The sequence below is a fragment of the Petromyzon marinus genome, chromosome 51, assembly GCF_048934315.1.
Source record: "Petromyzon marinus isolate PM22_M1 ecotype Great Lakes invasive population chromosome 51, UKy_Petmar_22M1.pri1.0, whole genome shotgun sequence".
Taxonomy (NCBI): Eukaryota; Metazoa; Chordata; class Hyperoartia; order Petromyzontiformes; family Petromyzontidae; genus Petromyzon; species Petromyzon marinus.
In genome coordinates this window covers 5,875,425-5,947,513 of record NC_133717.1, presented here as the reverse complement: position 1 = coordinate 5,947,513, position 72,089 = coordinate 5,875,425, and the positions used below count along the sequence as shown (strand labels likewise).

At 45.3% G+C, this 72,089-nt stretch overlaps 2 long non-coding RNA genes across 2 annotated transcripts; one reads left to right on the top strand and one right to left on the bottom strand.

Moving 5' to 3' along the window:
* The first annotated feature begins 19,645 nt into the window (after positions 1–19,645).
* LOC142931253 (uncharacterized) lies at positions 19,646–23,617 on the top strand. Its single transcript, XR_012947260.1, has 3 exons — positions 19,646–20,096; positions 20,433–20,546; positions 23,399–23,617. It is a non-coding gene; the product is annotated as an uncharacterized LOC142931253 (long non-coding RNA).
* Positions 23,618–40,050: 16,433 nt separating this feature from the next.
* LOC142931251 (uncharacterized) lies at positions 40,051–45,502 on the bottom strand. Its single transcript, XR_012947258.1, has 3 exons — positions 44,387–45,502; positions 43,311–43,488; positions 40,051–40,406 (listed from the first exon to the last, which is right to left on the bottom strand). It is a non-coding gene; the product is annotated as an uncharacterized LOC142931251 (long non-coding RNA).
* Between the last annotated feature and the right edge of the window lie 26,587 nt (positions 45,503–72,089).

The window sequence follows — 72,089 nt, the reverse complement described above, 5'->3', positions numbered from 1 at the left end:
TATACTCCATGTTGTAAAACCATGCCATTAACCGTGGTGTGAGAAGTATTAAGAGGCAATGCTGGCGAAAGAGCTGCGGTCTGAAGGTCATCGTAAAAATACAATTAATTAAGAACAGAAATGATTTAAAACATCTTTCCAGTGGTTACTAAGCCAGAATCCATCTTCTCGGTTGAAATTGTCTCTGTGCTTGTATATGTGAATGGCCTCATGAACGAATCTCTCATGGTAGCCGGTTGGTTTGCAAAGAACCTCCGTCTTGGAGAAGTCAATGTCATGTGAGCCCACTGAATTATAACAGTGATCTGCCACGGCAGAGGAGTTCGTCCTACCGTGTTTCAAGTCTGCTTTATGTTCGCGGATGCGGTCCGAGATATGTCTTTTGGTTTCTCCAATGTAGCTACTACCACAGAGGTATTTTAGTTTGTAAACGCCCGGGTACTGTATGTCTGGAACAGCATCTTTTACAGATGGAACTAAATCACGGATTTTATGTACTGTGTTGAATCGGACCTGGATCTTGTGTCTATTCAGGATTTTGGAGATCTTTTTAGTGACCCCTGCAATGTAGGGTAAGGTGATGGTTTTGAGTGGCTCCACAAGAGGATCCTTCTTCATGACTGGAGTGATGGCTTTGCGGATTGTGTAGTCGGAGTAGCCATTAGCCCTGAGAGCCTGGTGTACGTGCTTGAGTTCACTGGTAATGTGTTCCTGGTCGGAAATGCATTGGGCTCTATGGTATAGAGTCTTGATGACGGAGTTCTTCTGGGATGGATGGTGGTGGGAATCCGGTTTCAAGTAAGCATCTGTATGGGTAGCTTTCCTGTAGACAGAGTGGCTCATTGAACCATCATGTCTCCTTTTAATTAAGACATCCAAAAAGGGTAGTTTGCCATCTTTTTCTACCTCCATGGTAAATCTGATGGCTGGGTGTATGGAATTGATGTGGTCGCGGAATTGGTCTAGAGCAGGCTGGCCATGTGGCCAGATGACAAAGGTGTCATCAACGTACCTCTTCCATAAGGTCGGGCGTAGAGTGGCAGTCTGGATAGCGTCAGTTTCAAATTTTTCCATGAATACGTTGGCTACAACCGGAGATAGGGGGGAGCCCATTGGGGTGCCCTCAGTTTGTTTGTAGAAAGTTCCATTCCAGGTGAAGTATGTGTTGGTTAAGCAATGTCTCACCAGGGGGGGTACATCAGTATGCAGTCCTTGATGAACCAGGTCTTCAATGATAGCGATGGTGTCAGGTACCGGGACTTTGGTGAACAAGGACACCACATCAAAACTGACAAGCAGGTCGTTTGGGGACAGGGAAATGCCTTTGATTGTCGATACCAGGTGAGTAGAATTTAGTACCGCAGAGGTGGTTTTTCCAGTGAAAGGTCGCAGTATATCAGCGAGAAAACGTTCCAGTTTGTAGGTGGGGGAGCTGATAGTAGAGACGATGGGACGAAGGGGTGTATCTTCTTTGTGTATCTTTGGAAGGCCATATAATCTTGGTGGTCTGGCAGCAGAGGGTTTCACCGAGAACTGTTTGATCTCATCAATAAATGCTGTTGAATCAGAGATGATTTTGTTCGTTTTGGTGACCAGGCTGTTGGTGGGATCTCTTTTTATTTTTGTATAGCTGCCATCGTTGAGTAGTTCTTGAATTTTGTTGTTATATTCTGTTTTGTCCATGATGACAGTGGCATTGCCTTTGTCGGCTGAGAGGACGACAATATCATCCCTATTTTTTAATTGAGATAATTCAAAACGTTCGTCTTTGCTGATGTTGCTGGGTGGCAACTTAGCGTTTTTGAGGGTTGCAGCGATTTCAGATCTTGCTACGTCTGCAGAGATGTGACTCAAGCCCTTGAGTGCAACGTCGACATGGGCAATGATATCATTAACCGGTAAGTGTCTCGGTGTGACAGCAAAGTTTAGACCTTTAGCTAAAACGGATTTCAGACCATCAGAAATGGAACTGTTACTGCGATTAATTACGACTTTGTTGACGTCTATCTTTTCGGTGTGTGGATCCGATTTTTTGCTGGAGAGGTGATTGAATTTGGAAATCAAATTGTCCCTACATTTGTTCGACATAGTGGCAGCCGAAGAGGTAGTCATATTGTCTACATGTTCCCAATCCGATGTAGACATTGTTGCTGTCAATTTTAAGTGTGATTTGTAGAGTGTCTTGTCTAACTGATCGAGTTCGGTGCGTGTAAGTCTGATTTTTTCCGAGATAAGAGTGAAGCTAGTTCTAGCTAGAATTCGTTTTGCATTGAGAGAAGTTGCAACAGCAGAGGTTAGTGTAAATGCCGCGACTCTAAGGTAATACCAACCGCAAGATAGACGTCAACAAAGTCGTAATTAATCGCAGTAACAGTTCCATTTCTGATGGTCTGAAATCCGTTTTAGCTAAAGGTCTAAACTTTGCTGTCACACCGAGACACTTACCGGTTAATGATATCATTGCCCATGTCGACGTTGCACTCAAGGGCTTGAGTCACATCTCTGCAGACGTAGCAAGATCTGAAATCGCTGCAACCCTCAAAAACGCTAAGTTGCCACCCAGCAACATCAGCAAAGACGAACGTTTTGAATTATCTCAATTAAAAAATAGGGATGATATTGTCGTCCTCTCAGCCGACAAAGGCAATGCCACTGTCATCATGGACAAAACAGAATATAACAACAAAATTCAAGAACTACTCAACGATGGCAGCTATACAAAAATAAAAAGAGATCCCACCAACAGCCTGGTCACCAAAACGAACAAAATCATCTCTGATTCAACAGCATTCATTGATGAGATCAAACAGTTCTCGTTGAAACCCTCTGCTGCCAGACCACCAAGATTATATGGCCTTCCAAAGATACACAAAGAAGATACACCCCTTCGTCCCATCGTCTCTACTATCAGCTCCCCCACCTACAAACTGGAATGTTTTCTCGCTGATATACTGCGACCTTTCACTGGAAAAACCACCTCTGCGGTACTAAATTCTACTCACCTGGTATCGACAATCAAAGCCATTTCCCTGTCCCCAGACGACCTGCTTGTCAGTTTTGATGTGGTGTCCTTGTTCACCAAAGTCCCGGTACCTGACACCATCGCTATCATTGAAGACCTGGTTCATCAAGGACTGCATACTGATGTACCCCCCCTGGTGAGACACTGTTTAACCAATACATACTTCACTTGGAATGGAACTTTCTATAAACAAACTGAGGGCACCCCAATGGGCTCCCCCCTTTCTCCAGTTATAGCTAACATTTTCATGGAGAAATTTGAGACTGACGCCATCCAGACTGCCACTCTGCGCCCAACCTTATGGAAGAGGTACGTGGATGACACTTTTGTCATCTGGCCACATGGCCGGCCTGCTCTAAACCAATTCTTCGACCACATCAATTCCATACACCCAGCCATCAGATTTACCATGGAAGTCGAAATAGATGGCAAGATACCTTTTTTGGATGTCCTAATTAAAAAGAGACCTGATGGTTCAATGAGCCACTCTGTCTACAGGAAAGCTACCCATACGGATGCTTATCTGAAACCGGATTCCCACCACCATCCATCACAGAAGAATTCTCTCATCAAGACTCTGTATCATAGAGCCCAATGCATATCCGACCAGGAACACATAAGCAGTGAACTCAAGCACGTACACCAAGCTCTTAGGGCTAATGGTTACTCCGACTACACAATCCGCAAAGCTATCACTCAAACCATGAAGAAGAACCCTCTTGAGGAGCCTTTCAAAACCATCACTTTACCCTACATTGCTGGGATCACAAAAAAGATCTCCAAAATCTTGAATAAACACAAGATCCAGGTCCGTTTCAACACATTACATAAAATCCGTGATCTGGTTCCATCTGTAAAAGATGTGATTCCGGACATACAATACCCTGGTGTCTACAAACTAAGTTGCCTCTGTGGTAGTAGTTACATTGGAGAAACCAAACGCCATGTCTCGGACCGCATTCGTGAACACAAAGCAGACCTTAAACACGGTAGGACCAACACCTCGGCCGTAGCAGATCATTGTTCTAATTCAGTAGGCTCACATGCCATTGACTTTTCCAAGACAGAGGTTCTTTGTAAGCCATCTGGCTTCCATGAGAGATGCGTTCATGAGGCTATCCACATATACAAGCACAGAGACAATTTCAACCGAGAAGATGGATTCTATCTTAGCAATCATTGGAAAGATTTGATAAACCATTTCAGTTCTTAATTGATTGTTCACGCTTACAGTGGCTTTCAGACAGCATACATTATAAAAAATTTCGTCTCCCCCCTCCTCTTTTCAGAATATAGATGGACTAGTCCTGGGTAAATTGCCAAATCGCTGCGCGTGGCGCTAACGTTTTTTATAAATACATGCGCCGTTTAAAAATAAATTTATGCAAACCAACACACCTGAAGATGACCGTTTGAGTTATGGTCGAAACGTCGTGATAATTTTTTATTGTTTTATATATATTTTATTATTTTGTTGTTTCTCTTCAACGTGACTTTACCGAAAAAACTAAGAATATGTCTCTAATACACAAGGATTTACGCTAGGCACTATATTTGGCAAAACAATAGTAGTTCGTGAAATCACGTTTTCAACTTACAATTACTGTCATAAAATAATAATTTACCCATTTTTGTATTACTCATGAAATTTGTACAAGAAGCGCATGAACCAAAGGATGGTCAGTTCATAAACCGGTAAATTAAGAATTAATAAATACCTCTGCTGGCTGGTATTGGGTCAACTTTGTAGAACTCCAAACTGAAGCCATATTCTGAAACAGGAAATGAGAAGAATTTTGCGTGAATATCGTGTACAGTACAAAACCTAACACAGTTATAACCGAGTCAGATGTCTTAGCAAGCAGCAACAACATCGCGTACAGTACAAAAACAGTTATAACCGAGTTTAACACGGAGGCTTTTGCGACCAATATCCATAAGAGGTTTTTTGGGTTAGATCGCGTAAATATATAAATGTGTCGTTAAAACCCACCACCACCCAACACAGCCAACTAGTAAGGGTTGTCACGTAAACAGAACATGCCAATTCGTCACGAGTACAGCACAGCGGTGTGTTGGAGAGCCAAGCCACAATATTTACAATCTGAGTATGACGTTTCGCTAGCTTCATCAGGCGACAGCCAGATTTGTGGAGAAGTCTAAATGTTTCGTTCCTTATATAGAGGCGTAGATGTGGTGATCACACTTATGCGCTCTTGCGCAAAGTGGGGGGGGGGGGGGGGAGAATTATGAGTCAACGTACATCATGCATGTGCATTATGAGAGCCCTTTAATCTTGTCCTTCCTGTCCATTCTGTGTATTAAAATAGCTGTACCAACGGTAATCCCTATTGAAATATGGTGCCCTTTACAGGCATGCATTTAAATAAAGTATTATTTGATTATTCTCTTCCACGCAGCACTAAGGAGGTAGCTATCGGAACGGTTACAATTATTTACAATTCTTTCAATATCGAAAGATTCTCTAATTAGTCTTGGCCAGTAGTAGCTGATTTTGCAGAGAACTTCAACATTTTCAAAATCAATTGAGTGTCCTTGTTGGCACACGTATTCTGCTACTGCTGACAGTGGTATTTGGGAGTATTTAATATTTCTCTGATGTTCTTTTCGTCTCGTGCTGATCATTCGTCCTGTTTGCCCAACATAACATTTGCCACATGTGTGTTTGCCCAACATAACATTTGCCAGGTATTTGACACATTAGGGCAGCTGACAGTTGTTGTATCTATAGGCCTTTTCCAAAATTGATATTAATACTTGCCGGATTTTTTTTATAAGTAAATAAATAACACCCGCTACGACAAGACCAGCAAACAGCAGCTGGAGATCGTAAAAAGGCCATTTAAAATAAATAAATACCGCCCTCCGTTGCAAAGGGAGGTTAGCGACTATTTGAAAAATCTCCAGATTGCCAAAGGACAATTCACCTATTTGATGTAACACAGCCGCCCGGGGTCACCAAAAGGGAAGGGGGAATTCCAGGCTTCAGGGACCCCACCCCCCTCCGTCAGCCCGCTAAGTTGTGACGCCACGCGCACAAGCGAGTTTAAACAATTGTCCTCTTCTTTGCTATTAAAACAACGTTTAAAGTTCTGAACTCAACTACAAGGATAAGCTAACATTATCAAGCCTCACACTCACTCCAATTAAAAACAAGGCCACAATTCTAGATTTGAAGCTTTCGTGACTGCAAGGATCCATACTCTTTGGTTCTATTCGGTAAAGTCAAGTAGGTAAAAAATAAAATAACAAAAATCACGACGTTTCGGCCACAACACAAGTGGCCTTCATCAGGTGAAGGGACCGTGCTGTCATGAGGACAGCGTTGGAGTGAAAACAGCCAAACCCAGGTCGCATCCTTTAAGCTGTGTGGGAGGAAGCAAAAACGCTTTGACAAAGGAATTAGCATAAAAATGAGCACGATGTACGTAGGAGGTACATGGACCATGATGGACCAGGAGCGGGTGGGGACCATGACGGACCAGCAGCGGGGGGGGGGGGGGAGTAGAGTGAGTGGAGTGAGTGAGTGAGTGGAGTGAGTGGAGTGAGTGAGTGAGTGGAGTGAGTGAGTGAGTGGAGTGAGTGAGTGAGTGGAGTGAGTGAGTGGAGTGAGTGGAGTGAGTGAGTGGAGTGAGTGGAGTGAGTGAGTGGAGTGAGTGAGTGGAGTGAGTGGAGTGGAGTGAAATAAGCAGTTGTAGAAAGTTTGGGATACCACTACTTGAAAAAATGACTTGTACCATTGAAAATTAGTTCAATGTTTGGTTTGATTCAGAACATGTTTCAATGATTGCTTAATTTGAAACCATCCCCTCGGTTGAAATTGTGTCTGTGTTTGTAAATCTCAGACACAATTTCAACCGAGAGGATGGTTTCAAATCTGATTTACAAACACAGACACAATTTCAACCGAGAGGATGATTTCAAATCTGATTTACAAACACAGACACAATTTCAACCGAGAGGATGGTTTCAAATCTGATTTACAAACACAGACACAATTTCAACCGAGAGGATGGTTTCAAATCTGATTTACAAACACAGACACAATTTCAACTGAGAGGATGGTTTCAAATCTGATTTACAAACACAGACACTATTTCAACCGAGAGGATGGTTTCAAATCTGATTTACAAACACAGACACAATTTCAACCGAGAGGATGGTTTCAAATCTGATTTACAAACACAGACACAATTTCAACCGAGAGGATGGTTTCAAATCTGATTTACAAACACAGACACAATTTCAACCGAGAGGATGGTTTCAAATCTGATTTACAAACACAGACACAATTTCAACCGAGAGGATGGTTTCAAATCTGATTTACAAACACAGACACAATTTAAACTGAGAGGATGGTTTCAAATTAAGCAATCATTGAAAATGTTCTAAATCAAACCAAACATTAAACTAATTTTCAATGGTACAAGATATTTTTTCAAGTAGTGGTATCCCAAACTTTCACAACTGCTTATTTCTCTCCACTCACTCACTCCACTCACTTACTCCACTCACTCACTCACTCCACTCACTCACTCACTCCACTCACTCCACTCACCCCAATCACTCACTCCACTCACTCACTCTACTCCCCCCCCCCCCGCTGCTGGTCCGTCATGGTCCCCACCCGCTCCTGGTCCATCATGGTCCATGTACCTCCTACGTACATCATGCTCATTTTTATGCTAATTCCTTTGTCAAAGCGTTTTTGCTTCCTCCCACAGAGCTTAAAGGACGCGACCTGGGCTTGGCTGTTTTCACTCCAATGCTGTCCTCATGACAGCACGGTCCCTTCACCTGATGAAGGGCACTTGTGTTGTGGCCGAAACGTCGTGATTATTGTTAGTTTATTTTTTACCTATGTGACTTTACCGAATAGAACAAAAAAAAACAGGCCACAATCTACATCAGTGAATCATTACCCATTTATTAATTCGATACTAAATGACCGAAGCCTCAAGAATAGTTCTGGCAGTCAGAGTTATTTCTAAGTCAAAACGAATTCTCTAACCTCAGGACATCAGGAATAAAATAAAACAAATAACTCATACATAACAGCCCGGACCCTCGGATACAGGCGAGGAGCAAGAGTTAATACAATGTTAAATCACAAATCTTGGGGACAGAAACAGATAATAACGATGCAATGTTACATCAAGGGTTATCGAGATGGAATCAGGCGGAATGGGACGGGCTTACACAGCCAAGATAGACTGTGTTCCATTAGGAAGGAGCCTCCTGGCCGCCTTTGTCTTCCCACAGCGCGGGAGAGCAGGAATTTAACACCAGAGCAAGGGAAATTTATTATCGTGGGGGCCATCTGTACACACTGCGCTGGACTTAATGATACACACACGGACTACACCCACACCCCCCACAACGCAGAGTGGGCATCTGTTTTTTTTCTCTCTCGCAAGAGACGCGGAGAGAGGAGAGAGAATTTCACATTTAAGCTCGGCAAGGGGCAGCAAGACGGCAGATCGGAAGAGGACATCAAGCCAGCTCCGAGGCATGGCCTCGAGACATTAGCAATGGGTGCTGTCCCCCGCAGAGAAGAGGGGCGAGGTGATGTTAGGTGCTGAGTTCGGCATGGACCGATAGAGTATCGCTGAAAGTTATTCTACATTCATCCCGATGTTTTGAGTCGCCTGCAGAATCGAGGATTGCGATAAGCTCTATCGTACTAAGCTATCAGAGTTGAGTAAGAGGTGTGCAAATACAATTTTCAAGTTTTGAGAGTGAGCAACAATAGCTCTCGACAGTTCAACAAGGCACAGCTCGGCGAGTGCCAGAAGAGGGCGGCGAGCGGCCGGCTCCAAGGGGCCCCGCGATCAACTGATGGCGAGGCTCGCCGAGTAGCGATGTATCAACGAGCCTGTGTTCAGAGCTGAAAGACGAAGTATCGCTCAAAGACTTTTTTTCTACATCGAATGCCAGCTTTCAGCTGCAGCGCAACCAGCCGCCCGTGAGCAAGAGTGCCAGCGAACCAGCGGCGAGCGTGATCGTGCGCATCTCCACGGAGAGAGCGCGTGCGGCGCAGCTCATCATCCAGCGGCGGAAAGAGCCCGACCAGCCGCCCGTGAGCAAAAGAGTCAGCGACCAGCGGATCAGCTCAGCATCGGCCAGCGGAAGAAGACGGCGACCAACCTGAAGACCAGCCAACCAACGACGCAGAAGAAGACTCTACAACTCGCCCAGAATTGCGAGACTCGCTGTTTAGCGACATGCTACGCCGTGCGAATGCAGCACCATCAGAATAAGTATCGCTCGAAAAGCATTCCGTTCTGAACCTTGACACTCAAGGGTCACTGCAGTGATAGCTAAGCTGACGAGAATCCCAGCATCAACCACCAGAGGGCGGTCATCGACAGAGAGAGCGCCACCAAGCGACGCCAACGGCGAGCACCTTCGCCAACAGCAACAGACGAGCTGCGGGCGCCATCTGCCGACGGATCATCGCGCCTACAGCGCACCGTGTCAACTCGTCCACCTGCTGCGGGGCCGATCTCTGGCCGACCGCGTGAAAGAAGAAAACCCCGCTGTTCGCATGATATGCACTCTGCCCCACACTGCCACCACACCACCTGGCGTCTTCTTGACGCAAAGAATTGATTCCGAACACTGGTCCACTCAACCCAATTCATATCACTCAACACACACACGAACCATTAAGAAGCCTAATCGTCAAGTACGTGAACCATCAGTGGCCGCGAAGGCGTCGCGGCTCACCGAGTGATGAGATTACGTCGTTTTAAGTACATTAATTTTTTTTGTAATTTGTACTTCCAATCGCATAAATTACCAATAGATTCATAAATATAAATTAAGCCTTTGAAACCTTCGCCACGAAACTCTAAGCTCATGGGGAAATGAGCGTGTTAACCGATTTCCTTATCAGACAATCTTGTCCACAAATTAATTAAAGTTCGGCCCAAGTTAAGGATCTCGTGGGAGAGCACGCACACCATCGCACGCCCTTACTCTAAGCCATTTCTTTAATTATATAATCTTGCCGATGAATCTATTGACGTATATTTGTGCCTTAGAGAATAATTGTTTTGACTGCCTTTTCGCATGAATATCGTCGGATGAACTTTTAAGGACTTTTTATTTGTATTTTCCATATGCTCGTGGTACTCAGAGGAAATAATCAATTGTTCTGTAACCCAATTAACAACGTGATTATTGAGGGTTGAAAAGATGGATCAATGAATGAACATCGCCTGTAGTACTGTGCTGACAATTTCAAGTACAAAAATTAGCATATTAGAGTTAAGGTTTTTGTTTGGAATAAAGTGCATGCACGTTTTAACCACTCTCTTTATCACCAATTAAGCTCGCGTTACGTGGTGGAATTAATCATATGTGCAGTTGCCAAAGTGAAACAACGCAATCGTTGATGTTTACTGTGTTGATGCTGTGTTGAAAATTCCAAGCTTGAGAGTTAGTATGTAAAGTTAAGGTTTCGTTTAGAATAAAATTAATTAACGCAGAAGTGGTTGCGTGTTTCTTTTCTGATTTCATGCTTAATAATCTTATTTATAAGAACTGTATTCTGTGTTGCGATTTGAATTTGGAGACCTGACATAAACACACTAATACATACTCTGTAAATGTTAAAGCAAGAATAATTGTATTACCGAGCGTTAATATGAACCTACAGCAAGGGAAAAAAGTAGTTGATCCCCTGCTGATTTTGTACGTTTGCCCACTGACAAAGACATGATCAGTCTGTCATTTTAATGGTAGGTTTATTTGAACAGTGAGAGACAGAATAACAACAAAATCCAGAAAAACGCATGTCAAAAATGTTATAAATTGATTTGCATTTTAATGAGGAAAATAAGTATTTGACCCCTCTGCAAAACATGACTTAGTACTTGGTGGCAAAACCCTTGTTGGCAATCACAGAGGTCAGACGTTTCTTGTAGTTGGCCACCAGGAGGGATTTTGTCCCACTCCTCCTTGCAGATCTTCTCCAAGTCATTAAGGTTTCGAGGCTGACGTTTGGCAACTCTAACCTTCAGCTCCCTCTACAGATTTTATATGGGATTAAGATCTGGAGACTGGCTAGGCCACTCCAGGACCTTAATGTGCTTCTTCTTGAGCCACTCCTTTGTTGCCTTGGCCGTGTGTTTTGGATCATTGTCATGCTGAAATACCCATCCACGACCCATTTTCAATGCCCTGGCTGAGGGAAGGAGGTTCTCACCCAAGATTTGACGGTACATGGCACCGTCCATCGTCCCTTTGATGCGGTGAAGTTGTCCTGTCCCCTTAGCAGAAAAACACCCCCAAAGCATAATGTTTCCACCTCCATGTTTGACGGTGGGTATGGTGTTCTTGGGGTCATAGGCAGCATTCCTCCTCCTCCAAACACGGCGAGTTGAGTTGATGCCAAAGAGCTCCATTTTGGTCTCATCTGACCACAACACTTTCACCCAGTTGTCCTCTGAATCATTTAGATGTTAAATTTCGATTTAAAGCTTTCGTGACTGCAAGGATTCATCTTCTTTGGTTCTTTCGGTAAAGTCACGTAGAATGAAAATAAAATAATAAATTGATAAAATAAAATAACACAATATTCTCACGACGTTTCGGCCACAACACAAGCGGCCTTCATGAAGCGGCCTTCATGAAGCCTTCATGAAGGCCGCTTGTGTTGTGGCCGAAACGTCGTGAGATTATTGTGTTATTTTATTTTATAAATGTATTATTTAATTCTCATTCTACGTGACTTCACCGAAAGAACCAAAGAACATTTAGATGTTCATTGGCAAACTTCAGACGGGCATGTATGTGCTTTCTTGAGCAGGGGGACCTTGCGGGCGCTGCAGGATTTCAGTCCTTCACGGCGTAGTGTGTTACCAATTGTTTTCTTGGTGACTATGGTCCCAGCTGCTTTGAGATCATTGTAGTTCTGGGCTGATTCCTCACCGTTCTCATGATCATTGCAATTCCACGAGGTAAGATCTTGCATGGAGCCCCAGGCCGAGGGAGATTGACAGATCTTTTGTGTTTCTTCCATTTGCGAATAATCGCACCAACTGTTGTCACCTTTTCACCAAACTGCTTGGCAATGGTCTTGTAGCCCATTCCAGCCTTGTGTACAATCTTGTCCCTGACATCCTTGGAGAGCTCTTTGGTCTTGGCCATGGTGGAGAGTTTGGAATCTGATTGATTGATTGCTTCTGTGGACAGGTGTCTTTTATACAGGTAACAAGCTGTGATTAGGAGCACTCCCTTTAAGAGTGTGCTCCTATTCTCAGCTCGTTACCTGTATAAAAGACACCTGGGAGCCAGAAATCTTTCTGATTGAGAGGGGGTCAAATACTTATTTCCGTCATTAAAATGCAAATTAATTTATAACATTTTTGACATGCGTTTTTCTGGATTTTCTTGTTATTCTGTCTCTCACTGTTCAAATAAACCTACCATTAAAATTATAGACAGATCATGTCATTGTCAGTGGGCAAACATACAAAATCAGCAGGGGATCAAATACTTGTTTCCCTCACTATAGACAACGAGCGAGTTACTCTGGCATGCTTGCATCACACTGGCATAACCTCATACGACTAATTGTATGATCCCGATTGATAATCCGACCCTCGTCAGCGAGGCGGGGCCTGATTATCATAACGGCTTGCATTAGCATAATCACACCCACTCGCAAAAAAACAATACATTTATATCGCGAATTAGCATAATTTATGCGCACATAATTACAGCAATTAACATAAAATCAGAAAATTACGTAAACTTTAAATTTCATTTAATTTTTATTATTTCAATCAAAAATTTCATACCCGACATATACAACACAGTGCAAAATGAGATCAGGCAGGTTAGGGTTAGGATAAGCTCGTGTGAGAAGAAGTTCAAAAACATAATGAGAACGCAATGAAATTTCCCAGTTTATGAAGGTAATAAGCAAGAATTATTCAATCTGATTGCTCCAGTATGGGTTAAAAGAGATGCCCCCTTACCAATGTGAGCGTCTGCCATCAACACGCAGCAAACGTTTCTGCAAACTCTCCTTTGACCCGGCGCCTCCCATCAGCAATGGCCGGCTGCGAAAGAAGTGCAGCGTGCGTACGTATGCACGTACACAAACGCGTACAAAACAAGGGTACCTTGCATGAAGTTGTCCGAGACTTGAAACACGAGCGTCACGTTGTTGGAGAGGGAGCGCACGCCCGGCGGCAGAGCTTGGCCGCAGAATCTGCCCAGCGAATGTCCCCGCTGCTGGGCGCCGCCGTCGTACACGGCCAGGGAGCTGTTGCCACACAGCTCGCTCCCCGGTAGCCTTCATTGGGGTGAGAGGTAAGAGACAAACCGTGTACACAACGTCTTTTGTCGTCACCAACGGTTCATCATAAAATACAGACAATGGCGAGTGCCGTCACTTTGGGCCTGTACAAAAGTTTTGACGCAACGTGGGAGTGCTCCCCATCCGTGTGTATGGGGAACGGAAGCGTAGTGGTTAGTGTGCTGAACCCGTCCTGGGCATCCCCTAGGTCGACTCAGCCTCAAATGAGCACCTCGTGCGATTTGTAAACATGGCCACTGGGGAGACAAAGGGGGCCGGAGGTGTGGTGTTGACCACCCACCACCTCGTGTGCTGTGCTGGCCTTCATAGGTGCTCGCTAACAGCACTTTCCCCAACGGTATGTTCAGGCTATTAGGGGGGATGTTTGTAATTTTCTTTGGGGTGATTTCGGGGTGTGTGTGTAAAGTGACGTGGTGTTTCCTTGCTCAAACGAGCGGTGGGAGGGGAATGTTCAACGCTGTGGGTGGAATTTAGGCCGTGGTTGAAATTAACTTGTGTCTACTGCGAGCGCCAATCTATGGCAGACAATGTAAATCATGATCGAACGTGAACATAATTTTGACGGTGGTGGTGATTGAAAATTGTCATAATAATAATGATGCCGAATTAATTGGATTATGATAAATGGGTACTGATGATGATTAAAGAGTGCTACTGTTGCATATTATGATGATAACCATATTGCTGTTCCTGATGCTAATTTTGGTTCCGCTGCTTATGAAGACGATGAGGAAGATGAAGAAATCTAGAACGGGAAGTGTTCCTGAGAAAGCCACACTTACTCCTAAGACTTATTTTGAAGCGTGTTTCATATATGGGAAGACACTTTTTTGTTAAATATTTTTGTTTTACCACATAAGGCCCACTGAGATATATAGCGCTTTCTCAGAAGCAACCTGGCCATAAATGATAGCCCAATGAAGTGGCTTATGTGGAAATTTATAGCAGCCAAATCCTCTTAAAAGCATGTTTCTCAATGTGCCGGGAAAAACTGGATGTGGAGAAAAATCCACATGACCACAGGGAGAATGTGCAAACTCCAAATATACAGCAGGCGTCAGGGTTGAGATGGAACCCATGTGCTTCTGTATACCAGGTGAGGTAGTTCACATCTCGCCACTGTGGCGCCCCAGTAGCCACAGGCAACACTTTGAGCAAATTACACTCAAATGTCCACACAGATTCAAGAACCCATTTCTCTACCATCTTATCCTGGCCATCTCAGCACACTCACCTGTGCTGTTGCCAGGAATCATGAATACGTCGCAGGGTTCAGAGTGCGATGCACGAAGCACTGTGCCATCACTCCCCACATTAAACTAAAATAAAATTTATTTTACCAAGTAAGGCCTACTAAGCTATATCACTCTTTTTAAGAAACGACCTGGCCACACATTAAAGCTCAAAGAAGTGGCTTGTGATGTGGAAATTTATACCAGCCAAATACTGGGGCATCACGGTGGCGAGATGTTAACTTCCTTTAACTCCCTCGCCTGGTATTCAGGAGGACGTGGGTTCAATCCCGACCCTCGCACCTGTATATCTCGAGTTTGCATGTTCTCGCCGTGGTCGTGTGGATTTTTCTCCAGGTCCTCCAGTTTTTCCCTCCACATTTTACAATCAACGTGTTCAGAGAATTTAGCTGGTCTCAATTTCCACGTGATAAGCCATTTCGTTGAGCTATAATTTGTGGCCCGGTCGCTTCTGAAAGAGACCAATATAGCTCTGTGGGTGTTATCTAGTAAACTAAAAAAAATTGTTCGTAGTTTTATACTCTAAACCCATGTTTATAAATGTGGAGGGAAAAACCGGGGGACCCGGAGAAAATTCCCACTTGAGCACGGGGAGAACACGAATACTCCAAATGTGTAACACTAGACCCAGCCGACCCATGTGATGGAGCTCGATTGGTCAGTGTGTCCACCGAGCGAACGAGCGTGCTGCTGATAACGCACGCACCTCCATTCTGCTTCAAAAGCCCCTGGCTGTTAATGGAGTGTGCAGTGTTTTTTGCTGTTGTTCGTAGGTTAGGGCTTCACCCATTCTGAATGGTGGGAATCGAGCCAAAATAAAACTGTCACGGTGAATCGGGCAGAATTTATTTTGTGCAACTTGTAGCGTGCAAAAATTTCTCGAACGTGCGGAATGTAACTCTACAGGAATCAGGCCTTTAAAAAATATTTTATTAATATCAAATGTTCATAGTAAAATGGTGTGTTACTCACTTTAAGTAGTTGAATTGCAGCTTGACAAAAGAGCCAATTGTAACTGTAATGTCCACAGTGCAGAACATATTTGTTGCGTAGCTCAGGTCATAAAAGCTGTTCATTCTGCCAGTCACCCTGCAAACTCAATGCCTGTCAAAAGGATTACAGTACACAGAGATGACTTTGAGACATCAGTCCTTGAATGCAAACATCGATGTACAATACATCTTTGTTAAATGTTCAGTATATACTGAACTTGACTGCCTATATAATGACAGTATGATATACGGTAACGTACATGAATACAATAGATATTTTAATTATATAAATTTTCCCCCAATTATATCCTGATTGTGCGATCAGCGTTACCTTCTAGAGATGAAGAATCCATTCTTAAAGCCCTCAATATTCAAAAACAGTCTGCAGAAGCAGCTATCACAGAACTACATCTGCGACAAACATTAATTTTCCAAACTATAGGGGTGGGGGAGAAGTATTTTCCCACCTGCCCTGATCATTTAAAATTCTCAAAGCCAAACCCGAGAGAGAAGTCACATTGAATGTGATGGTTTTTGTTTGGTCATTGGCGACTGGGCTGAGACCACCAACTCACTACACCTGGGAACGCGGCTCCATCACGGCCGGCTGCCTGGATTCCCACCGAGGATCTAATCAGTGTCAGCTCAGCGCTCTGACTTCTGAGCCATGTGGTGCCTCTTTTAATGACCGGAAGTTTTTTTTTTAAATATACCCGGGTGGTACGCAATGGCACTTATTTTACCAACTTAAATTTTTGAGCGATATGCATTCATAATGATTATACGGACTGTTCTAAAATGATGTAGTAGTTGCGTTCCTGAAGAACACCGCGTTATGGAGTTAAGCACAGTCCGCGATACCACGTGAGATGTGTATGCAGGCTGAACAAAGACTGAGGCGCGTGGGTAGCATCTAAAAGCATCCAGCAGCATCCCACCTTGTGTGATGCTACATCGAGGCAGCCGTACGACCGCTTATTCCTACTCGCACGACGCATTTATGTTCACTCAATCGCGTTATACCCAATTCGCGTTAAGAAAACACGCGGCGTTTTAGGAGAACTGACTACTCTATGTCTCTCTCCCATGTCTTTCATAGCATCCTTCTGAAAGGATGCGATCTATTTCTTTTACACGTCTTCTAAAACGTAAATATAAGCTATCATCTTACTCGACCTGTCTTATTTTATATTGATCGGGAGCTCTCACTCAAGGTGCTTAACATAGTTTAAAAATGGTGACAAAATATAATTATTCAGATGGCAGCGGCATGCTAGGGTTGAGTATTGAGTGACCGTGATAGAGGGTACTTAGGGGTCACAAAAGGGTAGTAGGTGACATCGATATCTCTTATCTGTGTATTTTGCAAATCTTAATACTTTGCTAAAGCTTGTCTCTCTTCTATCATCTTAAATATATCTAATTGTTTTTATTTCGTTTCACTACAGCTCATTCCTTTGTCCACGTCTACTCCGTTATCTCTACTGGCTATCTGTCTTCACTTATCTCACTGCATTCATAGCACTTTTCTCTCAATTCTCAAAAACCCATTGATTCACTTACACGTCTCAAATCAACGTCCTCGGTGACCAGTTGTGTAGGTGTACAAATGTTAAACAGGTGAACGACACGAGGACGTACGGCCACTGAAACACTGAAGTTGCACTTACTCTCATAATATGCACTGAACCCTCTGAATACGACGCTGCCGTCAGACGTGAATGTGACGTACAAGTCGCTTCCAGTTGAAGTCAGGGCTTGGGGCATAGTGAAGCCAGTAAATCTACCCAATTGGGGGTAATCTCTTTAAGGTCCATTGTACACCGTCACATAGTCATAATTTCGTTCAGTTCTGGGAAAGAAACAGGTTAAGTTAACATACGTGTTATTTTTTTATTTAAAGCTTTCGTGACTGCAGGGATTTATATTCTTGGTTCTTTCGGTAAAGCCACCTAGAAGGAAAACAATAAAATAATGAAAATTTTAAACAATAAAATTCTCACGACGTTTCATCAGGTGTGAAAACCACAGTGGTTTTCACACCTGATGATGATTGCTTGTGTTGCAGTCGAAACGTCGTGAGAATTTTATTGTTTAAAAACCACTGTGGTTTTCACACCTGGTGTGATTCCAGACATACAGTACCCGGGCATCTACAAACTAAATTGCCTCTGTGGTAGCAGCTACATTGGAGAAACCAAACGACATATCTCGGACCGCATCCGTGAACATAAGGCAGACTTGAAACACGGTAGGAGGAACACCTCAGCCGTGGCAGATCACTGTTACAATTCAGTGGGCTCACATGACATTGACTTCTCCAAGACGGAGGTTCTCTGCAAGCCATCCGGCTACCATGAGAGATTCGTTCATGAGGCCATCCACATATACAAACACAGAGACAATTTCAACCGAGAAGATGGATTCTGGCTTACTAACTATTGGAAAGACGTTATAAACCATTTCGGTTCTTGATTGATTGTATTTTACGGTGACTTTCAGACCGCAGTCCATTCGCTGGCACTGCCTCTTAATACCTTTCACACGACGGTCAATGGTATGGTTTATTGCATGTTGTATAATAATAAATAGTATAACAGTGTAATGTTTAACATAATTCATAAGGCAATATATAGTATCGTAATTGTATAGTGAATATACAGCAGTGTGGTATACAGTAGGGTTGGTAGAATAATACATAGTGTAATATTACAAGTCTAATATTTTATAGTCTAAAGTATTGGGTAGTGTATAGTAACGCATTGTATAATTCAAGGGTGGGGTTTGTCTATGGCAGTGTATATTACGGTGTATAGTCGTGTAATGTAGAAAAAAGTTTAGTTGGAGACATATCAATATAATGCATGTTCGAGCTTACATTGGGCTGTGTATACGATATTATACAATGTAGTTAAGATTTGAAGTTATAATATTGTAATGTATATTAGTCTAGTTTATAGCATAGTTGTAACTCAACACAGGACAGAGCAGCGCATCGTGGCTGTTTCTCTCTCTCCCCCCTCCTCCGTTCCGAGCATAGATGGACTCGTCCGTCTGAACAAAGCTCGTCGCTTTCCGTGGTGCTAACGTTGAAAGAAAAAAGAAACCGCCACTGTTTTTCGACATAGAATTGTAATGTATAACGACTTATTGTTAGCAGATCAGCTGATTGGAGAGTATATTGAGTGTATTGATAACATTGATGTAGTTTATATTTTAGTTTTTTTGATCAGTTTACTATATGGTATTCATTATATAGTGTAGTGTATACCCTGTTACTTTATGTTAATAGTACAACTTATTGAAGAATATATTGAGTACATTTATTTTATTGATGTAGTTTATACTTAATTCTTTCACATCGGCTTATTGTATGATAGTTGGGTAGTTGCAATTCTTGAGCGTCAATATACTAAATGCCTCTGTTGATATGTAAACTCTGACTTTAACATTGCTACTTCCGTGACCAGTAACATGCTAATCCCTCACACTAACATCATGCTAATCTCCCAGTTATTCTGTCTCTCACTGTTCAAATAAACCTACCATTAAAATTATCGACTGATAATTTCTTTGTCAGTGGCCAAACGTACAAAATCAGCAGGGGATCAAATACTTTTTTTCCCTCACTGTAAGTCTACACTGAATGTTTCATGTCTATTTCCTTGTCTCCCCCTCGTGTCTCGGTGTCCGTGTAGTTGTCTGTACTTGACTCGGGAACTCACAATGGCGCTTGCTCTGTTTTTCTGTCCAAATCTCCACGACTTTTGACATTGAACCGGGTGAGTTGGGGTTAGAGTCATGGGGCTGGTGCTAGAGGAATGGCTAGTGTTAGGGGTAAGTGTAGTGGTAGCATTATCGGTTAAGATTTGTATTAATTTGTCTTTAAATACAAACAGTATCTCCTAGGACTTAGAAGGTAGGGGTTCAGCTAAAAATAAACTAAACTTGTTATTTTGCCAGGTAAGGCTCACTGAGATATACAGATCTGTTCCGATCTTTTTCAGAAGTGACCACAAATGATAGCTCAACGAAGTGGATTTTCACGTGGAAATTTATAGCAGCCTAATACTCTAAACACATGTTTCTATATGTGGAGGGAAAACTGGAGGACCCCGAGAAAATCCACATGACTATTGGAAAAACATGCGCAAACTCCAAATATACAGATGTCAAGGTCGGGAACGAATCCACGACCTCCTGTATACCAGGCGAGGTCGTTAAAATGTTGCTTCCCTGACAACCATGGAGGGTAGAGCTACGACTATTTTAGGGGTAGTCGTGTGAGTGTTTGAAGTGTTGGCATCTCCAAAACATCTTTCCACCTCCCCTCGCAGGACATCCCTGGCCCTGGTTACTATGATGTGAGGTGGTGAGGACAAAAAAACGGGCACCCCATCGTACTCGGACTTCAACGCCTTTGCCCAGCGCACTGCTATACAGGTCTCCAGTGCCCAGACAGCAGGGCACTCCAGGTGGGAATTCACTTACGAGTCACCAACTCGTTTCATTCACACACCTGCACACTCACGCACTTGCTTGCTCACTAACCCATTTAATTACTAATTCAGTCACTGGCTCAACGACCTACTCACGCCCTCGCTCAATCAGTCAATGGCTTGCTTACCCACCCACCCACTCCATAACCCACTTATCCACTCATAAACCCACTGAATAATAACTCATTGACACAAGCACTCAATCACATACTCAATACCCACTCATACACCGACTTACTATTTTTTTCTCGTGAACTTTTAATGGTGTATTTATTATCGCATGATATTGACCACCTCTGACCATTTACCCAGGCCCTGGCCATTATGAACCTAGGCCTCAGGCTTGCCCTCGCCTGACTGCTGGTGTCCCATGAGAACAGCTTTCCTGAGCGATCAACCCCGGGCCCAGGACTTAGAAAATATGAGGTACAGACATTCGCACATCACCTGACTCTCAACTGTGTTATATACACACACACAGATCTGACTGTATTCACCTATAGCATTGCTTTATTACGTGATTATAAATGAAATCTTCCCTTGCATCCATCTACCTCCCTGTGCCTCCATACCCCGATGTCTCCCTCCTCCCCGATTCCTTCCTTCTCTTGTATCCCTCCTCTTCCCCATGTCTCCCTCCACCCCGTGTCTCCACTTGTCTGCCCTTTCATCCCCTGTCCCCCCTGTGTCTTTCTCTTCTCTTCTCACTGTGTCCTCTCATCACTGCGTCTCTTCATTCTCACCCTCTTGTCTCCCTCCATCCCTGCCTCGAGTAATCCTTCTCCTCTCTCCTCCCCGTGTCTCTGCCTGTCTCAGTATGTCCCCTTCCTCATTCTCAGCCCTTTAATATGAGTCTGGGAGCAAAGATTCCACTACAAATGAACACTCAGTGAGGAAAACTCATTCACATGCTCACCCTACTCACTCATTTGCCCATTCACTCAGCAGTTCACTGATTCGTTCCTTCACTCACGCACTCACTCATCCACTCGCTCAATTGCCCACTCATCCTATTCATCTAATCACCCAACTGCTTATCGACCAACTCACTAAATCACTCGTGTTTACTCCATCACCTCACTCATTAATTTAGCGCATTGCTTATTTGTCTCTTTCTTAACAAACTCATGCACAACACTCACTACCCACTTATTCAAACACTTCCATACTCATTCAGTTATGTATTATTTCACTCACTCATACCGTTCCATCAATCGCTCACTTCTCCAAAAACCCATCCACCTCACATGCATTAAATTACTGACCGACTCAATCACACAATCACCCAGTAACCTGACATGACCACACAGTCACTCAATTATGAAAAACTCCACAGTCGTCCATAACACTGGCCTAGAAAAATATATGATAGGCAACGTTTCAGGCAATGACCCTTCTTCATACCACATAGAGAGACCATAATCAGAGTTGGAGGCTGCAATTGTTTACACCATGGGACATAATGAGAATTAAATGTACATGTTCTCCCTGATGAAGTCTTAATTTGGCATCTGAATAGTAACCTAATAATAGCTCCTGAGTAACCAATAAACCTTTTAATAATCGCAAATGTATTCCTAAATAATCTCATTTATGTTAAAAAAGTAAATTTCAGGACTTGTGAGATTGTTGGTCCAATCCTTGCATCTAAAACTATTAAAACTAAACCATTACCAGGGGCAGACTAACCAGGGAACACACCTCCTTACGTGATGCACGTGGGTAATGGCTATGTAGTTACATATGTTAATTGTTCACAGATATCATGTCGCCCTCTGGCACAATGACACCCACCTTACGTAATCGTTTGGTCAGCCAATTGAATGCGATGTGAGTGTTGGCGATTGGGTGAGTGTGTGCTCGCTTCCAACACTTTCTCCAAAAGTCTGTTAAGGCTCTACGTGGGATCTTTGTCTTTGTGAGTGTGTGTGAGCGGATGATGACTTGAGTGGGGTCATGTAGCCTGCATGCCAAGCCACTGCATGCCCAAGCAATTTCTTGTTAGTCAGATAGAGGGGGCGGCTAAATGGGTGTGGCACAGGCCAGATAAGAGATGGACTGAGGTGGTACAGAAGGATATGGAGTAGATTGGACTTGCTGATGACCGGTATTAGCGGTGTCAAGACCGGCCTCTGTAGAGGAGGTTCGTGAAAGACGCTTCTGGGGAGTTGTAGGCAGTCAGCCTCCACCAACAACGGATGGCAGAGGAGCGATGCTTACAACCGCGAGCACAGTGCAGCAAGTTGGGAGAGTAAGGGGCACAGGTGGTGCATTTGTCAGTCATCTCATTTAGTCAATCCATGGCACCTGGATCTGTTCCTTTACCTACCAGTGAGCCTTCGACACTATACGTGGCCTCAAAGTACGCCTTTCATAGTGCAGGCGCTGTGGTGACATCACCACCACTTAGTGGTGAGCAGTGGCTGCTGTTGTTGAGGAATAACTTCATGGGGACCGGTGGGCAGGGGTGGAGCCACAGGGGGGGCTGGGGGGGCACGGAGCCACAGAGGGGCTGGGGGGGGGGCTGAGCCCCCCCTAAAATTTTGAGAAAGTCGGTAATCGGGATAACCGGATATCCGGCTGTTGCAAAATGCTGGCTGCCACCTTGTGCTGCCCTGCAGGCTGCTTGAGCGGCAGCCTGTCAAACTTATCGAACTTATTAGCCACATCAGCGGCTCTGACCTATTAATAAATTCCGCGTTCAAATCCAATAATATTTGTTTTATACATTTGTGGCGCCCATTGGAAAACATACACTGGATAACTCAGAATATTGAAGTCAGCCCCTCCAAAGTCAAAATCCTGGCTCCGCCCCTGCCGGTGGCACAGTGGTTAGTGCACTCTCCTGTGAACCTGGTAAACGGAGTTCAATGCCCACTTAATACAAATAACAGTGGTGCATATTTTAACGGGTCTTTGGCCTTCACGAGGCAGACTCAGCCTTAAAATGAAGTACAGGACATTGTACTGATGTTATCATAAATTCTTATAAAATGGTTACAATCTGTATTATCACTTTTACCAATACCCCAATGAAGCCCTCATACTTAAGAAATAAGGGTGTTGGAAACTGATTCTTTAAGTGAGCGCTAAGCGAGCGGTCTGTACTGAGTACACCGCTATCCGGAGAGATACACAATTTAAATCAGTCACCAAACAAGAATGCTTTAAAAAAAAATGTCACAACGACAGCCAAAATGTATAATATAATGAATATGTATTTACATTTACAATACAGAAAATCACGGTTTTGATACAAAAATAAATGTTGTGGTCAGGGTCCATTTGGTGGGGCGCTGGTTCTGGATGACGCCTGATCACCGAAACGCCTGCCCCGGAACCTTCCCTGCTTCCTGACGACGGGAACGACGATTGGCGACCGTGCAGGAGCCGCAGCCAAAACCGGAGCAGCGATTGCGATGAGGGAATGAGGAGAGGAGGGAACAGAGTGGAGAGGGAGACAAGCGGCATCATTAGCGACGGTCGCCAAAACGTGAACACGCCGGAGCAGTTGCGATTACGTGTGTCGGTAAGGATTGTGGGCGGCACGGTACTCACGTAGAGGTGGATGAAGTCGTCGGCCGCTTTGGAGAAATCCCAATTGTTCCGCTCCAGGCATCTGTGGAGGCGAGCGCAGACAGGAGGCAAAGAGAACGTCAGTGCCTTTTTTCCACAGTCCAGCTTGCAAGTCTAGTGCCTGGGCTGTGGACCAGATTCCTATGGCCACCTGAAACGGGTTCATGCCAGCTCCCGGTGAGAATCGATTGTGCAGCCCCATTACACAGTGCCATTTGGCTCGCTTCCCGATGGGAGCCGCACGCTTGGAATAGCGCCGTCGCGAGATCACGGGGTCAACGCAGCAGAGACGCACCGTCAAGTCGCCCAATGTGTTTGTACAAAATTTGTCGAAACGTACAAAAAATTATCGTTTAAACTCGGGACTGGAGTAAGCCACCTCAAGCATACATTGTCTCCTTAATAATCTTTACAAAATGACTGACGCTTTCCTCTGTCTGTGGACAAAAGGGGTAGGGGGGAGTGAAGGGGCAAGAAGGACTTAACAGTCCGAGTCCAAAGACCCTGGTGCCCCTATAAGGGTTTGGCAGAATAAATGGCTCCTGCTGGGCTGTGTCTGATTACTCTTGCAATGAAGCATGACATCATGCGTGTGTGCACGTGTGTGTGGCTGTAAGACAGTTCCCACGTGCTCTCGCCCACCTTTGCGACCACTCCGGTGTCATGTGGGATGTTTCAGCGAATGAATTGACTGTCTCCTGCTGGGACGAGGTGAGTGCAGTAAGCGGGCAGCTGCTGGACGTCGCTGATGTTGTTGAGGCGAATGCAGGGGGCATCTCACTTGAAAGAGCTTCGCGGATGAACATCCGCTCACTCGCGACAGATGGCCTGCCGGGTGTCAACACAAGCAGGTCAATAAAAATAATAACACATTACTTAGTTAAACAGCAAGCTAATGGAGCACCTGAAGGAAACACACATGGGCAAGGGGTCAACACTCTATCCCATACAGAAGACAAGATGGAGATTAGTCCACACTTGCTGTACTGCCTTCTGGAAAGTCAAGAGTATGCAACTTCGCTAAGGAAGAAGCAAAGGAATGGGAGAGGGAGCAGAGGAAAGGGAAGCAGGAAAGCGCGTATTGTCTGTGTGCGAAAACATGGTGTGTGTTTGTGGCTATGTGTATATGATGTGTCATGTAGCCCGTATGCCCAGCCACTGCATGCCTAAACAGCTTTTGTTCGGCTGGATAGAGGGGGCTAAATGGGCGCGGAATGGGCTAGAGAAGAGATGGAGTGATTTGGTATAAGAGGATGTGGATCTGAGTGGACTTGCCGATGACTGGTACCAGCCGTGTAAAAATCGGCCTCTGTAGAGGAGGCTCGTTAAGAATGCTACTGGGTAGTTGGAGGCAGTCGCCCTCCAACAACAATGGGGGAGGAGTGACGCTCAAAACAACGAGCGGAGCGCTGGGTGGCCAAAGCACAGCAAGTTGGCATAGTAGGGGGCACAGGTGGTGCATTGGCCAGCCATCTCAGTCGACCCGTAGCACGTGGGTCTGCCCCGTGACCTCCTGCCAGTGGGCGTTCGACACTTCGCGTGGCCTCAACATGCACATAGGCTGGCACAAGCGCCGTGGTGACATCACTGCCACTTAATGGCGAACGGCGGTTGTTATGATGTGTTGGGTCATGGTGCAAGTGACTCACCTGCCGTCCATGGTTGGCACCAATTGCACCACCCGCCAAAACATCTTCACAGACTCTTGGCAATTCTTGGCTGAGGATCGACACACACGACAAAGGTGCACGGGCGTCAAGAGAGAGCCACGCCATTAACATAAACCGCATGTCAGGATCAATTAGAATGGTGAGGTGGTGCTTATGGCATGCAGTGCAGAATGCACCTGGTCTAGTTAAATGCAATGTCAGTGATGCTGTTAATGATGCTACTGCTGATGACGAAGCTGATGGTGAATGTGACTATGCAAATACTCACTCTCTTTGAAGAAGCCGTGCACCGTGAAGTTGACCTGAGTATCCTGTAAAGTGAGAGTCACAAGTAAACACGATCGCCCATCATTTTTAAGCAACCCAAGAGGTGGAGACTGCAGGGTTGGAGTCTCGGCCAGGGTTAGTGCTGTGGCTAGAGTAAGTGTGAGTCTTGGCTTGTGTTAGTGTCAAGGTTTGAGAGAGAGAGATGTTGCTAGGAATTATAATGGGATCGAGTGTCAAGTCTAGGGATAATGTATATTTAAGGCCAAGAAGATGGCTTTAATCTCTCTTACGAGTTACGTTTCACGTAATAATTCACGTTTAATCTTGGAAAGGTGGACATATTTACATAGGTATCAAAGAATAAGTCAAAATAATTATAGTAAAAATTCGAAGCATAAATTGAGAGCTTGTGCACATGAAAGGTTTGTAACTCAGGCCGCATAAGCTCAGCAATTTGTGTTTAAGCAGAGCCAGCGGCTATGTCAATGAGGGCGTTTTGGTGCAAGGCCACGGCTCACCGTGCCACGGCTGACAGTGGTGGTGAAGGAGGACATATCGTGATTCTTGTGCGTCAGCTCTTTGATGAAGTCCTCCGCCGTCAGCCGCTCGCACTTGAGCTGTGCTGTGGGATGAGGGGGCAGGAGGGCAACAAAACTGTGGTGATACGAGTGGCGACAGATATGCGCATGTTAAACTTATTTTGCACTGTACGTAGTCAACTGTTGCATTGGAGGTGCGGAGCAAGGAGAAAAAAACTGCATGGCGCACGGTGACAGAATGACATGAACGGTGACACAGTGACGCGCGGATCTGCAAACATCGCTCGTGACCAACACTCACGTGAATCTTCTGGGGTTGGCTTGTCTGTACCCTCCTCTCCCAGGCTGCTCCTGGAGGTAGAAACGAGATCCGGATTGTTAGGAAACGGAGTGGCTACACTCACATCCACAAGTGTGCTTTAATTTCCGTGTTTTCGCAAAGCATTTCTCTCTTCTCATATCGTTGCGGATACTGATGTTTTAATTCCATTTTAGAAGCCATATTTCATTTCGAAGCATTTAAAGCAAGCTTCTGATTGGCTGCTTGCGGCTATGTGAAAAACTCCACACGTTTCGGCGCACTTTAAATGGCCTGCTCTTTGATGACGCTATAGAAGTTGTCATTAATGCTTATAACTGCCTGTAGCAATGATAAGCAATGTAACACGTATTCTTGGTTCTTTCGGTAAAGCCATGTAGAAGGGAAATAATAAAATCATAAAATATTAACCAATAAAATTATCGCGACGTTTCGACTGCAACACAAGCAATCATCATCAGGTGTGAAAACCAGAGCAAGAAAATGTTTCACACCTCATGATGATTGCTTGTGTTGCAGTCGAAACGTCGTGATAATTTTATTGTTTTATATTTTTATTATTTTATTGTTTCCCTTCTACGTGATTTTACCGAAAGAACCAAGAATATGAATCCCTGCAGTCACGAAAGCTTTAAATCAAAATTCACTGTAACATGGTCTCTCAAGAGCGGTCTGTGGCAAATACCAATTAATCCTTTCATGTGACAGCCTTGCTGGCCAGTTTGTGAGTGTGTGTGTGTTTGTCAGCTCACTCTGAGGGGGTGTAGATGGTGATGAGGGCATCCTTTTGATACTTCTTGAGCAGACCCTCGCGGTCTGCGGTATCATAAAGACCGTAGTACCTGCCAATGCACACGCAACGCACTTTAATCACCGAGTGCGTAGCCAACCATCGATTCATAATGTCAACTCAATTATTTTGTTCACGATGCAAGTATACAGTCGTGCTTGTGATGATAAAAGAGTCGCAATGAATTGTTGCATAAATAATTGGATGATGCAGTGGTGTAACAGTTATTGCGCAGGACTTGCAAATCAGAGGTTGCCAGTGTAATGTTCTGTAAGCGAACGTTGAAGCAAAGGTGCAAAGTGATTGAATCCCCCCACCTCTGTCCAGCCAGCTGTCCACCACAGTTAGTTCAATTGGCAGTGTTGGGGTCAAGTGTGGGTACTCCCTACCCTTCCAAGATGTCCGGCCATTGTGGAAGACTAGGCCAAATACACGATAGAGTGTTCTCTACGGCTCTCCCTTTAGTGGAGTAGAATGCGCAAGGAATTACAGGGCTGCACTTTGATATACAATGATAAATTCATGATAGAATTAAGATAATGGGACTGATCTGTAGAAGGAAGGCAGTACATCCGGAAAACGGTAATAACGAGAGACACGTGGCTTAAACTAAATATGCAGCGTAAAGAAACCATTCTAACTGATAAGAAAAGTAAGTGGGTTTGAGCAGAACACACTGGCAGAAGGAATAATGGCCATTAGTCTAGACTAAGTACTGGGTGATCCAGGAGTTGGAGCGTATAAATGAGCTTGTCTATTGATTGTAGGTAGGTTAGTCCATTGCAGGGCAGTTGTATAGTGATGGCTTGGGGAAGCATTTACGTAGCAGTGCATTGATCATTCCTGATGATGATGAAATATTACATAAAAGCATAGGCTGGGATACCCTCGTGTCTGAGTGAGTGCAGGGAATTGGAAGGCTCCTTACTCCTTGAGGAAGTTCGCGATGAGGCCTTGAATGTCGGCTGAGGTGGGCGGCAGAGCGATGGGAGGCTGAGCTGTAGGTGGCAGAGGTGTGGGTGGCAGAGATGTGGGTGGCAGAGGTGTGGGTGGCAGAGGTGTGGGTGGCAGAGCGGTGGGAGGCTGAGGTGTGGTTGGCAGAGGTGTGGGTGGCAGAGGTGTGGATGGCAGAGGTGTGGGTGGCAGAGGTGTGGGTGGCAGAGGTGTGGGTGGCAGAGGTGTGGGTGGCAGAGGTGTGGGTGGCAGAGCGGTGGGTGGCAGAGGTGTGGGTGGCAGAGCGGTGGGAGGTTGAGGTGTGGGTGGCAGAGGTGTAGGTGGCAGAGGTGTGGGTGGCAGAGGTGTGGGTGGCAGAGGTGTGGGTGGCTGAGGTGTGGTTGGCAGAGGTGTAGGTGGCAGAGGTGTGGGTGGCAGAGGTGTGGGTGGCAGAGGTGTGGGTGGCTGAGGTGTGGTTGGCAGAGCTGTGGGTGGCAGAGCTGTGCGTGGCAGAGCCATGGGAGCCCGATCTTCGCGAGGCTGAGCCTTGCGAGGTCGAGCCGTGGCTGGGAGAGCTGTGGGTCGCTCAGCTGCGGGAAGCACAGTCGGAGGCTGAGCAGAGGGTGCCATGACTTTGGGCACCATCATGGACATAGATGCGGGTGGCTGTGGCAGCTCAGCTTCTTCCTGTTGGTAACAAACAATGATGGTAATGAAGGTAATTACGATGATGTGAGTGGTGGTGATGAAGTTGATGTCAATGGTGAGTATGATGGTGTTGAGAGTAATGATAGATGTGATGATAACTTCTGATGTGCTAACACGTACAATCTGGTGTACCAACACATTCTGATGTATCAACACAGACACATTCTAATGTACCAACACGTAAACAATCTGATATACCAACATACAATCTGATGTACCAACACGTACACACAGAACGACGGTGAGAGCAGAGCAGCCGCGTGCCGGCTGTACGCATGGCCTCCTCACCTCGATCAGCCGCTGGTCGTCCTTCGTTAGGTCCCCAGCGAGCGGAGACGGTGGGCCTAGGACTGGGCGCATCAAGACGATGGCCTGCAACACGGACAAAGCGGCGACACCGATCAGCTGGCCGCCGGCACGTTGGCACCCCTCCCTTACCTCGTTAGCCCGACAGGGATGTGACGATGCTCCCATTCGCTCGCGAAAGTTGCATCAATTTATGCGTGGGCATGTCTGTGTGTATGTGTCACAATTCTAATGCATGTTGTGCAACCAGGTGTGAGAGAACTCAAGAAACCAGGATATGCTTAATTTTCCACAGTGAGCCCTGGTCACCAATCACGTGTAAAGTATTCGATTTGCATTCAGTTCTTTGCTGTTTCATTTTTGTACATAGGGGGAAAGATGGCAGCAAGATGGCAGCAATTTGGCAAATGGATCAAAGAAAATGGTAAAAATGAGATGGGAATAATGGGAAGCAGTAAAAACGAAATGATTAAAATGACATGAAAAAGTAAATTGATTCTTTAAATGAATCCCGGCTTCCACCAACAATTCAATGAGTTTGATGATTTATGACTATTTGTTATGATTTCGATTGCTGTAATCTTTATAGCTGTGGGTGGTCACACATAGTATACGAGCTATTCAACCCAAAATCAAATGATTCTTACACTACACGTGTGACTAAACGCATGCATTATGTGTGCTGAAATGCATTTAACCCATGCATAATTGCACACCTATTGGCCTAGCCCTCCAGTCCACTTCGGCTGTCTTTTCCAGCCATCCCAGGGGATTTCAATGGAACAACCAAGTAACCTCTTGGGGCCACTATGAAAGGCTACATGAGGATAATAATGATGCCCTCTCATTATCCAGGAGAGTCTTGCTCAGACTCAAGACTTGTTCACGAGGATCCTGTATTAGGATTGTTCGGCAAATTCCCTGAATGAGCATTGAGGTTGGAGGCAGAAGCTGCACTGTCCAGGGGAAAAACACGTACGCATTCAAGTCAAGTACGCTCAAAGCTCTGGACAGATGTATTAAACAATCTATTGATATGCTGTGATCTCCAGCTATAAACAGCTGATGTAACATTTACATCTCATAGCGGTCGGCCTATCACCTCCTGCCTCCCCGGCGCACTCACCCTATAGTTGTCGGGAAAGACAATTTTCCGTGACAGCGCCTTGAGGTTCAAGGCCACCATGTAGTTCACCACATAGAATGTTGCCATGTCTCCCTCAAAGTGGAACTGAGAAGAACACACATACAGACACAATATTGGAGAGAGGCACAGTGTTGTCATCAATGGTGTAGCGTGGTGGGCATGGTCCCATTGATGGACGAGATTTCTCATGCACAGCCCCTACCGTTTGGAATACCCTCCCACTCCACATCTGACAAATCGACACCATCACTTTGTTATTCAAATACAAGATCAAAGCCTTTTCATTAATCTGGGCATACAGTGATGAATAGAAAATCACAGTTTGGACATTTGACCAATAGTTTAAACACAGAATAGTTAAACCCAGGATGGATTGTAAGCAGTCCAGCTTGAACACATCGCTTAATCTCTCGCGCGCATACCTGCAACGGAGTGAAGGGCGTGCAGCAGCCCTGCTGCAGGAACTGCAGAAGCCCCTCCTTGCCGTACTTCCTCCCAAAAGGAATCTGGGGACACAAGAAGCAGTGGCCAGGAGTGAACAATAAGATATATTTCCTTTTATATAGCATCATTCATGCTAAAAGCATCCCACAACGGACATTAATAATTTTTCGGACCAAATCACACATACAGCCACTGCCAAAGCAAATGAAAACCCTACGAGCAAGCAAAATCAAGAATCAACAAACAAGTTAAGAAATGGCACCAAAACAAAAGGCACAAACAAGAAAAACGTTATCCCAACAAAGGAATTAGTCCATGAGGTCATATCCCAGACCCACAATCCCAAATTTCCAACCAAGCCAGCAAGACCCCAAGCAATTTGTAAGCCTGCACGTGTACGTGTGTCTGCGGGGAGTGCTGGCTCAGTGGTTTGCACACTGCCCTACAAACCCTGGCCACCCAAGTTCAAATCCCGCTCATGGCCAAATAAAGTGGTTGTTGGCCTCACTTAGGTCGACTCAGCTTTAAATGAGTACCTGGTGTCGTGTGTAAACATGAGCACTGAGGTAACAACCACACTATACCCTGAGGTGCTATGCTGGCCTTAAAAGGTGCCCACGAACAGCACCTGCTCCAACAGTTTGCGAAAGGCTTTCCGAAGGATTGTCCTTGTTACCCCCCTTTGGATCTGCCCCTGTATTATTACAATGCGTTTTTATTCAGGAGAGCTTCACTGAGTCTCAATACTCTTTTTGTGGAGGGTCCTTCCATGTTTTTTGCAGTGGGGGAGAGGGCAACATTGCTGTGTCATCCCAATTGTGTAATTTGAATTCATTTTTTTTTTATTCCGACCATCACGCCAGCATATGACATCACTGGATAATTAAGGTCCACTGTAAAGCAGATAGCACATAGTATGTTTACCAATAATACCACGGAGATAACCACCGACTGTGTCCACGTGTGTGCGGCCACTGCATTTACCGTGATCTGGTACCAAGTGGATGGTTCCTGGCTGACGTTGCGCGCCGGAGCACGGTACTCCGCCGGCTCGGCCCGCGTCGTCACAGGTGAGACAACGCTCAACCGCTGCCACCGATGGCCCTCAGGACCGGAGGTGGTGTGCGACGGCGCACCACTTGGACCCAGCCTGCTCCACACTCTGATTGGAACACAACGAGAGGGCGCGGCGGTGAACGAGGAGCCGAAGGCAGCCATGCGAGCTAAGCATGCGGTTCACTTAAACGGAGACCGTGTCAAGTTTGATTCATGTTAATGTTGGTAGTGAAGAGTCCTAAGCCACCGGCGAGGAGATTCATTGAACAGAATGTAACCCATACATCGGCGAGTGTAAACAATATCTTGTAAATTTGACGACCTCGTTGGGTGGTAGAGGGTTAACGTCAAGCATTGGCACCACGTGGCCGACACCAAAAACAAACGCGGATTCATTGTCCTGGCTATGCCAACCTACGCTTTAAGTTAGGCTGTGTCAAGGCTACACCCAGGGCTTTAACTTCTTTCTTACAAGTCGCTGGTAGACTACATCCCACCGACGTGTGGGATAGAGAAGAAACTCGTCAGTCAATAACACTGTGGCCTTAAAATAAGAAATGTATAATAGGCGACGTTTTGGGCAATGGCCCTACGAAGAAAGCTGTTGTGGCAAAGTATTGTCAGCGAGATATTAAAATATAAACATTGCACAATGACAAGCACTACATCTGGCTGTCTTTGGCTGCTAATGCTTACATACATTACCAGGTGATATCTTTTTTAAGCTGAGTCGACCTAGGAGAGACTCGGGACCGGTTCAATTATTGCTGGTCACTGATGTTAGCCATGGCTAGTAATAAACTCGGGTCAACCTGGTGTTGTTGTAGAGCAATGGGTCCCACTGCTCCACCACCCTGCACCCTGCTCGGCATGTACACATGCACACACACGCTCGTGTGCACTCGCAGCTCTACTCACGATGGCCGCTTGGAACTCGGCCCATCGTGGTTCTCATCCACCGGATGGGAGCGGCAGAGTGGGGAACGTGGGGAACGTTGTCGGCGTGGTCCACCTCTTCCTTGCTCCCCACCACCAATGCTGACAGTGCACATGCGGGACCCAATCGACTCCCCATCCACGGAGCATCGCACTCTCAGGGGGCTCCGGGACCTGTGTCGTGGGGCCGCAGGCTTGGTCGCTGTCCGCTTGTCAGGGTCTGCACACACAAGAGGGGGTGTGGGGGTGCGGGGCACAAGAGTCTCAGTTTGGAGGTAAGAATGCGTGAATCAGGGGCACCCCGGTGGCTCGATGTTAACTACCTCGCCAGTGATAGAGGATATCGTGGGTTTGATCCCAACCCTGATGCCTGCATATTTGAAGTTTGCACGTTCTCCCCGTGGCCACGTGAATTGTTCTCCGGGTCCTCCGATTTTTCCCTCCACATGTAGAATCAAATTGCGTTTCGATTATTTGGCTGTTATACATTACCACACGCCAATAAGCCAATTCTTTGAGCTATCATTTGTGGCCAGGTCGAAAAAGAGCTTTATTGCTCAGTGGGCTTCAGTTTAGAATTTACACGAAGGAATTCATGGTGGCGCAGAGACGCAATTAACTGTGTGTGGGGGGGGGGAGAGTGAGAGAAGGGCTCGTGAAGATGGAAGGCGGCAGGATTGCAGCTGGGCAGGAGGAGGCAGGGAATTGGCTGAGGACTGGAGGGGAGAGATTTGGCAGGAAAGGAGGAACCGTTTGGAAGGTTTGAGAAAGATAATATATCAAGGGGGGTGGTGCAGATGCGACCTCAGGTACGGGAACAGACGGCCTCGCCTCATATCTCTACTCCACATACTCTCCGAACTTTCCCGTCTCATCTCACTCTACTCCACACTCTCCTACCTCACCAAATTTCTATTCCATTCCACTCTCCTAACTCTCCCGTCTCTACTCCACACACTCTCCAAACTCTCCCATCTCATCTATCTCCTCCACACACTCTCTGAACTTTCCTGTTTCACCTCTCTACTCCACTCACCTCCAAAAACCACCGTCCGCATGCACAGATTGTGCTTGTGGTCCATCTCCATCGACCGCTGTCGCTTGGCAGCGCTCTCCTCCTCCTCCGGGTCATGACCTCCTCGCTTGCGGCGCCGACCCCCTGCGCAGCAGCACCCAGAGATGTACCACCACTGCGTCTCACTCTACCTATCACTTAGAGGTACCATCGCGTCTCCCTCTCTATCCATCACTCAGAGGTTCCACCACCGCCTCTTCCTATACCCATCAGTGAGAGGTACCACCACGTCTTCCTCTCCCCATCACTGAGAGGAGCCACCACCGCGTCTCCCTCTACCAATCACTGAGTGGTACCACCAAGTCTTCCTCTACCCATCACTGTGCCCCCCACACAGCTACCCCCCCCCCCCCCCCCGTTCTCTCGCTTGTGCTATGGGGCCGTCCATAAATGACGTCAAGCGATTTTGGACGATTTTAGACCCCCCCCCCTCGTCACAAAAAGTCAGACCTCCCCTCAAATATGATGTAACAAAACTCTGCCCCCCCCCCAAATTATATTTCCATTTTGAAAATAAAACATGCTTTAATCGCTTTAAACTATTGTCATTGTAGTGCGTATTTAATGTGGCGCTGCACTCAGATGTTATAGGAGAAAACACGTATACAAAACTGAGGCTTTGGAAAGCTTAAATTTAGCATAAAATTCACTTGAAAATATTCAACGTCTAACTAAAACTGCAGATGTTCAGAATATATTGAAATTATCTTATAATCATAAAATATAAAAAGTTATTATAACTATTAAAAAAATACTTTAAACTTTGTGGTATAACAAAGCAAAATGTAGAGTACAATTATAACAATCATATATTCATTCCACAGAATGAAAAACCCTGGTAGAATCATTAGAATCAAAATGTTTCATAACAATCATTAAAACAAATTCAAAATGTAAGCTTCTCCATTCTCCCATGGAAAAGCAAAATGCTCCTTCATGGAATAAATAAAAGGAGACATTAGTAAATTTAAATAATCAAATAGTTAATAATGAAAATTAATAAATAAAAAATTGTGTTATGACAATTCCATATTTATTTAAAGTGGCGCATTTTGATGTGACGTCACATTTCTCAAACCCACCCCACCCCCCCGTCACACATCATCATAGTTTCATAGTTTATTTATTTGGTATAGCCCTGTGAGCCATTCGGCTCTTGAATCGGGTGCAACCTCAACAAACAAAAAACATGAACAAGAAAACATCTTAAAGTGATTATGTGACTGTGCAAACAGAAAATCCAGGAAAAAAACTATTAAAATATTCCTGAAATAGCACCGTACACCAACGCTGTGTGCAAAAATCCCAGTGGGATGCAAGTCAAATAACAACAACAACCACAAGACAACTAAGATTAAGGCCATCAGTCTAACTCCGTACTACAATAAACAAAAACATGGCCAAAAACTAAAAAAACGTTTTCGAAATCACCAAAATAAAAGCCATAAATGCAATGTAACAGTGATCATAGGGACTGTGACCGAATTTTTAACAATAAACTACATAAATAAATTATAACACCAAAATCTAGAGCCATATTTTAGGCCACTGAATAGCAGTGGCAGCTAGGGGTGTACAACTCCTCTAGAGCAGTTTTGAGTGAAGATCTCATAGGTAGTGATTCAAGTTGAAGTTTATTGGCAATAGCATTCCAGACCCACATGCACATGTACAGTGCTGTCAATCCACTGCTCAATGAGGGGTGCCTCATGCCAGTTGGGTCCTGGGGCTTATCAGACCATACATCACCACTGTCTTCATTTCGGGTTGGTGAAGCTAGTGCGCAGAACTGATTCAGATACCACTCCCCACTGAGGTTAGCCACGGCTGGGAATAAAACTCAGGTCGACAGCTTGTTAGCAGTGTGCACCGGCTAAGCAGTGAACACCAGTCAACTGGACAAAGTTCACCTCGTGAGTATCATGCGTTATTCCGATCAGACACTTGCTACATAGTTTCATAATATTAGACAAGCAACTCCCATGACTGACAAGAGTGTAGTGGATTGACAACGAGCTAAATGAAAAACAGCTACTACTTAGGTTTTAGAAGTTGTTCTGTACAGCTCTCTGACATGTTTTGTGTTATACTGCATATTGTTTGGCATGTCTTGACGTTTCGCTCCACGTGCTTGGGATGTTCACATGGTAAAACCTGAAAACGCAGTGTAAAGCTATGAAATAGCCAACCTAGAGTTGATGAACGAATTAATATGCACGTGTGTAAGGGTGTCTCTGTGTCTGCACATGTGTACCTCCCTCCACAATTCTCCAGATAGTTCAGCAATTGGTGGGCCCAGCGTCGGGCCAAGCTAAGGCCTGAGGCTGTCTACACGCGCTGGGAGCAAGACATGGATCGTCACAAATGTCTGACCCCCCCCCACTAGGTGCTAGACGTCATTTATGGACGGCCCGTGTTTATTTTACACGAGTGATGAGTTAGCCGTGTGTGTGGTGTGTAATAAAGTTTATCGTGTACATATTTTACTGGACATGTTGAACAAGAGCTTCATAAAATAATAAATTGATAAAATAAAATAACAATAATATTCTCACGACGTTTCGGCCACAACACAAGCGGCCTTCATCAGGTGAAGGGACGAGACTGTCTGGAGCGCTGTCCTCCAGTCTCGTCCCTTCACCTGATGAAGGCCGCTTGTGTTGTGGCCGAAACGTCGTGAGAATATTATTGTGTTATTTTATTTTATCAATTTATTATTTTATTCTCATTCTACGTGACTTTACCGAAAGAACCAAAGAAAATGAATGCTTGCAGTCACGAAAGCTTTAAATCGAAATTTAAGAGCTTCATAGCTCATCGGATTTTTCCAGGCTAAAAAAACTGATTCTGATTTATTGGTGAGCGCTACGGCAGGTTGACCACACACACACAAACCTTGTGAGTTGGTCTTCATCGTAGCGCTGTTGATGTCCTTCATGAAGATGTACATCTTTATAAAGAAATAAATCCCTACAAGACGCGATGTAGAAGCAGATTGAGCTCCTCTTCGGAACCAGCGGCTTCTGTGGGGACGGTGGACTGCTGAGATTGACGTCACGTCCAACGTCTTCGCGTGACGTCACTACCGGTCACGTGGGAGGCGCGCGTCTGTCACATGACCACGAGCTGCCTGGCCGGGATATCCAGGCTGGTGGTCTCTAAACACGAACGCGTTCGTCAATCACTCTGCGGACTTAAATGGAAAATACATTACACATATAAGAGGCGAAGTTATCTTGCAGTAGCTCCTTATTTGATGAGTTATTTATTATTTATGTGGCATCACCAGGTAATATGTAGCGATATTTCTGGTGAACTCAGCCTCAAATGGGTGCCTAGTGCGGTGTCTAAACATCGCCATTGGGGAGACAAAGGCGGTCGGGCGTGGTGCTGGCCCCTTTGTACGTGCAGCCTTTTAATAGGTGCTCGCAAACAGCACTTGCCCCAAATGTAAAGGCTTTGTGTGTGTGGGGATCGGTAGTGTAGAAGGACAGGGAGAGATACAGAGTGTGTGAGAGAGGGACGGGGAGAGACACAGACAGTGACAGAGTGACAGAGAGAGACAGAGTGTGTGAAAGTGCGAGAGATGGACAGGGAGAGATGCAGAGAGAGTTAGTTTTAGAGAGACAGTAAGTGATGTAGCAGAGAGTGCGATTGACAGAATGCGTGTGTGGGAAAAAGAGAGGGACAGAGAGTGTGCAATGTGATGGAGAGTGTCTGTTGTTGAGACAGAGCGTGAGACGGAGTGAATCATTGAGAGAGAATGAGAGAGGGACAGAGAGTGTGTGTTTGCGTGAGAGGGAGTGACACAGACACAGAGAAAAAGCGTGTGTGAGAGTTTGTGAGAGAAACAAATATGGGGAGCGGTAGTGTAGCGGTTAACGCGCTGCGCTACCTGGCGACCCAAGTCCCGATTCCCGCTCACGGACAACACCAGTGACGATAATCTGAACCGGTCCAGGACTTGCCCTAGGGCGACTCAGCCTAAAACGAGTACCTGGTGGGCTGTAAACATCGCCACTAGGGAGACAAAGGCGGCCGGGCGTAGTGCTGGCCACCCACTCCCTCGTGTGGCGTGTCGGCCTTCATGGGTTCTCACTAACAGCACTTCTCCCATTAATCTGTTAAGGCTATACGGGGGATCTATGTTTGTTGTTGAGAGAAACATGAATAGTGGGGAGCGATGGGGTGCAATGGTTAGTCCGCAGCGCTATAAACCCAGCAACACGAGTTCGATTTCCGCTAACACCAGTGACGATTATCTGAACCGATCTTGGGCCTCCCCAAGGTCGACTCAGCCTCAAATGAGTACCTGGTGTGGTAAGCATCGCAACTGCGGAGACAAAGGCGGTTTGCCATGGTGCTGGCCATCCAACACCTTGTGAACTCTTCCGGCCTTCATAGGTGCACGCTACGAATAGATGATGCCTTACCATCAGCCCCACAAACACAAAGCACCTGCCTGGGTATTTTATTTCATAAAATGCTCCATACCTGGGTAGTGTGATTATGACTAGCTCCTGTTTTGGGAGCCCATGCCTCAATACGAATCACTCGAGCGGCAGTATATTTTCATTATCTGCATAACGCTGTGTGGAAGGAACTTGGTCTATCACTTCAAAGCTCTGGGTTTTCTCCACCACAGTTGTCACTTCTCTAAGCTTGCGAAATGTGGAGCCCTCGAATGGAACATCTGTGCCGGTTTTAAACATTCAGGCTAGCCTGCCTACAATCTATCCAGGGTTTAACCAGACGATTGTGTGAGCTCACAGATCCTTCAAAGATCTGGATGCATTCCCATCATCAGTGAGCCCCTCTGTCAAGCGAGGGCTGAGTTGTCTGGGTCATATATCCTGCATGCACATCTACGGCATGCCGAATCAGCTTCTGTTTGATTAGTTGGGTCTAAACAGGTGTGGCACAGGCTCGAAAAGAGATGGACTGATGTGGCACAAGACGATTTGGAACTGATTGGACTCGTTGATGACTTGTGCCAGCAGTGTCAAGATCGGCCCCTGCGGCGGAGGTTTTGATAGAAAGTCGTATAACTTTTTATAAGATCCCTAATCTCAAGATTTGACCAAAAGTCACCCAGGCACACACATGTTATACTTTACACATTTTAAATCTTTATTCACCAGATTACTATTAAGCATACATCGATTTCCAAATGCATTAGATAAATTACGGATTGCTGTGGCAAATAGCATGTCGCTTTGTGTGAATCAGTTTTTAAAAAGAAAGTTTAAATTTCATAAGAGCAGCTTTCAGTCTTTCACATTATGAAGGATCATTGCCATTTTCAAACCCCAACTAGTAAACCATCTTACCCAATAAAATATGCCATGATTTTTGGAATACCACAAAAACAGTTAAAATGTTTTTTTTTTATATTTCCATAAAGTATTTTCTTCATTACATTTCCCCATAGTTTCCTTATGCACACTATGACAATGGTTTTGATATCAGGCCATTTACACAGAGGCGTCTTAAGTAACTTTAATGTGACAAGCGAATTGCATCACAAACTTGTTTTTTTTGCAGCCTCCTTGTGCAAAACCACTCTTTTTTATGGAGTTATTAAACCAAAACTCACAAACTCATGGGCTGTGTTGACCAGGGAAGGTGAAGGTAAATCACCGATAACCTTGCCACGGACACACTCTTAGACAACCTCCATGAAGGACGTTCTCCCTGTGGAACGCATCATCTCGTCTGGATGCGCCGATCATTGCAGTGGTCCCCTAGAAGATCTATAGATCGCCTGAGTACCCCTACTGCTCAACAGCCATTGCAATTAATGTATGAGAGACGCGAGTTGATGGCACAGGTCAAAATATAACAAATAAATGCATCGTATATAGTTTAGACAGCAATTAATTTTGCTGTCATGTATAATCAGGTTGGGTCAAATATTTTAGACAGTCCATCAATTGTCCATTGTGTCAATGTTGACAGAATTAAGCAACATTGAAAAATATAAAGTTCTGTATTCATCTCCTGCCAATGCCAACAATCACCCTTCCACCTTGGTCCAGTGGTTTTAACATCATATGCATTTTTGCTCTGCCAGGCCCCATTACAGGTGTTGCAAAACCAAAATACCATGTAAACAACTATCAGAGTTGTCTGATTTGACCCAAAACCTTTGTTCATCTATTGACTTGCAAACCTTGTTACATTCTGGTGCAGTTAAAATATAGTATTCAGCGATATAAATGAACATTTTAACAACAATTTACAATGCGTTTATTTTTTACATATTGATTGCCTGCATCAATTATTTTGATTTACAGTTCCCATCATTAATATCCATGATCTATAGTATTATATCGGTGCAGGATGGTATAATAGACTACTGCATGTTCTGGTGAATCCAGTCCAAGAATTTGGTGACCCTGCTGTAAACACCTGGCTGGTAAGCCCGTGCACAGCCATAGCCCCAGCTGGTGATTCCAGAGAGGTACCAAAACCAGCGGCCGTTTGAGTCCTGGCAAACCAAGAGACCCCCAGAGTCTCCCTGCAACAGACACACACGACACCAATGTTAGAAGTTGACTGACGAACAAGGAGGCCTGATGGAGCGATGATTACAGTGATCCAGTATAAGCAATGGCATGTCATGATACCAAAGAGGGGATGTCAAAAGGCCCGATAATTAGGTTTAAATGTTCAATGCAAAGAGCAGTACAACTGAGGCCAGCTTGAAATGTTCAATGGGACTGGGATCCTGAAGGAGGACATTGTTGTTGAAGGTCGAGTTGATGTTGGCCCACCCACGCTCCTTCCAGTAAATTGGTACCAAAATGTGTTCATGAATTGATTGGAGAAGTTTGCTTTCCGAGTTCCCCCTGGTGGAACATAATTGAGCCCATAGTCGTCATGTGCTCCAGATGGTTTTTAGGCAAGAGAGTTGCATATTCTTGGTTCTTTCGGTAAAGTCACGTTGAAGGGAAACAAATAATAAAATATATAAAACAATACAATTCTCGCATATATTTTAGTTTCCCTTCAACGTGACTTCACCGAAAGAACCAAGAATATGAATCACTGCAGTCACGAAAGCTTTAAATCAAAATTGCATCTTGTTGGTTGTTATGGCAGCTCACTTGGCAGGTGTCCACCCCTCCTTCGAGGTACCCTGCACACAGCATCCTGTTGGTGATTAGAGATGGGCTATAGGCCTGCGGCCCTGGGGTGACGCACGTCTTGAAGATCTCTACTGAAGCCTCCTGAAGCTGGTCGGGTGTGCAGCCTGTTCAGGACAAGAATTCGTGTTGGAAACCGTGTTTCAGTTCCAGTTATTTATTTACTTTGGTATAGCCCTGTGAGCCATTCGGCTCTTGAATCGGGTGCAACCACAACAAACAAAAAAACAAAAACACGAACAAGAAAACATCTTAAAGTGAAGTACTATATTTCATCAAGACTTAGATTGTGGTACATTTAAATGTTAACAACATATCACCTGTATATCAGCTTAATGCCTATTTAAGATATTCCTCGAGCACCAGAGAGCTCTGCTACCCGACTGCCATCATTATTCCAAAGGATTTTTACAAAAAAATGTTTCCGAACAAAAATTTGAGCCTCCATTAAATTAAAGGAATTGTTCAGTAGAAGAGATGTGTATATTATATTTGTTTTTCATTATACAAACATTCCCCCGAAATAAAATAAATGTTCAACTATCGATTATGTTTAACTTGTGCCGTCGGAAAATAACATTGCACCGATTCATACATTAAAATCACGATACATGCCTTGAATCGTGGGCATAGCAATGGATTTTTTGATATTTGTATATGTTGTACATTAGAGGTGCTACATTTAACCCAATGTAAACAACTCAAGGGTTGTAATCCTGAGTTTAAACAGAAGGGAACTGCTTTCTATGAGAAGATCGATTTTATTAGAATGTTAATCGGGTCGTGTGGAGGCTCAAAACATGACAATACTGTGGTTGCTTTGTTCTTACACCATAGACACTGAGCTATGGATACTAAATAATATCTCAAACTATGCTCTATTTAGTGGTCAAAGTATCTTCTGAAATCACGTGTTTTCCCAGGTTTGGAATATTTCACCTATGGACTTACCACCTTCAAAATTTTTCCCCAACCAGAAATGAAGCATGATTTCCCTGGGTAGGGAAACTTCTGAAAGCGAGGTGGGAGGCAAAACTGGCTCTATGTAATCGATGAAGGAAACAAGTTCTGACAGCTCCATAAGAGCAATGTCATAGTCATGGCTGCTTCCGTTGTAGCGCTCGTGGATGAGGATTCTGTTGACGCTTCTGGCCACGACAGTTGAAGCGCTGAGATCGTTCTGAGAGTGCAGGCCCAGGTATACCGTCCAGGTGTTTGGGTTGTTACTAGGGGGGTAAATACACAGCCACCACAGTCAGCATAAAATAATATAGGGCATTATGTTTTTTTTTTTTTACCAAGGTAAGCCTCATTGAGTCTCAGGACTTTTTCAGGAGGGTCCTGCCAAGTTCTTTCGGTAGGGGTGATGACTGCTGCTCTGTATAATCTCAACTGAGTAATTGGTGTGGGTCAGTTTTACAAGTAAGCAAATTTGGACTGTGGCGCCGGCACGCATCACGATTGCAAGTGCACTTTGAAAAATCATACCTGAATGTGAAAAAAATCTGAGATGCTTCATCCCTATTCCACTTATATTCATAACTCTTTCTGCAATAAAATTCTACAAAAATATCTTCTAATGGTGTTGTGATTCATTGTGTGAGTGGGAGCAGCGGTGGTTCATTGGTTAGCACACTGCACTTACGAACCTGTTGACCCACGTTTTAATTCCCCAAGCTTGATTCCCAACCACAGATACAGTTATTCGTGACCAGTGTGGTGAGGTATGGCCGAACAACACCCCATGACCAACACGGTGTGCGAAGGCCTTCATCCCAAAAGCGGTCTGTTAAAGGGCTGCAAGTTGTGATTATCAAATTTGTCTGCTGTGTGTGTAACATTTAACACAATGCATCCTTTTAAAGTATGACAAATAAAAATAGGGTTTACCCTTTCTGGCAATAAAACAGGTGTTAAGATATTATTGGTGCTTTCTACGTGACTTTACCGAAAGAACCAAGAATATGAATCCCTGCAGTCACGAAAGCTTTAAATTAAAATTTAAGGTGTTAAGATGTTCAAACACGTTTAGCAAGGAATCAAGTTTGTATTAACCACACGTACTTGTGGTGAACATGCAAATAAACTTGCTCTGATAATAATATATGCATTGTCTTTGGCCTACACCAGAGACAGCCTTCTTTAGCACCTAGTTTCACCAGTGACAGACCAGAGAACGTCAAAAGGCGAACAGTACAAGGACAATGCACGTATCAGAGCATTTATAGCTCAGAGTAAAGTGTTCACAATACATGTGAAGCAACAGAAACGCTCACCTCTGGAAGCAATGAGCAGCACTCACAACCCAGCGGTCACTGAAGAGGGAGCCCCCACAGGTCAGTCTGTTGAAGTTGTGCAGGCTCTCTTGCCAGGGCCATTCTCAGAGCCTTGCTTCGTAGCCTCCCACGATCCGGCTGTTCACTCTGCGTTCTGCTACGGGGATCCAGCCACATTCTGAAAAACGACAAAACACAATTACTTCTATAATACAGTTTTTTTTGGGTTAGATCGCGTAAATATAGAAAAGTCTAGTCAAACCCGCCATCATTAGTACGAGTTGTCACGTAAACAGAACATGCCGATTCATCACTAGTACAGCACACCGGTGTGTTGGAGAGACAAGCCACAACATTTACAATCTGAGTACGACGTTTTGCTAGTAAATCTTGACTTAAAGTTTTCGTGACTGCAGGAATTCAAATTATTTGGGTCTTTAGGTAAAGTCACGTAGATGGTTATTTTCTTTGAACCATCTACGTGACTTTACCGAAAGACCCAAAGAATATGTTTTGCTAGTAATCACAACTAGCTTCATCAGGCGTCAGCCAGATTTGTGGAGAAGTCCACCTGTTTCGTTCCTTATATAGAGGCGTAGATGTGATGACAACACTTGTGCACTCTTCTTGTCCAAGGTGGGGGGGGAGGATTAATGAATCAACGTACATTATGCGTGCACATTATGCGAGCCCATTGATCTGGTACTTCCTGTCCATTGCTTGTACTAAAATAGCCGTACCAAAGACAGCCTTCTTTAGGGTCTAGTTTCACCAGTGTCAGACCAGAGAACGTCAATCATTGTTTTCCATCTTCATAGATTAATCTATCATTGTAATATTTAGCAACCATGGTCTATTACTTGCTAGATGAAGATGTCTCTAATACACAAGGATTTACGCTAGGCACTATATTTGGCAAAACAAAAGTAGTTCGTGAAATCACGTTTTGAACTTACAATTACTGTCATAAAATAATAATTTACCCATTTTTGTATTACTCACGGAATTTGTACAAGAAGCGCATGAACCAAAGGATGGTCAGTTCATAAACCGGTAAATTAAGAATTAATAAATACCTCTGCTGGCTGGTATTGGGTCAACTTTGTAGTACTCCAAACTGAAGCCATATTCTGAAACAGGAAATGAGAAAACATTTTACGTGAATATCGTGTACAGTACAAAACCTAACACAGTTATAACCGAGTCAGATGTCTTAGCAAGCAGCAACAACATCGCGTACAGTACAAAAACAGTTATAACCGAGTTTAACACGGAGGCTTTTGAGACCAATATCCATAAGAGGTTTTTTGGGTTAGATCGCGTAAATATATAAATGTGTCGTTAAAACCCTCCACCACCCAACACAGCCAACTAGTAAGGGTTGTCACGTAAACAGAACATGCCAATTCGTCACGAGTACAGCACACCGGTGTGTTGGAGAGACAAGCCACAACATTTACAATCTGAGTATGACGTTTCGCCAGTAATTACAACTAGCTTCATCAGGCGACAGCCAGATTTGTGGAGAAGTCTAAATGTTTCGTTCCTTATATAGAGGCGTAGATGTGGTGATTACACTTCTGCGCTCTTGCGCAAAGTGGGGGAGGGGGGGGGGAGAATTATGAGTCAACGTACATCATGCATGTGCATTATGAGAGCCCTTTCATCTTGTCCTTCCTGTCCATTCTGTGTATTAAAATAGCTGTACCAACGGTAATCCCTATTGAAATATGGTGCCCTTTATTGGCATGCATTTAAATAATGTATTATTTGATTATTCTCTTCCACGCAGCACTAAGGAGGTAGCTATCTGAACGGTTACAATTATTTATAATTCTTTCAATTTCGAAAGATTCTCCAATTAGTCTTGGCCAGTAGTAGCTGGTTTTGACCAGAAGTTCAACATTTTCAAAATCAAATTTTTATTTAAAGCTTTCGTGACTGCAGTAATTCATATTCTTAGCTCTTTCGGTAAAGTCACGTTGAAGGGAAACAATAAAATATATATAAAACAATAAAATTCTCACGACGTTTCGACCATAACACAAACGGTCATGATCAGGTGATGATCACCTGAGAGATCGTAAAAAGGCCATAAAAATAAATAAATAAAGCCCTCCGTTGCAAAGGGAGGTTAGCGACTATTTGAAAAATCTCCAGATTGCCAAAGTACAATTCACCTATTTGATGTAACACAGCCACCCGGGGTCACCAAAAGGGAAGGGGGAATTCCAGGCTTCAGGGACCCCCCCCCTCCGTCAGCCCGCTAAGTTGTGACGCCACGCGCACAAGCGAGTTTAAACAATTGTCCTCTTCTTTGCTATTAAAACAACGGTTAAAGTTCTGAACTCAACTACAAGGATAAGCTAACATTATCAATCCTCACACTCACTCCAATTTAAAACCAGGCCACAATTATAGAGTTGAAGCTTTCGTGACTGCAAGGATCCATACTCTTTGGTTCTATTCGGTAAAGTCACGTAGGTAAAAAATAAAATAACAAAAATCACGACATATTCTTAGCTCTTTCGGTAAAGTCACGTTGAAGGGAAACAATAAAATAATAATATATATAAAACAATAAAAATTCTTACGACGTTTCGACCATAACACAAGTGGCCTTCATCAGGTGAAGGGACCGTGCTGTCATGAGGGCAGCGTTAGAGTGAAAACAGCCAAGCCCAGGTCGCGTCCTTTAAGCTGTGTGGGAGGAAACAAAAACGCTTTGACACAGGAATTAGCATAAACATGAGCATGATGTACGTAGGAGGTACATGGACCATGATGGGCCAGGGGCGGGTGGGGACCATGACGGACCAGCAGCGGGGGGGTGGGGGGGGAGTAGAGTGAGTGAGTGGAGTGAGTGATTGGAGTGAGTGAGTGGAGTGAGTGAGTGAGTGGAGTGAGTGAGTAGAGTGAGTGAGTGAGTGGAGTGAGTGGAGTGAGTGAGTGAGTGGAGTGAGTGCAGTGAGTGAGTGGAGTGAGTGGAGAGAAATAAGCAGTTGTGATTGTTTGGGATACCACTACTTGAAAAAATATCTTGTACCATTGAAAATTAGTTTAATGTTTGGTTTGATTTAGAACATGTTTCAATGATTGTCTGTGTTTGTAAATCTGATTTACAAACACAAACACAATTTCAACCGAGAGGATGGTTTCAAATCTGATTTACAAACACAGACACAATTTCAACCGAGAGGATGGTTTCAAATCTGATTTACAAACACAGACACAATTTCAACCGAGAGGATGGTTTCAAATTAAGCAATCATTGAAACATGTTCTAAATCAAACCAAACATTAAACTAATTTCCAATGGTACAAGATATTTTTTCAAGTAGTGGTATCCCAAACAATCACAACTGCTTATTTCTCTCCACTCACTCACTCCACTCACTCACTGCACTCACTCACTCACTCCACTCACTCACTCAATCCACTCACTCACTCCACTCATTCATTCCACTCACTCACTCCACTCACTCACTCCACTCACTCCACTCACTCACTCACTCAATCCACTCACTCACTCCATTCACTCATTCCACTCACTCACTCCACTCACTCACTCCACTCACTCACTCCACTCACTCACTGCACTCACTCCACTCACTCCACTCACTCCACTCACTCACTCTACTCACTCACTCCACTCACTCACTCCACTCACTCACTCACTCCACTCACTCACTCCACTCACTCACTCACTCCACTCACTCACTCACTCCACTCACTCACTCCACTCACTCACTCACTCCACTCACTCACTCCACTCATTCCACTCACTCCACTCATTCCACTCACTCCACTCACTTACTCCACTCACTCCACTCACTCACTCACTCCACTCACTCACTCACTCCACTCACTCACTCACTCCACTCATTCCACTCACTCCACTCACTTACTCCACTCACTCCATTCACTCACTCACTCCACTCACTCACTCACTCCACTCACTCACTCCACTCACTCACTCCACTCACTCATTCCACTCACTCCACTCACTCACTCCACTCACTCACTCTACTCACTCACTCCACTCACTCACTCACTCCACTCACTCACTCACTCCACTCACTCACTCACTCCACTCACTCACTCACTCCACTCACTCCACTCACTCACTCACTCCACACACTCACTCTACCCCCCCCACCCCCCCGCTGCTGGTCCGTCATGGTCCCCACCCGCGCCTGGTCCATCATGGTCCATACACCTCCTACCTACATCATATTCGTTTTTATGCTAGTTCCTTTGTCAAAGCGTTTTTACTTCCTCCCACACAGCTTAAAGGACGCGACCTGGGCTTGGCTGTTTTCACTCCAACGCTGCCCTCATGACAGCACGGTCCCTTCACCTGGTGAAGGCCACTTGTGTTGTGGCCGAAACGTCGTGATTTTTGTTATTTGATTTTTAACCTACGTGACTTTACCGAATAGAACAAAAAAAAAACCAGGCCACAATCTACATCAGTGAATCATTACCCATTTATTAATTCGATACTAAATGACCGAAGCCTCAAGAATAGTTCTGGCAGTCAGAGTTATTTCTAAGTCAAAACGAATTCTCTAACCTCAGGACATCAGGAATAAATTAAAAGAAATAACTCATACATAATAGCCCGGACCCTCGGATACAGGCGAGGAGCAAAAGTTAATACAATGTTAAATCACAAATCTTGGGAACAGAAACAGATAATAACGATGCAATGTGACATCAAGGGTTATCGAGATGGAATCAGGCGGAATGGGACGGGATTACACAGCCAAGATAGACTGTGGTCCATAGGAAGGAGCCTCCCGGCCGCCTTTGTCTTCCCACAGCACGGGAGAGCAGGAATTTAACACCAGAGCGAGGGAAATTTATTATCGCGGGGGCCATCTGTACAAACTGTGCTGGACTTAATGATACACACACGGACTACACCCCCCACCCCCACAACGCAGAGTGGGCATCTGTTTTTTTTCTCTCTCGCAAGAGACGCGGAGAGAGGAGAGAGAATTTCAGATTTAAACTCGGCAAGGGACAACGGCAGATCGGAAGAGGACATCAAGCCAGCTCCGAGGCATGGCTTCGAGACATTAGCAATGGGTGCTGTCCCCCGCAGAGTAGAGGGGCGAGGTGATTTTAGGTGCTGAGTTCGGCATGGACCGATAGAGTATCGCTGAAAGTTATTCTACATTCATCCTGATGTTTTGAGTCGCTTGCAGAATCGAGGATTGCGATAAGCTGTATTGTACTAAGCTATCAGAGTTGCGTAAGAGGTGTGCAAACACAATTTTCAAGTTTTGAGAGTGAGCGACAATAGCTCTCGACAGTTCAACAAGGCACAGCTCGGCGAGCACCAGAAGAGGGCGGCGAGCGGCCGGCTCCAAGGGGCCCCGCGATCAACTGAGGATGGCGAGGCTCGCCGAGTAGCGATGTATCAACGAGCGTGAGTTCAGAGCTGAAAGACGAAGTATCGCTCAAAGTGCCAGCGAACCAGCGGCGAGCGTGATCGTGCGCATCTCCACGGAGAGAGCGCGTGCGGCGCAGCTCATCATCCAGCGGCGGAAAGAGCCCGACCAGCCGCCCGTGAGCAAAAGAGTCAGCGACCAGCGGATCAGCTCAGCATCGGCCAGCGGAAGAAGACGGCGACCAACCTGAAGACCAGCCAACCAACGACGCAGAAGAAGACTCTACAACTCGCCCAGAATGGCGAGACTCGCTGTTTAGCGACATGCTACGCCGTGCGAATGCAGCACCATCAGAAGAAGTATCGCTCGAAAAGCATTCCGCTCTGAATCTTGACACTCAAAGGTCACTGCAGTGATAGCTAAGCTGACGAGAATCCCAGCATCAGCCACCAGAGGGCGGTCATCGCCAGAGAGAGCGCCACCAAGCGACGCCAACGGCGAGCACCTTCGCCAACAGCAACAGACGCGCTGCGGGCGCCATCTGCCGACGGATCATCGCGCCTACAGCGCACCGTGTCAACTCGTCCACCTTCTGCGGGGCCGAACTCTGGCCGACCGCGTGAAAGAAGAAAACCCCGCTGTTCGTATGATATGCACTCTGCCCCACACTGCCACCACACCACCTGGCGTCTTCTTGACGCAAAGAATGTATTCCAAACACTGGTCCACTCAACCCAATTCCTATCACTCAAGACACACACGAACCATTAAGAAGCCTAATTGTCAAGTACGTGAACCATAAGTGGCCGCGAAGGCGTCGCGGCTCACCGAGTGATGAGAGTACGTCGTTTTAAGTACATACATTTTTTTTGTAATTTGTACTTCCAATCGCATAAATTACCAATAGATTCATCAATATAATTTAAGCCTTTGAAACCTTCGCCACGAAACTCTACGCTCACGGGGAAATGAGCGAGTAAACCGATTTCCTTATCAGACAATCTTGTCCACAAATTAATTAAAGTTCGGCCCAAGTTAAGCATCTCGTGGGAGAACACGCACACCATCGCACGTCCTTACTCTAAGCCATTTCTTTAATTATATAATCTTGCCGATAAATCTATTTACGTATATTTGTGCCTTAGAGAATAATAATTGTTTAGACTGCCTTTTCGCATGAATATTGTCGGATGAACTTTTAAGGACTTTTTATTCGTATTTTCCGTATGCTCGTGGTACTCAGAGGAAATAATCAATTGTTCTGTTACCCAATTAACAACGTGATTATTGAGGGTTGAAAAGATGGATCAATGAATGAACATCGCCTGTAGTACTGTGCTGACAATTTCAAGTACAAGAATTTGCATATTAGAGTGTTAAGGTTTTTGTTTAGAATAGAGCGCATGCATGTTTTAACGACTCTCTCTATCACCAATTAAGCTCGCGTTACGCGGTGGAATTAATCATATGTGCAGTTGCCAAAGTGAAACATCGCAATCGTTGATGTTTACTGTGTTGATGGTGTGTTGAAAATTCCAAGCTTGAGTGTTCGCATGTAAAGTTAAGGTTTTGTTTGGAAAAAAATTGATCAACGCAGAAGTGGTTGCGTGTTTCTTTCCTGATGTCATGCGTAACAATCTTATTCATAAGAACTGTATTCTGTGCTGCGATCTGAATTTGGAGACCTGACGTAAACACACTAATACATACTCCGTAAATATTACTGCAAGAATAATTGTATTACCGAGGGTTAATACGAACCTACAGTGAGGGAAACAAGTATTTGATCCCCTGCTGATTTTGTATGTTTGCCCACTGACAAAGACATGATCTGTCTATAATTTTAATGGTAGGTTTATTTGAACAGTGAGAGACAGAATAACAACAAGAAAATCCAGAAAAACACATGTCAAAAATGTTATAAATTGATTTGCATTTTAATGACGGAAATAAGTATTTGACCCCCTCTCAATCAGAAAGATGTCTTGCTTCCAGGTGTCTTTTATACAGGTAACAAGCTGAGATTAGGAGCACACTCTTAACGGGAGTGCTCCTACAGTGCTCCTCTTAAAGGGAGTGCTCCTAATCTCAGCTTGTTACCTGTATAAAAGACACCTGTCCACAGAAGCAATCAATCAATCAGATTCTAAACTCTCCTCCATGGCCAAGACAAAAAAGAGCTCTCCAAGGATGTCAGGGACAAGATTGTAGACCTACACAAGGCTGGAATGGGCTACAAGACCATTGCCAAGCAGCTTGGTGAGAAGGTGACAACAGTTGGTGCGATTATTCGCAAATGGAAGAAACGCAAAAGATCTGTCAATCTCCCTCGGCCTGGGGCTCCATGCAAGATCTTACCTCGTGGAGTTGCAATGATCATGAGAACGGTGAGGAATCAACCCAGAACTACACGTGAGGATCTTGTCAATGATCTCAAGGCAGCTGGGACCATAGTCACCAATAAATCAATTGGTAACACACTACGCCGTGAAGGACTGAAATCCTGCAGCACCCGCAAGGTCCCCCTGCTCAAGGGACAACTGGGTGAAAGTGTTGTGGTTAGATGAGACCAAAATGGAGCTCTTCGGCATCAACTTAACTCGTCGTGTTTGGGGGTGGAGGAATGCTGCCTATGACCCCAAGAACACCATCCCCACCGTCAAACATGGAGGTGGAAACATTATGCTTTGGGGGTGTTTTTCTGCTAAGGGGACAGGACAACTTCACCGCATCAAAGGGATGATGGACGGTGCCATGTACCGTCAAATCTTGGGTGAGAACCTCCTTCCCTCAGCCAGGGCATTGAAAATGGGTCGTGGATTGGTATTCCAGCATGACAATGATCCAAAACACACGGCCAAGGCAACAAAGGAGTGGCTCAAGAAGAAGGACATTACGGTCCTGGAGTGGCCTAGCCAGTCTCCAGACCTTAATCCCATGTAAAATCTGTGGAGGGAGCTGAAGGTTCGAGTTGCCAAACGTCAGCCTCGAAACCTTAATGACTTGGAGTAGATCTACAAGGAGGAGTGGGACAAAATCCCTGCTGGTGGCCAACTACAAGAAACGTCTGACCTCTGTGATTGCCAACAAGGGATTTGCCACCAAGTTCTAAGTCATGTTTTGCAGAGGGGTCAAATACTTATTTTCCTCATTAAAATGCAAATCAATGTATAACATTTTTGACATGCGTTTTTCTGGATTTTGTTGTTGTTTTCTGTCTCTCGCTGTTCAAATAAACCTACCATTAAAATGATAGACTGATCATTTCTTTGTCAGTGGGCAAACGTACAAATCAGCAGGGGATCAAATACTTTTTTCCCTCACTGTAGGTTCGTATTAACGCTCGGTAATACAATTATTCTCGCTTTAACATTTACGGAGTATGTATTCGTGTGTTTAAATCAGGTCTCCAAACTCAGATCGCAACGCAGAATACAGTTCTTATAAATAAGATTATTACGCATGATATCAGGAAACAAACACGCAACCACTTCTGCGTTAATCAATTTTATTCTAAACGAAACCTTAACTTTACATGCGAACTCTCAAGCTTGGAATTTTCAACACAGCATCAACCCAGTAAACATCAACGATTGCGTTGTTTCACTTTGGCAACTACACATATGATTAATTCCACCGCGTAACTTGAGCTTAATTGGTGATAGAGAGAGTCGTTAAAACATGCATGCGCTCTATTCTAAACAAAAACCTTTACACTCTAATATGCAAATTCTTGTACTTGAAATTGTCAGCACAGTACTACAGGCGATGTTCCTTCATTGATCCATCCTTTCAACCTTCAATAATCACGTTATTTGGGTAAGAGAACAATTGATTATTTCCTCTGAGTACCACGAGCATACGGAAAATACGAATAAAAAGTCCTTAAAAGTTCATCCGACGATATTCATGCGAAAAGGCAGTCAAAACAATTATTATTCTCTAAGGCACTAATATACGTAAATAGATTCATCGGCAAGATTATATAATTAAAGAAATGGCTTAGAGTAAGGGCGTGCGATGGTGTGCGTGTTCTCCCACGAGATCCTTAACGTGGGCCGAACTTTAATTAATTTGTGGACAAGATTGTCTGATAAGGAAACGGTTTACACGCTCATTTCCCCGTGAGCGTAGAGTTTCGTGGCGAAGGTTTCAAAGGCTTAATTTATATTGATGAATCTATTGGTAATTTATGCGATTGGAAGTACAAATTACAAAAAAAATTAATGTACTTAAAACGACGTAATCTCATCACTCGGTGAGCCGCGATGCCTTCGCGGCCACTGATGGTTCACGTACTTGACGATTAGGCTTCTTAATGATTCGTGTGTGTGTTGATTGATATGAATTGGGTTGAGTGGACCAGTGTTCGGAATCAATTCTTTGCGTCAAGAAGACGTCAGGTGGTGTGGTGGCAGTGTGGGGCAGAGTGCATATCATACGAACAGCGGGGTTTTCTTCTTTCACGCGGTCGGCCAGAGTTCGGCCCCGCAGCAGGTGGACGAGTTGACACGGTGCGCTGTAGGCGCGATGATCCGTCGGCAGACGGCGCCCGCAGCTCGTCTGTTGCTGTTGGCGAAGGTGCTCGCCGTTGGCGTCGCTTGGTGGCGCTCTCTCTGGCGATGACCGCCCTCTGGTGGCTGATGCTGGGATTCTCGTCAGCTTAGCTATCACTGCAGTGACCTTTGAGTGTCAAGGTTCAGAGCGGAATGCTTTTCGAGCGATACTTCTTCTGATGGTGCTGCATTCGCACGGCGTAGCATGTCGCTAAACAGCGAGTCTCGCCATTCTGGGCGAGTTGTAGAGTCTTCTTCTGCGTCGTTGGTTGGCTGGTCTTCAGGTTGGTCGCCGTCTTCTTCCGCTGGCCGATGCTGAGCTGATCCGCTGGTCGCTGACTCTTTTGCTCACGGGCGGCTGGTCGGGCTCTTTCCGCCGCTGGATGATGAGCTGCACCGCACGCGCTCTCTCCGTGGAGATGCGCACGATCACGCTCGCCGCTGGTTCGCTGGCACTCTTGCTCACGGGCGGCTGGTTGCGCTGCAGCTGGGAGCTGGCATTCGATGTAGAAATAAAAGTCTTTGAGCGATACTTCGTCTTTCAGCTCTGAACTCACGCTCGTTGATACATCGCTACTCGGCGAGCCTCGCCATCCTCAGTTGATCGCGGGGCCCCTTGGAGCCGGCCGCTCGCCGCCCTCTTCTGGCGCTCGCCGAGCTGTGCCTTGTTGAACTGTCGAGAGCTATTGTCGCTCACTCTCAAAACTTGAAAATTGTATTTGCACACCTCTTACACAAGTCTGATAGCTTAGTACGATACAGCTTATCGCAATCCTCGATTCTGCAGGCGACTTAAAACATCAGGATGAATGTAGAATAACTTTCAGCGATACTCTATCGGTCCATGCCGAACTCAGCACCTAACATCACCTCGCCCCTCTTCTCTGCGGGGGACAGCACCCATTGCTAATGTCTCGAGGCCATGCCTCGGGGCTGGCTTGATGTCCTCTTCTGATCTGCTGTCTCGCTGTCCCTTGCCGAGCGAAAATGTGAAATTCTCTCTCCTCTCTCCGCGTCTCTTGCGAGAGAGAAAAAAAACAGATGCCCACTCTGCGTTGTGGGGGGGGGGGGTGTAGTCCGTGTGTGTATCATTAAGTCCAGCACAGTGTGTACAGATGGCCCCCGCGATAATAAATTTCCCTCGCTCTGGTGTTAAATTCCTGCTCTCCCGCGCTGTGGGAAGACGAAGGCGGCCGGGAGGCTCCTTCCCAATGGAACACAGTCTATCTTGGCTGTGTAAGCCCGTCCCATTCCGCCTGATTCCATCTCGATAACCCTTGATGTAACATTGCATCGTTATTATCTGTTTCTGTTCCCAAGATTTGTGATTTAATATTGTATTAACTTTTGCTCCTCGCCTGTATCCGAGGGTCCGGGCTATTATGTATGAGTTATTTATTTTATTTTATTCCTGATGTCCTGAGGTTAGAGAATTTGTTTTGACTTAGAAATAACTCTGATTGCCGGAACTATTCTTGAGGCTTCGGTCATTTAGTATCGAATTAATAAATGGGTAATGATTCACTGATGTAGATTGTGGCCTGGTTCTTTTTTGTTCTATTCGGTAAAGTCACGTAGGTAAAAAATGAAAAACCAAAAATCACGACTTTTCGGCCACAACACAAGTGGCCTTCATCAGGTGAAGGGACCGTGCTGTTATGAGGGCAGCGTTGGAGTGAAAACAGCCAAGCCCAGGTCGCGTCCTTTAAGCTGTGTGGGATTAAGCAAAAACGCTTTGACAAAGGAATTAGAATAAAAATGAGCAGGATGTACGTAGGAGGTACATGGACCATGATGGACCAGGCGCGGGTGGGGACCATGACGGACCAGCAGCGGGGGTGTGGGGGGGAGTAGAGTGAGTGAGTGGAATGAGTGAGTGGAGTGAGTGAGTGGATTGAGTGGAGTGAGTGAGTGAGTGGAGTGAGTGAGTGAGTGGAGTGAGTGAGTGGAGTGAGTGAGTGGAGTGAGTGAGTGAGTGGAGTGAGTGAGTCGAGTGAGTTAGAATAGAAGATATTAGAAGATATTTTCGTGGAATTTTATTGCAGAAAGAGGCATGAATATAAGTGGAAGAGGGATTTAAGCGTCTCATTTTTTTTCACATTCAGGTATGATTTTACATCATGCACTTGCAATTGTGATGCGTGCCGGCGTCACGGTCCAAATTTTCTTACTTTGTAAAATGACTCACCAATTACTCAGTTGAGGACCCTCCTGAAAAGGTGCTGAGACTCAATGAGGCTTATCTTGGTAAAAAAAAAAAAAACATAATGCCCTGTGGTATTTGATGCTGACTGTGGTGTCTGTGTATTTAGCCCCTAGTAACAACCCAAACATCTGGACGGTATACCTGGGCCTGCACTCTCATAACGATCTCAGCACCTCGCTTTCAGAAGTTTCCCTACCCAGGGAAATCATGCTTCATTTCTGGTTGGGGAAAACTTTCTGAAGGTGGTAAGTCCATAGGTGAAATATTCCAAACCTGGGAAAACACGTGGTTTCAGAAGATACTTTGACCACTAAATAGAGAGATAATTTATTATCCATATCTCAGTGTTTATGGTGTAAGAACAAAGCAACCACAGTATTGTCATGTTTTGAGCCTCCAGACTACCCGATTAACATTCTAATAAAATCGATCTTCTCATAGAAAGCAGTTCCCTTCTGTATAAACTCAGGATTACAACCCTTGAGTTGTTTACGTTGGGTTAAATGTAGTACCTCTAATGTACAACAGATACAAATTAAAAACAAAAATCCATTGCTATGCCCACGATGCAAGGCATGTATCGTGATTTTAATGTATGAATCGGTGCAATGTTATTTTCCGACGGCACAAGTTAAACATAATCGATAGTTGAACATTTATTTTATTTCGGGGGAATGTTTGTATAATGAAAAATAAATATAATATACACATCTCTTCTACTGAACAATTCCTTTGATTTAATGGAGGCCCAAATCTTTGTTAGGGAACATTTTTTTGTAAAAATCCATTGGAATAATGATGGCAGTCGGGTAGCAGAGCTCTCTGGTGCTCGAGGAATATCTGTAATAGGCATTAAGCTGATATACAGGTGATATGTTGCTAACATTTAAATGTACCACGGTCTAAGTTGATTAAATATAGTACTTCACTTTAAGATGTTTCTTGTTCGTGTTTTTGTTTGTTGTGGTTGCACCCGATTCAAGAGCCAAATGGCTCACAGGGCTATACCAAAATAAATAAATAACTGAAACTGAAACACGGTTTCCAACACGAATTCTTGTACTGAACAGGCTACACACCCGACCAGCTTCAGGAGGCTTCAGTAGAGATCTTCAAGACGTGCGTCACCCCAGGGCCGCAGGCCTATAGCCCATCTCTAATCACCAACAGGATGCTGTGTGCAGGGTACCTCGAAGGAGGGGTGGACACCTGCCAGGTGAGCTGCGATAACAACCAACAAGATGCAACTCTCTTAAATTTTGATTTAAAGCTTTCGTGACTGCAGTGATTCATATTCTTGGTTCTTTCGGTAAAGTCACGTTGAAGGGAAACAATAAAATATATGCGAGAATTTTATTGTTTTATATATATTTTATTTTATTGTTTCCCTACAACGTGACTTTACCGAAAGAACCAACAAGATGCAACTCTCTTGCCTAAAAAACATCTGGAGCACGTGACAACTATGGGCCCAATTATGTTCCACCAGGGGGAACTTGGAAAGCAAACTTCTCCAGTCAATTCATGAACACATTTTGGTGCCAATTTACCGGAAGGAGCGTGGGTGGGACAACATCAACCGGACCTTCAACAAAAATGTCCTCATTCAGGATCCCAGTCCCATTGAACATTTCAAGCTGGCCTCAGTTGTACTGCTCTTTGCACTGAACATTTAAACCTAATTATCGGGCCTTTTGACATCCCCTCTTTGGTATCATGACATGTCATTGCTTATACTGGATCACTGTAATCATCGCTCCATCAGGCCTCCTTGTTCGTCAGTCAACTTCTAACATTGGTGTCGTGTGTGTGTCTGTTGCAGTGAGACTCTGGGGGTCCCTTGGTTTGCCAGGACTCAAACGGCCGCTGGTACCTCTCTGGAATCACCAGCTGGGGGCTATGGCTGTGCACGGGCTTACCAGCCAGGTGTTTACAGCAGGGTCACCAAATTCTTGGACTGGATTCACCAGAACATGCAGTAGTCTCTTATACCGTCCTGCACCGACATAATACTGTAGATCATGGATATTATTGATGGGAACTGTAAATCAAAATAATTAATGCAGGCAATCAATATGTAAAAAATAAACGCAATGTAAATTGTTGTTAAAATGTTCATTTATATCGCTGAATGCTATATTTTAACTGCACCAGAATGTAACAAGGTTTGCAAGTCAATAGATGAACAAAGGTTTTGGGTCAAATCAGACAACTCTGATAGTTGTTTACATGGTATTTTGGTTTTGCAACACCTGTAATGGGGCCTGGCAGAGCAAAAATGCATATGATGTAAAAACCACTGGACCAAGGTGGAAGGGTGATTGTTGGCATTGGCAGGAGATGAATACAGAACTTTCTATTTTTCAATGTTGCTTAATTCTTTCAACATTGACACAATGGACAATTGACAGACTGTCTAAAATATTTGGCCAAACCTGATTATACATGACAGCAAAATTAATTGCTGTCTAAACTATATACGATGCATCTTCTTTGGTTCTTTCGGTAAAGTCACGTAGAATGAGAATAAAATAATAAATTGATAAAATAAAATAACACAATAATATTCTCACGACGTTTCGGCCACAACACAAGCGGCCTTCATCAGGTGAAGGGACAAGACTGTCTGGAGTGCTGTCCTCCAGACAGTCTCGTCCCTTCACCTGATGAAGGCCGCTTGTGTTGTGGCCGAAACGTCGTGAGCATATTATTGTGTTATTTTATTTTATCAATTTATTATTTTATGAAGCTCTTGTTTAACATGTCCAGTAAAATATGTACACGATAAACTTTATTACACACCACACACACGGCTAGCTCATCACTCGTGTAAAATAAACACGGGCCGTCCATAAATGACGTCTAGCACCTAGTGGGGGGGGGGGGGGGGTCAGACATTTGTGACGATCCATGTCTTGCTCCCAGCGCGTGTAGACAGCCTCAGGCCTTAGCTTGGCCCGACGCTGGGCCCACCAATTGCTGAACTATCTGGAGAATTGTGGAGGGAGGTACACATGTGCAGACACAGAGACACCCTTACACACGTGCATATTAATTCGTTCATCAACTCTAGGTTGGCTATTTCATAGCTTTACACTGCGTTTTCAGGTTTTACCATGTGAACATCCCAAGCACGTGGAGCGAAACGTCAAGACATGCCAAACAATATGCAGTATAACACAAAACATGTCAGAGAGCTGTACAGAACAACTGCTAAAACCTAAGTAGTAGCTGTTTTTCATTTAGCTCGTTGTCAATCCACTACACTCTTGTCAGTCATGGGAGTTGGTTGTCTAATATTATGAAACTATGTAGCAAGTGTCTGATCGGAATAACGCATGATACTCACGAGGTGAACTTTGTCCAGTTGACTGGTGTTCACTGCTTAGCCGGTGCACACTGCTAACAAGCTGTCGACCTGAGTTTTATTCCCAGCCGTGGCTAACCTCAGTGGGGAGTGGTATCTGAATCAGTTCTGCGCACTAGCTTCACCAACCCGAAATGAAGACAGTGGTGATGTATGGTCAGATAAGCCCCAGGACCCAACTGGCATGAGGCACCCCTCATTGAGCAGTGGATTGACAGCACTGTACATGTGCATGTGGGTCTGGAATGCTATTGCCAATAAACTTCAACTTGAATCACTACCTATGAGATCTTCACTCAAAACTGCTCTAGAGGAGTTGTACACCCCTAGCTGCCACTGCTATTCAGTGGCCTTAAAATATGGCTCTAGATTTTGGTGTTATAATTTGTTTATGTAGTTTATTGTTAAAAATTCGGTCACAGTCCCTATGATCACTGTTACATTGCATTTATGGCTTTTATTTTGGTGATTTCGAAAACGTTTTTTTGTTTTTGGCCATGTTTTTGTTTATTGTAGTACGGAGTTAGACTGATGGCCTTAATCTTAGTTGTCTTGTGGTTGTTGTTGTTATTTGACTTGCATCCCACTGGGATTTTTGCACACAGCGTTGGTGTACGGTGCTATTTCAGGAATATTTTTATTGTTTTTTTTCCTGGATTTTCTGTTTGCACAGTCACATAATCACTTTAAGATGTTTTCTTGTTCATGTTTTTTGTTTGTTGAGGTTGCACCCGATTCAAGAGCCGAATGGCTCACAGGGCTATAACAAATAAATAAACTATGAAACTATGATGATGTGTGACGGGGGGGTGGGGTGGGTTTGAGAAATGTGACGTCACATCAAAATGCGCCACTTTAAATAAATATGGAATTGTTATAACACAAATTTTTATTTATTAATTTTCATTATTAACTATTTGATTATTTAAATTGACTAATGTCTCCTTTTATTTATTACATGAAGGAGCATTTTGCTTTTCCATGGGAGAATGGAGAAGCTTACATTTTGAATTTGTTTTAATGATTGTTATGAAACATTTTGATTCTAATGATTCTACCAGGGTTTTTCATTCTGTGGAATGAATATATGATTGTTATAATTGTACTCTACATTTTGCTTTGTTATACCACAAAGTTTAAAGTATTTTTTTAATAGTTATAATTACTTTTTATATTTTATGATTATAAGATAATTTCAATATATTCTGAACATCTGCAGTTTTAGTTAGACGTTGAATATTTTCAAGTGAATTGTATGCTAAATTTAAGCTTTCCAAAGCCTCAGTTTTGTATACGTGTTTTCTCCTATAACATCTGAGTGCAGCGCCACATTAAATACGCACTACAATGACAATAGTTTAAAGCGATTAAAGCATGTTTTATTTTCAAAATGGAAATATAATTTGGGGGGGGGCAGAGTTTTGTTACATCATATTTGAGGGGAGGTCTGACTTTTTGTGACGGGGGGGGGGTCTAAAATCGTCCAAAATCGCTTGACGTCATTTATGGACGGCCCCATAGCACAAGCGAGAGAACGGGGGGGGGGGGGTAGCTGTGTGGGGGGCACAGTGATGGGTAGAGGAAGACTTGGTGGTACCTCTCAGTGATTGGTAGAGGGAGACGCGATGGTGGCTCCTCTCAGTGATGGGGAGAGGAAGACGTTGTGGTACCTCTCACTGATGGGTATAGGAAGAGGCGGTGGTGGAACCTCTAAGTGATGGATAGAGAGGGAGACGCGATGGTACCTCTAAGTGATAGGTAGAGTGAGACGCAGTGGTGGTACATCTCTGGGTGCTGCTGCGCAGGGGGTCGGCGCCGCAAGCGAGGAGGTCGTGACCCGGAGGAGGAGGAGAGCGCTGCCAAGCGACAGCGGTCGATGGAGATGGACCACAAGCACAATCTGTGCATGCGGACGGTGGTTTTTGGAGGTGAGTGGAGTAGAGAGGTGAAACAGGAAAGTTCAGAGAGTGTGTGGAGGAGATAGATGAGATGGGAGAGTTTGGAGAGTGTGTGGAGTAGAGACGGGAGAGTTAGGAGAGTGGAATGGAATAGAAATTTGGTGAGGTAGGAGAGTGTGGAGTAGAGTGAGATGAGACGGGAAAGTTCGGAGAGTATGTGGAGTAGAGATATGAGGCGAGGCGGTCTGTACCCGTACCTGAGGTCGCATCTGCACCACCCCCTTGATATATTATCTTTCTCAAACCTTCCAAACGGTTCCTCCTTTCCTGCCAAATCTCTCCCCTCCAGTCCTCAGCCAATTCCCTGCCTCCTCCTGCCCAGCTGCAATCCTGCCGCCTTCCATCTTCACGAGCCCTTCTCTCACTCTCCCCCCCCCCCCCCCCACACACAGTTAATTGCATCTCTGCGCCACCATGAATTCCTTCGTGTAAATTCTAAACTGAAGCCCACTGAGCTATAAAGCTCTTTTTCGACCTGGCCAAAAATGATAGCTCAAAGAATTGGCTTATCGACGTGTGGTAATGTATAGCAGCCAAATAATCGAAACGCAAATTGATTCTACATGTGGAGGGAAAAATCGGAGGACCCGGAGAACAATTCACGTGGCCACGGGGAGAACGTGCAAACTTCAAATATGCAGGCATCAGGGTTGGGATCAAACCCACGATATCCTCTATCACAGGCGAGGTAGTTAACATCGAGCCACTGGGGTGCCCCTGATCCACGCATTCTTACCTCCAAACTGAGACTCTTGTGCCCCGCACCCCCACACCCCCTCTTGTGTGTGCAGACCCTGACAAGCGGACAGCGACCAAGCCTGCGGCCCCACGACACAGGTCCCGGAGCCCCCTGAGAGTGCGATGCTCCGTTGATGGGGAGTCGATTGGGTCCCGCATGTGCACTGTCAGCATTGGTGGTGGGGAGCAAGGAAGAGGTGGACCACGCCGACAACGTTCCCCACGTTCCCCACTCTGCCGCTCCCATCCGGTGGATGAGAACCACGATGGGCCGAGTTCAAAGCGGCCATCGTGAGTAGAGCTGCGAGTGCACACGAGCGTGTGTGTGCATGTGTACATGCCGAGCAGGGTGCAGGGTGGTGGAGCAGTGGGACCCATTGCTCTACAACAACACCAGGTTGACCCGAGTTTATTACCAGCCATGGCTAACATCAGTGACCAGCAATAATTGAACCGGTCCTGAGTCTCTCCTAGGTCGACTCAGCTTAAAAAAGATATCACCTGGTAATGTAAGCATTAGCAGCCAAAGATAGCCAGATGTAGTGCTTGTCATTGTGCAATGTTTATATTTTAATATCTCGCTGACAATACTTTGTCCCAACAGCCTTCTTTGTAGGGCCATTGCCCAAAACGTCGCCTATTATACATTTCTTATTTTAAGGCCACAGTGTTATTGACTGACGAGTTTCTTCTCTATCCCACACGTTGGTGGGATGTAGTCTACCAACGACTTGTAAGAAAGAAGTTAAAGCCCTGGATGTAGCCTTGACACAGCCTAACTTAAAGCGTAGGTTGGCATAGCCAGGACAATGAATCCGCGTTTGTTTTTGGTGTTCGGCCACGTGGTGCCAATGCTTGACGTTAACCCTCTACCACCCAACGAAGTCGTCAAATTTACAAGATATTGTTTACACTCGCCGATGTATGGATTACATTCTGTTCAATGAATCTCCTCCTCGGTGGCTTAGGACTCTTCACTACCAACATTAACATGAATCAAACTTGACACGGTCTCCGTTTAAGTGAACCGCATGCTTCGCTCGCGTGGCTGCCTTCGGCTCCTCGTTCACCGCCGCGCCCTCTCGTTGTGTTCCAATCAGAGTGTGGAGCAGGCTGGGTCCAAGTGGTGCGCCGTCGCACACCACCTCCGGTCCCGAGGGCCATCGGTGGCAGCGGCTGAGCGTTGTCCCACCTGTGACGACACGGGCCGAGTCGGCGGAGTACCGTGCTCCGGCGCGCAACGTCAGCCAGGAACCATCCACTTGGTACCAGATCACGGTAAATGCAGTGGCCGCACACACGTGGACACAGTCGGTGGTTATCTCCGTGGTGTTATTGGTAAACATACTACGTGCTATCTGCTTTACAGTGGACCTTAATTATCCAGTGATGTCATATGCTGGCGTGATGGTCGGAATAAAAAAAATGAATTCAAATTACACAATTGGGATGACACATAGCAATGTTGCCCTCTCCCCCACTGCAAAAAACATGGAAGGACCCTCCACAAAAAGAGTATTGAGACTCAGTGAAGCTCTCCTGAATAAAAAGCATTGTAATAATACAGGGGCAGATCCAAAGGGGGGTAACAAGGACAATCCTTCGGAAAGCCTTTCGCAAACTGTTGGAGCAGGTGCTATTCGTGGGCACCTTTTAAGGCCAGCATAGCACCTCAGGGTATAGTGAGGTTGTTACCTCAGTGCTCATGTTTACACACGACACCAGGTACTCATTTAAAGCTGAGTCGACCTAAGTGAGGCCAACAACCACTTTTTTTGGCCATGAGCGGGAATTGAACTTGGGTGGCCAGGGTTTGTAGGGCAGTGTGCAAACCACTGAGCCAGCACTCCCCGCAGACACACGTACACGTGCAGGTTTACAAATTGCTTGGGGTCTTGCTGGCTTGGTTGGAAATTTGGGATTGTGGGTCTGGGATATGACCTCATGGACTAATTCCTTTGTTGGGATAACGTTTTTCTTGTTTGTGCCTTTTGTTTTGGTGCCATTTCTTAACTTGTTTGTTGATTCTTGATTTTGCTTGCTCGTAGGGTTTTCATTTGCTTTGGCAGTGGCTGTATGTGGGATTTGGTTCGAAAAATTATTAATGTCCGTTGTGGGATGCTTTTAGCATGAATGATGCTATATAAAAGGAAATATATCTTATTGTTCACTCCTGGCCACTGCTTCTTGTGTCCCCAGATTCCTTTTGGGAGGAAGTACGGCAAGGAGGGGCTTCTGCAGTTCCTGCAGCAGGGCTGCTGCACGCCCTTCACTCCGTTGCAGGTATGCGCGCGAGAGATTAAGCGATGTGTTCAAGCTGGACTGCCTACAATCCATCCTGGGTTTAACTATCCTGTGTTTAAACTATTGGTCAAATGTCCAAACTGTGATTTTCTATTCATCACTGTATGCCCAGATTAATGAAAAGGCTTTGATCTTGTATTTGAATAACAAAGTGATGGTGTCGATTTGTCAGATGTGGAGTGGGAGGGTATTCCAAATGGTAGGGGCTGTGCATGAGAAATCTCATCCATCAATGGGACCATGCCCACCACGCTACACCATTGATGACAACACTGTGCCTCTCTCCAATATTGTGTCTGTATGTGTGTTCTTCTCAGTTCCACTTTGAGGGAGACATGGCAACATTCTATGTGGTGAACTACATGGTGGCCTTGAACCTCAAGGCGCTGTCACGGAAAATTGTCTTTCCCGACAACTATAGGGTGAGTGCGTCGGGGAGGCAGGAAGTGATAGGCCGACCGCTATGAGATGTAAATGTTACATCAGCTGTTTATAGCTGGAGATCACAGCATATCAATAGATTGTTTAATACATCTGTCCAGAGCTTTGAGCGTACTTGACTTGAATGCGTACGTGTTTTTCCCCCGGACAGTGCAGCTTCTGCCTCCAACCTCAATGCTCATTCAGGGAATTTGCCGAACAATCTTAATACAGGATCCTCGTGAACAAGTCTTGAGTCTGAGCAAGACTCTCCTGGATAATGAGAGGGCATCATTATTATCCTCATGTAGCCTTTCATAGTGGCCCCAAGAGGTTACTTGGTTGTTCCATTGAAATCCCCTGGGATGGCTGGAAAAGACAGCCGAAGTGGACTGGAGGGCTAGGCCAATAGGTGTGCAATTATGCATGGGTTAAATGCATTTCAGCACACATAATGCATGTGTTTAGTCACACGTGTAAGAATCATTTGATTTTGGGTTGAATAGCTCATATACTATGTGTGACCACCCACAGCTATAAAGATTACAGCAATCGAAATCATAAAAAAATAGTCATAAATCATCAAACTCATTGAATTGTTGGTGGAAGCCGGGATTCATTTAAAGAATCAATTTACTTTTTCATGTTATTTTAATCATTTCGTTTTTACTGCTTCCCATTATTCCCATCTCATTTTTACCATTTTCTTTGATCCATTTGCCAAATTGCTGCCATCTTGCTGCCATCTTTCCCCCTATGTACAAAAATGAACAGCAAAGAACTAAATGCAAATCGAATACTTTACACGTGATTGGTGACCAGGGCTCACTGTGGAAAATTAAGCATATCCTGGTTTCTTGAGTTCTCTCACACCTGGTTGCACAACATGCATTAGAATTGTGACACATACACACAGACATGCCCACGCATAAATTGATGTAACTTTCGCGAGCGAATGGGAGCATCGTCGCATCCCTGTCGGGCTAACGAGGTAAGGGAGGGGTGCCAACGTGCCGGCGGCCAGCTGATCGGTGTCGCCGCTTTGTCCGTGTTGCAGGCCATCGTCTTGATGCGCCCAGTCCTAGGCCCACCGTCTCCGCTCGCTGGGGACCTAACGAAGGACGACCAGCGGCTGATCGAGGTGAGGAGGCCATGCGTACAGCCGGCACGCGGCTGCTCTGCTCTCACCGTCGTTCTGTGTGTACGTGTTGGTACATCAGATTGTATGTTGGTATATCAGATTGTTTACGTGTTGGTACATTAGAATGTGTCTGTGTTGATACATCAGAATGTGTTGGTACACCAGATTGTACGTGTTAGCACATCAGAAGTTATCATCACATCTATCATTACTCTCAACACCATCATACTCACCATTGACATCAACTTCATCACCACCACTCACATCATCGTAATTACCTTCATTACCATCATTGTTTGTTACCAACAGGAAGAAGCTGATCTGCCACAGCCACCCGCATCCATGTCCATGATGGTGCCCAAAGTCATGGCACCCTCTGCTCAGCCTCCGACTGTGCTTCCCGCAGCTGAGCGACCCACAGCTCTCCCAGCCACGGCTCGACCTCGCAAGGCTCAGCCTCGCGAAGATCGGGCTCCCATGGCTCTGCCACGCACAGCTCTGCCACCCACACCTCTGCCAACCACACCTCAGCCACCCACACCTCTGCCACCCACACCTCTGCCACCCACACCTCTGCCACCCACACCTCTGCCAACCACACCTCAACCTCCCACCGCTCTGCCACCCACACCTCTGCCACCCACACCTCTGCCACCCACACCTCTGCCACCCACACCTCTGCCACCCACACCTCTGCCACCCACACCTCTGCCAACCACCCCTCTGCCAACCACACCTCAGCCTCCCACCGCTCTGCCACCCACACCTCTGCCACCCACACCTCTGCCACCCACATCTCTGCCACCCACACCTCTGCCACTCACAGCTCAGCCTCCCATCGCTCTGCCGCCCACCTCAGCCGACATTCAAGGCCTCATCGCGAACTTCCTCAAGGAGTAAGGAGCCTTCCAATTCCCTGCACTCACTCAGACACGAGGGTATCCCAGCCTTTGCTTTTATGTAATATTTCATCATCAGGAATGATCAATGCACTGCTAGGTAAATGCTTCCCCAAGCCATCACTATACAACTGCCCTGCAATGGAATAACCTACCTACAATCGATAGACAAGCTCATTTATACGCTCCAACTCCTGGATCACCCAGAACTTAGTCTAGACTAATGGCCATTATTCCTTCTGCCAGTGTGTTCTGCTCAAACCCACTTACTTTTCTTATCAGTTAGAATGGTTTCTTTACGCTGCATATTTTGTTTAAGCCACGTGTCTTTCGTTATTACCGTTTTCCGGATGTACTGCCTTCCTTCTACAGATAAGTCCCATTATCTTGATTCTATCATGAATTTATCATTGTATATCAAAGTGCAGCCCTGTAATTCCTTGCGCATTCTACTCCACTAAAGGGAGAGCTGTAGAGAACACTCTATCGTGTATTTGGCCTAGTCTTCCACAATGGCCGGACATCTTGGAAGGGTAGGGAGTACCCACACTTGACCCCAACACTGCCAATTGAACTAACTGTGGTGGACAGCTGGCTGGACAGAGGTGGGGGGATTCAATCACTTTGCACCTTTGCTTCAACGTTCGCTTACAGAACATTACACTGGCAACCTCTGATTTGCAAGTCCAGCGTAATAACTGTTACACCACTGCATCATCCAATTATTTATGAAACAATTCATTGCGACTCTTATCATCACAAGCACGACTGTATACTTGCATTGTGAACAAAATAATTGAGTTGACATTATGAATCGATGGTTGGCTACGCACTCGGTGATTAAAGTGCGTTGCGTGTGCATATGATACCGCAGACCGCGAGGGTCTGCTCAAGAAGTATCAAAAGGATGCCCTCATCACCATCTACACCCCCTCAGAGTGAGCTGACAAACACACACACTCACAAACTGGCCAGCAAGGCTGTCACATGAAAGGATGAATTGGTATTTGCCACAGACCACTCTCGAGAGACCATGTTACAGTGAATTTTGATTTAAAGCTTTCGTGACTGCAGGGATTCATATTCTTGGTTCTTTCGGTAAAATCACGTAGAAGGGAAACAATAAAATAATAAAAATATAAAACAATGGATTTAAATCATCAGTATCCGCAACGATACCAGAAGAAAGAAATGCTTTGCGAAAACACGGAAATTAAAGCACACTTATGGATGTGAGTGTAGCCACTCCGTTTCCTAACAATCCGGATCTCGTTTCTACCTCCAGGAGCAGCCTGGGAGAGGAGGGTTCAGACAAGCCGACCCCAGAAGATTCACGTGAGTGTTGGTCACGAGCGATGTTTGCAGATCCGCGCGTCACTGCGTCACCGCTCATGTCATTCTGTCACTGTGCGCCATGCAGTTTTTTTCTCCTTGCTCCGCACCTCCAATGCAACAGTTGACTACGTACAGTGCAAAATAAGTTTAACATGCGCATATCTGTCGCCACTCGTATCACCACAGTTTTGTTGCCCTCCTGCCCCCTCATCCCACAGCACAGCTCAAGTGCGAGCGGCTGACGGCGGAGGACTTCATCAAAGAGCTGACGCACAAGCATCACGATATGTCCTCCTTCACCACCACTGTCAGCCGTGGCACGGTGAGCCGTGGCCTTGCACCAAAACGCCCTCATTGACATAGCCGCTGGCTCTGCTTAAACACAAATTGCTGAGCTTATGCGGCCTGAGTTACAAACCTTTCATGTGCACAAGCCCTCAATTTATGCTTCGAATTTTTACTATAATTATTTTGACTTATTCTTTGATACCTATGTAAATATGTCCACCTTTCCAAGATTAAACGTGAATTATTACGTGAAACGTAACTCGTAAGAGAGATTAAAGCCATCTTCTTGGCCTTAAATATACATTATCCCTAGACTTGACACTCGATCCCATTATAATTCCTAGCAACATCTCTCTCTCTCAAACCTTGACACTAACACAAGCCAAGACTCACACTTACTCTAGCCACAGCACTAACCCTGGCCGAGACTCCAACCCTGCAGTCTCCACCTCTTGGGTTGCTTAAAAATGATGGGCGATCGTGTTTACTTGTGACTCTCACTTTACAGGATACTCAGGTCAACTTCACGGTGCACGGCTTCTTCAAAGAGAGTGAGTATTTGCATAGTCACATTCACCATCAGCTTCGTCATCAGCAGTAGCATCATTAACAGCATCACTGACATTGCATTTAACTAGACCAGGTGCATTCTGCACTGCATGCCATAAGCACCACCTCACCATTCTAATTGATCCTGACATGCGGTTTATGTTAATGGCGTGGCTCTCTCTTGACGCCCGTGCACCTTTGTCGTGTGTGTCGATCCTCAGCCAAGAATTGCCAAGAGTCTGTGAAGATGTTTTGGCGGGTGGTGCAATTGGTGCCAACCATGGACGGCAGGTGAGTCACTTGCACCATGACCCAACACATCATAACAACCACCGTTCGCCATTAAGTGGCAGTGATGTCACCACGGCGCTTGTGCCAGCCTATGTGCATGTTGAGGCCACGCGAATGTCGAATGCCCACTGGCAGGAGGTCACGGGGCAGACCCACGTGCTACGGGTCGACTGAGATGGCTGGCCAATGCACCACCTGTGCCCCTTACTATGCCAACTTGCTGTGCTTTGGCCACCCAGCGCTCCGCTCGTTGTTTTGAGCGTCACTCCTCCCCCATTGTTGTTGGAGGGCGACTGCCTCCAACTACCCAGTAGCATTCTTAACGAGCCTCCTCCACAGAGGCCGATTTTAACATGGCTGGTACCAGTCATCGGCAAGTCCACTCAGATCCACATCCTCTTATACCAAATCACTCCATCTCTTCTCTAGCCCATCCCGCGCCCATTTAGCCCCCTCTATCCAGCTGAACAAAAGCTGTTTAGGCATGCGGTGGCTGGGCATACGGGCTACATGACACATCATATACACATAGCCACAAACACACACCATGTTTTCGCACACAGACAATATGCGCTTTCCTGCTTCCCTTTCCTCTGCTCCCTCTCCCATTCCTTTGCTTCTTCCTTAACGAGGTTGCATACTCTTGACTTTCCAGAAGGCAGTACAGCAAGTGTGGACTAATCTCCATCTTGTCTTCTGTATGGGATAGAGTGTTGACCCCTTGCCCATGTGTGTTTCCTTCAGGTGCTCCATTAGCTTGCTGTTTAACTAAGTAATGTGTTATTATTTTTATTGACCTGCTTGTGTTGACACCCGGCAGGCCATCTGTCGCGAGTGAGCGGATGTTCATCCGCGAAGCTCTTGCAAGTGAGATGCCCCCTGCATTCGCCTCAACAACATCAGCGACGTCCAGCAGCTGCCCGCTTACTGCACTCACCTCGTCCCAGCAGGAGACAGTCAATTCATTCGCTGAAACATCCCACATGACACCGGAGTGGTCGCAAAGGTGGGCGAGAGCACGTGGGAACTGTCTTACAGCCACACACACGTGCACACACGCATGATGTCATGCTTCATTGCAAGAGTAATCAGACACAGCCCAGCAGGAGCCATTTATTCTGCCAAACCCTTATAGGGGCACCAGGGTCTTTGGACTCGGACTGTTAAGTCCTTCTTGCCCCTTCACTCCCCCCTACCCCTTTTGTCCACAGACAGAGGAAAGCGTCAGTCATTTTGTAAAGATTATTAAGGGGACAATGTATGCTTGAGGTGGCTTACTCCAGTCCCGAGTTTAAACGATAATTTTTTGTACGTTTCGACAAATTTTGTACAAACACATTGGGCGACTTGACGGTGCGTCTCTGCTGCGTTGACCCCGTGATCTCGCGACGGCGCTATTCCAAGCGTGCGGCTCCCATCGGGAAGCGAGCCAAACGGCACTGTGTAATGGGGCTGCACAATCGATTCTCACCGGGAGCTGGCATGAACCCGTTTCAGTTGGCCATAGGAATCTGGTCCACAGCCCAGGCACTAGATTTGCAAGCTGGACTGTGGAAAAAAGGCACTGACGTTCTCTTTGCCTCCTGTCCGCGCTCGCCTCCACAGATGCCTGGAGCGGAACAATTGGAATTTCTCCAAAGCGGCCGACGATTTTATCCACCTCTACGTGAGTACCGTGCCGCCCACAATCCTTACCGACACACGTAATCGCAACTGCTCCGGCGTGTTCACGTTTTGACGACCGTCGCTAATGATGCCGCTTGTCTCCCTCTCCACTCTGTTCCCTCCGCTTCTCATTCCCTCATCGCAATTGCTGCTCTGGTTTTGGCTGCGGCTCCTGCACGGTCGCCAATCGTCGTTCCCGTCGTCAGGAAGCAGGGAAGATTCCGGGGGAGGCGTTTCAGTGATCAGGCGTCTTCCAGAACCAGCGCCCCACCAAATGGACCCTGAGCACAACATTTATTTTTGTATCAAAACCGTGATTTTCTGGATTGTAAATACATATTCATTATATTATACATTTTGGCTGTAGTTGTGACATTTTTTTAAAGCGTTCTTGTTTGGTGACTGAATTAAATTGTGTATCTCTCCGGATAGCGGTGTACTCAGTACAGACCGCTCGCTTAGCGCTCACTTAAAGAATCAGTTTCCAACACCCTTTTTTCTTAAGTATGAGGGCTTCATTGGGGTATTGGTAAAAGTGATAATACAGATTGTAACCATTTTATAAGAATTTATGATAACATCAGTACAATGTCCTGTACCTCATTTTAAGGCTGAGTCTGCCTCGTGAAGGCCCAAGACCCGTTAAAATATGCACCACTGTTATTTGTATTAAGTGGACATTGAACTCCGTTTACCAGGTTCACAGGAGAGTGCGCTAACCACTGTGCCACCGGCAGGGGTGGAGCCAGGATTTTGACTTTGGAGGGGCTGACTTCAATATTCTGAGATATCTAGTGCATGTTTTCCAATGGGCGCCACAAATGTATAAAACAAATATTATTGGATTTGAACGCGGAGTTTATTAATAGGTCGGAGCCGCTGATGTGGCTAATAAGTTTGATAAGTTCGAAAGGCTGCCGCTCAAGCAGCCTGCAGGGCAGCACAAGGTGGCAGCCAGCATTTTGCAGCAGCCGGATTTCCGGTTATCCCGATTACCGACTTTCTCAAAATTTCAGGGGGGGCTCAGCCCCCCCCCAGCCCCCCTGTGGCTCCGCCCCCCCGCCCCACCTGTGGCTCCACCCCTGCCCACCGGTCGCCATTAAGTTATTCCTCAACAACAGCAGCCGCTGCTCACCACTAAGTGGTGGTGATGTCACCACAGCGCCTGCACTATGAAAGGCGTACTTTGAGGCCACGTATAGTGATAATTGTTTTTTTATCCTTTTATCTGGCAACAAAACTGACACCTTTTTTTACAAGGAGTCATGTTTACATTGACCACAATACTTGCGGTCGGAACGCAAACAAAAAACAACAACTCTGATAATGTATGCACTGTCCTTGAAATTGATTGGTCCACACCCGAGACAGCTTTCTTTAGAGCCTCCTCTCACATGGTGTTGGACCAGAAGACGCAATCACGACTTGTAGCAACTACTACGACTTCTACGAGTCCTACAACTAAAACAACTGACATGACTACTATCGCAACAACATCAAGCACAACCATGACTACTACCACAGCTACAAACATGACAAGGACCATTTATTAAAACGACAGCAACAACCACAACCTCCATTGCAACTAACATGACATCAACCCTCACGGCATTAACCACAACTACCTCAACAACCATCGCGCGAACTTCCGACATCCACGCAG